General features: G+C 34.7%; 1 protein-coding gene across 1 annotated transcript; it reads right to left on the bottom strand.

The window, feature by feature from the left end:
* Nucleotides 1-1233: 1233 nt before the first annotated feature.
* Nucleotides 1234-42515, bottom strand: LOC143225924 (gamma-glutamyl hydrolase-like). The gene is made up of 9 exons (XM_076456170.1): nucleotides 42328-42515; nucleotides 30634-30745; nucleotides 25478-25528; nucleotides 18629-18713; nucleotides 13094-13235; nucleotides 11999-12105; nucleotides 11471-11561; nucleotides 6211-6357; nucleotides 1234-1621 (listed from the first exon to the last, which is right to left on the bottom strand). Exons 1-9 carry the CDS (start codon nucleotides 42410-42412, stop codon nucleotides 1419-1421), a joined length of 1023 nt encoding a protein of 340 aa, XP_076312285.1. The 5' UTR covers nucleotides 42413-42515; the 3' UTR covers nucleotides 1234-1418.
* Between the last annotated feature and the right edge of the window lie 8706 nt (nucleotides 42516-51221).

Raw genomic sequence — 51221 nt, 5'->3', positions numbered from 1 at the left:
GAGATGATTTGAAAGTTTGTGAATTTAATACATACATCATACAAACTCATGTTTCCACATAAACAAAGAATTATCTAATGAAAACAGTTTAATTTCAATTATGACATGACATACTTGCTAAAACAAGGCTGCTAGCCTTATAAAATAACTTCATACGTTAATTTCCTTCCACCTAAGTCTCTTTATTCTTCTTTCGACTATACACTTTACTATTCCCACAGATAAGTACCAAAATCCAGTATACAAGGAAGATTCTTTTATGTTTCCAATTTTTTATTCTGTCTTTGGATATGATAATGTATCTACATTTTAACTGTCAAAATGATTACAAAAGGTTCTGAGTAGGTAGAGCTTCCAGTCATTCCTATTGATCCTAAGCTTTCCAGTAAAGAAGATTCGTAATATAGTTCAGTTAAATATATTACGCATAAATAGTTATGTAGCATATTTGTTTGTAAAGGATATTACACATTGCTGATGCATTTTTGTTCAAAAAGTCAAACTACTATACACAAGTACAGAAGGTTGAGTCGATTATATGAAGTCTATTTTAACACCCGTCACATCAGCCAGCCTAACATCTTGATATAAATCCAAAAAGAGTCGTTATGGAAAGTTTGTATTGTTCAAAAAAAAAGCATTCAAGTTCTCAATTTTTCACTCTTATGCAGGGTGCCCAAAAGGTCTGGAACCATAAGCACTTCAGTAAAGAATGTTTACCATGTGCTGTCCTTGTGTGTTTTAACAGCAGGATGGAGATGATCTCATGCTGTGACAGCACCATAACCAGTCACATATCTGAAATTAAGAAATGCTGCAAATCACTCATGGTTCCAGATTTTTCAGACACCCTGTATATCACATTATACATCTTTGTTCCAAATGACTCATTTTACAATCTTGTTTCATCCTTGTGTTATTTTCTAAATTTCCAGTGATTTATATATTAGATATCCCTGAGCTAAAGTGAAAATTTGTAGTATTGGTTCTTGCTTTAACAAGTTATATGCTACAAACTGAAACCTGCATACCACACCCCTCCCAGAATATAACCTTGTGGTGTTTACTTTCAAAATTCCACAAAGATGCTCTTGCTTCATTAAAGGTTATAGTAGGTGTACTTTTATGGTTACCTAGTGGCAAGGTCAGTCAAGGTGGCAGACTGTATAAAGAAAGTTAAAGTAATGAATACAAATTTAATGAGTGAGTTAATTAAAAAAAAAAAGGGGAGGATTTTTATTAAGATAAATGTAGGTTTTATTTACAACAAAATGAAAATTACACTGATCATCATCATAAACTAAGCTCTAGAGCTTAAAATCAACAGAAGTTAGTGAAAACATTCTGATTGTAATAACACTATCTCTCAAGTAAATTTCATAACATCACTCTGGAATCTTCTTGTCTGTTTGACTTAGTTAAGACTTAAGTCTAATGATAACAAAAAACTGACTAGCTATAAAAAAGGCTGTCAGGGGACTCGTTGCTTTTATGCCACTGTTGAAAAAGAATACTTGCTGGTAGATGGAGCCTTCAATACCAACATATTCTGGGTTATAGTTGTAGATGAGTGAAGAAGCTTCCTCTTCTGTGCTTGGAAACTTATGACTGTTGTTCCGAGCTGAATAAGTTAGAAATTTTTTAAACCATTAGAGTATATCAAACTTGTACACATGTGCCTCAATCTTACTTAGAAATAATATTCTCGCCTATAATGGAAATAATTTAATCTCAAAGGATCATCTACAGATTACAGAAATACAAAATTAATCAATTACTGCTTCCTTACAAATGTCAATCATTTTATAACCATGGTCATACAATAAAAGGAATCTGTCATGTATATTTTGTTAATTCATGTTTTTCCACTCATCCACAAATAGCCTTTCAACCCAATGAATGCAGTAAAGTTTGGCACAGTTTCTGGTACATTAAGCAGGATAATTAACAAGATTCTGAAAATAAAGGTCCCACAACTTCCAACAATATTCAAAATCAATGAATGTTTTCATAACAAATGGGAAAACTAGAATCACAACAATCTCGTCTGACCACATTTTTCAAATTCCCTAATACATTTAAGTAATTTGTCTTTGAATAAGTATGCACTTGGATGTTCTACACTTAAGGCATTAGCAAGATTAGGGAAAGAGTCACAAGTGGGATAACCCTCAAATGGTTGTTAACTGAAAAAGGCTAATATCAGGGAGAGTCATTGTTATGAAGGAGGGGAAGATCCCACATTTCTAAAAACCTTTAGAAATCAAAATATTATCTCTGAAGTGACATTCCAACATACTTCTCCATGCAACACAAAACTCAGTATTCTTTATGGTCTGTTCACAGTGCACAAAACTGAATACTCTCTTTTTACTTCTTCTTTCAGCTGTAGGCTTCTGCAGCTACAGCTTCTAAAATTGTTCTGTTTCTTAAACTCATTATTTTGAATGGTTTTACTATTGATGATTCTTACACCTTTGCTTCTGAAATTTCCAAAATTCCCTCTGCTGATCAATATGTTGTGGCCAGTTTTGATATTGAATCTCCCTATACTCATATTCTTCTTAATAAAACTAAATTTATCATGGATCTTGTTTTTCATTCTAAAACTGAGCAGTATCTTGGATCCACCTAAAAACAATTCCTGGTACTTGTAATTTCCACAATGTTAAACCAATTTCTCTTTAATTTATGGCCAGATGAAATCATCATGGGATCTTCAGTGACTACCAGTAATTTTCTATACTACCATAAAAGCAATCAAATATGAAACTGCCCATGTGTATATAAACCTATTCTGTACATATGCTATATTCATTATACTTCCTTGCTAATTTGAAAATGAGCATGTTTCTAAATCTTCTTTCTTACAAGAACTCCCAACATCCTAATATGTCTATATCTAGGCTTGAGGAAAATGGATTTTTTCTTGACATCAGGATTACCTCTTACAAGCCTTTTTACTAATTTTAAGTTTTATCCCAACCTCTACAAAATGAAATTAGTTATGTCACTGTTAAACAGAATTTTTAGTCTGTGCTTAAATTACTTTTTTTTCACAATGTAATTGCACTTCTACTTAGATACCCATTAAACAGTGGGTTACTGATTGAATTTCGAACAAACATTACTCACAAACTTCTGAATGACAAATTTCAACCACTCACTACCATCCCCAAATTCCCCACATTATGTGCCTTCCTTTCATAGGCTCACAAACCTTAGAAATTAAAAACAATGTCTACCTTTAAATTCAGCTCAGACTAAAATATAAACCTAAGCTCTGCATTAAACTTCTCTTTTCAACTTAAATATCAAATACAAACACTTCTACATTTTTGGATCATTTATATGGATACAAGTAGTAGCTTTAAAGTCACTCTCGCATTGGCAAAACACAATGCCATGTGAAAACTAGAGTATGTGGACATTTAGGAATATCAATTAGGATTGACTGTATTACTTAAACCCTGCCATTCAGATACTCATTCACATGTTGAATCCATGTTATATTTCATAACAGTCTTTATCATCACTACAAAATCTTGACCTTGAACTCTGCATTAAAGACAGCTTACTCATAGCAAAAGACTCGCTCTTAATGACTCGCAAACATCCTTAGATCCAAAGTTATTCTAAACAACTTCACTTAACGTTCAGTCATTCATTAAAAACAACAATATTTATTAGGTTGTTCAGAAAATAATGGTGGATTTCACTTCTGTAATTTAACATGTCTACTGCAACAAAGAAAGATTGCATTGTGTCATGACTTGTAGATTGCGAGAAACTTAAATGCGTCATTTATACCTCAACTATTGATTTTAGTGTTCATTATCTATATTCTAGAGCCCTTTTGAAAAGATGGAAAAAAAGGCATTTAAGAGTCATTCTTCTACACAAATTCAAACTTTGTTATAGTAGTGTTCAGGCAACTATAAATATAAAGCAAGCATAGGGAGATGAAGCCACTTCTGAAAGAACAGTTCAGTGTTGGTTTTCAAAGTTCAGAAAAGACTACTTCAGTCTCCAAGATTAGGAGGGTAGGGGGCATCACTCTACAGTTGACAATGAGAACTTGAGGGTGTTAGTGGGAGAAAATTCACCACTTACTTTATGAGAAATGGCACAGGAACCGAGTGTTTCAATTTTAACAATATTGAGTCATTTTAAGGAAACTGTAAAAGTGAAAAAGCTGGATAAATGGGTTCCACATGAACTCAATGAAGAGCAGAAAAATTGCTGCTTTGCACTGAGTGAGATATCTTGCATGCAACAAAAACGATCCATTTCTTGAGTGCTTAAATCACTTGTGATGAAAAGTGAGTACTTAATGATAATAGAAAGTGATCTACACATTGGGTTGACTGATGAAACCCCTAAACACTTTCAACATTACAACTTTTTTGAATAGGGAAAGAGCATTACTGCAGAAGTTTCTGTCAACAATTGGAAGAAATGCATAGAAAATTGCACCAGCAATAGTCAACCGTGAGGGACAAGTCTTACTCCATGACAATGCTCGATCACATGTTAACAAATGACCTGCCAGAAACTTGATGAAATGGATAATGACATATTGCCTCATCCACCCTACTAATCATATCTTTCATCTACAAAATACAACTTTTTCAAACATTTAGACAACGTTTTAAAAGGAAAGCACTATCATAACAGAAAAGCAGCAGTGAATACCTTCAAGGAATTTTTAAATTCTAGGACTTTAGAATTCTATTATGATGGAATTAAAATTCTTGTTACTAGTTGGTAGAAGCATATAGATTTCTTGGGTGCCTATTCTGACTTATAAACGTAGTTATTTTTCTGTATTAATTCTTGAGATAAGTCTAAAAATCTGCCATTATCTTCTGAACAACCTAATATAGCTTGATGTCTAATACAACTTACAGTCTGTTGCAAAAATACCACAAACTATGAGATGTAGTTCTTCAGTTTACCACTTTAATATAAACTTTCTAAGTAAATTAGTTACTGAAATTACTATACCATTAGCAAATAAATGTGATATTTCCAGATTCTGCTGAGGATGGAATATATGTATTCAAAAATGTTTGAAGCTTCTGTAAATAAAATTGTGTTTAATTAACCATCTTCATCTTTATTATTAAACTTGACTTTTCTCCATAAATTCATTGCAAATAGAAGAAGAACCATGGAACCATTGCTGTAGAATCATTTTTACATATCAGGGAAAGATATCATCTCTAAAGAAACAAATTCTGTTTCCAAATAATTAGAACCAAATAGACTTGTTTACTCGTAAAGCTCAAACAAAGCCTTTTTTTAAGGATGCTACAAATTTAATGTTATTAAAATAGTGATCTCATACGGCTTATAAAAAGTATGGATGTGTGTATACTGGTAAAGATTATTGCTTAAGTTTATTCATCTTAACACTATCTTGTTTTTTGAATAACAACTTGACATTTTCTATTAAAATTTGGCTGTGTTTAGTATATTATTTATTAAAAATATCATATGGGGGATATTTAAATAACATTAAAAATTTCCATAGAAAACAACTGTTTATGTAAACCTGTTATTACAAAAGTTGACTAAATTATGTTGCATTTATCAATATATGACCATACTGTTTATTTATTTCAACTTAACTAAATGTTTACTTGCTGACAAAAAACAAGACACCAGCTTGCAGTGTACCTGATAGCTCCATATCACATAGTAGAGTGAGTGATCATTTATTCTCAACTTATTTTTCTGCGATTGTAATTTATCAAAATTGAAACATGCAGAGCATCACTGACGAAATGAAGTGGTCTCAAATACAACACAAATAACATTAAGTAAGCATATCTTATGTACAATTAGCAAGCTTCAATTAACAGTTTTAAAGTTCACTCATTATCACTTTTCCAAACCTAGATGTGTGCAATTTCTATGCAGAACAAAATACAGTTCATCTTGAGAAACGTTCTCTCTCTCTCTCTCTCTCTGTCTGTCTGTGTCTGTGTGTGGCAAATATAATGCAAATACATACCTTTAACAACCATATTAATGTTCAATGTCAAAATATTTTTACATCATTTTAAAATGTAAAGAAAGTTCATTAAACATACATATGCTTTACCTACAATACCTTTTGTTCTATATATAGGTAATGGTTTGTCTTTAAAGTGCATTATTGAGATACAACTTATTAACAGTAACTATTCTCAGATGTTTTCTTACCTTCTCCAACAAAGAAATTTGCAAAATATTGCCCAACTTGGATAGCTTCTGCAGTGTGAGGAATGTTGCGATGGGATTTTGTGTTCACCCACTCAAACTGGTTTTTTTCTGGGTGCCAGGCTACTCCATAAAATGGATATTTGTAAGCTAAAATACAATAAAAAACTTGTCATGCAATGATTAATGAATAATACAAATGATGGATTTTTATAATTTAAAGTAATGTTGAAATTGTAACTAAAAGGGATGGATACAGTGAAAGAAAAATGTGACATATGAAATAATTCCTCCCAGAAGTCAAATATAATTTGTATGTTATTAAAAACAGTTTTAATTTTCTTAGATACAAGTTTCTTTTCACACTGCCCACATTTGCAAATTGGTCAGAAAAACATTAGAAAGTTGTGGTTTTTTTCAGTTTCTTTTTATGGACAAAATCAGCAGCCAAAAAGATAATGGTTTACCCTATTTTGAGCTTCATAGTATCATTGGCTGCTTCAAATCAATAGATTTGAATTTCTGATGACTGTAAAAAAAATTGCAATTTAGTTCAAAGGAAACCACTTGCAAAATAAAACAAAACAACAAACATTCAAAATGTTTAGCATGCTGTTGTTGTGGTTGTAAATATGATGCATTAGCAAATACTACTAAAATGAATCAGGAGATGTGGGGAGATTAAAACAGCCTAAATGTATATTACTAAATATTAATGCAATGAAATGTAGAAGAAAATGTCTACAACAAAACTGAAATATGGACTTTGTCATCTTCACCTTCATCATCAGTATAAATAAAGGAATACATCATGGAATAATGCAAAAATATATTTTCAGAATAAATGCTTCTCTCACAGTAAACTTACAAAGTCAAAAATCATTGATAAAACAAACAAAATTTCTTTCTGTATTTCAGTACCAATAAAAATATACTCTTATTATCTTAACCAATGATGCAGACCACTTATTACTTAACCCAATGTCACTTTTGCCATTTTTAAGCCCTTTCTGTACAATGCTTACCACTTTACATTTATAATTTAATTTAACCACTTTAATATGAATTTATTTTGATGAAATTACTATTATCAAGTACATTACAACTTAAAGTTTTATATTACAAAAGTTTTATTCCTTTATTTAAAAAAAAAATATTAAAAGAGCAACTAAAACTGCAAGTTTTCTGTCACATGATTCATTTTACAGTTACAAGTCTAAACATTACAAGCTATTATACATCATACTGTGAGAACAGAATAAAACCGTCAGCATACAAGGTCAAATTGAAGTTCCACCTGTCTTTAATTAGCATTTGGAGAATTTCCAAGAATTTCTTGATGTGGTTTTATATTCTAACATTTCAAAGCTTAAGGTCAACCACTTGCAAATTCAAAGCTGTGTTGCTAACCAAAAGTTCGAAGTTATATGGCATGATTACAACTAACAAAGAGAAGATTTTGCACTATTCAGTTATAGCCTGAAGAAATCTCTACCAGTGTATGGATTTTTAGCATGAGATAGAAAAGAAGCTTAGTCCATTGTTTTCTTGAAGTGTACCTAGTGTTTGGCAAGGGTTTCCCACCTTGTATGCTAAACTGTTAAAGTGCATTTACTTTTTACACTTATATTTTAATGTTATGTATTATTTGGATTTATAAATACATATGAAAAATTTTATGATTGTATGTGTTTAACACTTCCTCATAAGAAAAGAACATTTTGACCTTCCAAGGTCATTTTCAGGTTCTTAAAAATACCCATACCATCCGTTCTGAGATACATTTTTATTACGAGTGGGTTTCTCGTTATCAAGGATTAGACATTCCCACAAGTCAAACTACATCGAGTTAAAATAAGGCGGTGTCATTTACGAGTGCAAGCGTTAATGAGAGCTTGTAGACAACCTATTTCCTGTAATAACTAATAACTACAAGGTCGTGTTGGCTGGGACAGGTTGGTATACTTGCATCAAGAATAAAAAGACAACTGAATTAGAAAACTGAAAATAAAATACAAGTGAAAGATAAAAATATGAAATTATGGATATGAAAAAAAAAGCTTACAAAACAGCCTATAACCGTTTAAAATGTATGTACACATTTTCATTTCTTAAATGTAAATCATTTCTTTACACTGTACATTAATTATAATATCTAGTGTTAATGATATAGAGAAAACATAAAATAAAATAAACATTTAGTTTGATATCCATTAGGAGGTTTAAGAGATTATGAAAATGAAATTTGAAAACTATAAAATAAATAGTAATTTTATACTCTAAATGAAAATCAAATTGCATCAAACTGATTAAGTGCATACAACTACATTGAATAAACATTTTAGTATAACAGCACAAAATAATCAAAATTAAATGTCTTATTTTGCTAAAAACTACATAACCTTGGGATCGTGCAAGACAGATTTAAAATTATTTCATTAACTAATTTCACTTTTATAAAGATTTTCACAATAGTTGCATACCTACTTGCAATGTAAATAGTTGTAGTCATTGGGTTATTGAAGGAAAACAAACTGTAAAAAGTAGTATAGAAACCAAAACATTATCCAATAAAATGTAAAATGTAATTTAAGTACAATAAAAACTTTTGCCGCATTCTATCTAGTGAAGGGTGTTAGTAGCTCCATTGTGTGTTTCACTACAGAGTGACAAAGTTTTAAAATCAATATCAAAACCCAATAGACTACCTGATGCTCCAATTTGATGTAGTATCTTGTAAGTGTATTCCAAATGAGACATATGATTATAGCACTAGTTAGTTAGTTAGATGTTATTTGGATCCCTTCCATTCTGCAGTGCACCTCACCCAAAGGGTTATGATCTTCACCCATGAATACACGGTTTCACCTGCTGGAGTAGCAATTCTGGCAAAAATCATTAATACTTCCAGCCACTGTTCCCTACTAACTGATGATCTGGACCACTTATAATTGCAGTTCTCTGACTTGCAACAGCCTATTAATTAAATATAGACCTCCCCACAACTCACTAGGCACCATTTTGCTTTGATGGCCTTCTATTGTCCACTCTTCCCTTCTACTGAGACCACTCCTCAAGAGTACCATCTGCTGGAATGATCTGGGTGATCTAAACATAAGCAAATCTCTCCATGTCAACATTTGCAGGCTGATCAATGTCACAGATCTTCACAACAAAGTATCTCGAAGAGTTTGTACAAAGCAGAGAACTTTGGGCTCACAAAAGCAGATCTGGTATGCACGTGTTTTTCCCAACTGGTGTGACGGGTGGACCATGAAGAATGAGACAGAACAGAGATTTCTAATATGAACAAATATTTAACAGAAATCTCCCTATTTAACAATGTAAACAAAAAACACTTTGGTACAGTATAAGGCAATACTACAACAAAACAGTTTATGGTAGCAAACTGATCACATTTACATGAATGACAAAAATGTGTGTGGAACTAACAAGATAGATAAAGACTATTGAACAAGTTCTTGCTAGATCATGTTCTATTATTAGATAAACATAAAAATGAATCACTATAAGAGAGTAACATCAGGTTAAAATGTAACAATGAAGATAACTCTCACTTTAGCCTCTGCATAATCCAAGTTTCCACTTGAATTTTTCTGCCACAAAACTTATGCATAATTTACTCATTAATGTAAATAACTACTTAAATTACAATCAGAAGCCAAATGGCATGCCTTCACAAAAGAAAGTTAATTTCTAAGACGTGAGAGAACTTTAGGAGCTCCCAACAGGTAAAATTAAATAAAAATACACAAAAAGGTACATTTACAGAAGCACTACAAAAACACCATTTAAGATAAAATGCATGTATGAGACTGTGTAAAGATATGTAAATTCTGTTACAAATTACATATGAAAATAAATTATCTGTAAAGTCTTAAAGAATCTGATGTAAATCTTCATAAATATTTGCCCTTCCAGGCTCCAACAATATTTTAATTATAGCAATAAATTCACAAGTTCCTGACACAAGAAAAGAGCAATTGATGCTTGTTAGATCAGTTGAGCAATGAAGATTATGGATGAATCTGCACACAGCTACTATCCAAATTGTTGATATGAATAAACTGGCATGCTATTTAAAAAGCATGCTGTTATTTCCATAAAAGAGTCAGATAAAAAGACCCTTAATCTTCACTTAAGTGAATTAGACCTTGTTTCAGCAATGCTGTTTCAATCATGGGGTAAATAGAGAAGAAACAAAAATTGGGAACTTAGTTCTTAAACTAAAGGAAGTGGAAAACATAGTACTGCCCAGTACTACAACAATACAAGCAAAAGTCCAATGTCCAAGAAAGGACTTCTCAGACTTAACATTTCTCCTATATAACAGTTTCTCTAAGTTAAGCCTCCATACTCTTGGTTATAAATACTTATGTCTAAAAAAATTCAATTTTTCATTCAAAGCATACTTTGACACTTTTCAAAACAAAAAACTAGCACATCCATTATTGATTAAGAAATGACAAAATAAATCCTGATGTCATGCCATGAAAAGATTTCTTTTTTTACTAACTTGTATTTGTAGTGAGAAACTGAATTTCCAAAAGTATTAGAGTAAAATCTGCTAGTAACATCAGATTTGTTAAGAAACTAAGGAAATTAATTTGTTTGATAATAGAGTGTGCAAGTGAAATAATGAAACTGAACAAGTTCAACATGATCCTCATCATGTAGGCAGAATATACACTTGTGTATATATATAAAAAAAAAGGCAATTGTTTCTAATGGGTTGTGGTTAGCTTCAGTTTTCCTTCTTTTAGAATAGACTTCTTTCAAATTGAACAATCTTAAAAAGAAAAAAATCCTTACTCAAAGTATTACAGGGAGAACTGAAGCAAAAAAATGCTTCATTTTAACAGATTAGCACTGCTTCTTTTAGCCAACAGTGTCATCAAATGGCCTCTATTCTTTCACAATAGTGGTCACCTGCAACATTCAGATAATGTCAATTTAGATGACAAAAACTTTTATAGTCGGTAATCGTTCCAATAATTCTTTGAAAAAATAGACAATAAAAATTAAAAAAAAGCAAATAGAACAAAGCCATATCAATGACTTTCTGGAGCAAATATTTAGTCCAAAATTGCATAAGAACTGATTTTTTTTCTTATCACTAAACCAGGTAAAATTACACACACACACACACACCATACTGTCATCCACGTACTAAGATTTACTAAGAATGCAGCAAGTTGATACAAGGTCTTTTGTTATCTAACTTGTGATTCTGCTAACTTACCCTCAACAGTGGAAATATATGCGATTCCAGTGGTATCTTTGTTTGTAGAGAGAACCTGGAATGTTTGATTCAGGCCAGACTTGGTGAAATTCTAAACATGCACCAGATGATAAATGTCAAATCTCTTGTTTTTACTATTCAGCTTCTTCTTGTAGATGTTATTTAAAACTAACTTATAGCAACTTAACAGGTTCAAGTTGATAGGACATAAATAACATTAAAATAATTTTTGTTTACTTTGAACCTTTTGCAAATGACTTTTTATATTTTATAATTTTTGTTATATATCTTGTTGTAACTAAAATTTTATAAGCATACTTTTTGTATTAGATTGAGTATCAAGTTTCATAAAAGCCAAACTTCATGAGTAAAAGTAATAATCCATAGTCTTCCAGTATTTGTTAATTAAACAGATAAAGCTGGGAAGGTATAGTTACACATGTAGTTTTTTTCTTTCTGTACCTACATGAAAAAATTTTTGAAGCCTAATACACTGTCCTTGATATGACTATTTAGAATTATACTGACCTCTGGTGTTAAACACCACATGTGATAATTGACTGTAACAGGTAGAGAAGTAACATATTTCATGACATCAGATGGAATAGCTTTGAAGATACGACTTCTGTTATAGCCTGTTAAGAAATAATATTTTAGGTACTGGACCAATGTTTTGTTTTTTAAAGTTACATGGGATTAATGAATAACTAGCATAAATAAAAATCACCAAACAGTACACAGATGCATACAAAATACAGCCAGTTTTTGACATAAAAAACATATATGCAATTTCTTCATTCTTTGGCTTAAAGTCCCAAGTTGATGTAAGCATTAATAAGTCAGAGTTATAACAAAAAACATCAAAAGGTACTGAAAATTTCTCTACATTCTACACAACTTATCTACAAACGTCTGAAGACCTTTATGGTTTCTTTAGCAACTTTCAATACTAATTAGTAATTCATCATTCACGAGTTACAAATGTTATTTCTATATAGTTTTATTTATACACACATGTAAAAATTACATCCTGAGTAGATTCATGCTAAAGGCATCAACTTTTACATTAAAAATACAAAATCTGTTATTTTTTGTTTGTTTTCCACAATTATTAATTTATGTAAACAAGCATAAATAAGTTTGACAATGTTTATCAAACACTTTCACTTAAACAGAAAAAGGTTCTAGTGAATTAACTGAAATGTTTTCTTTTTAAAAAGTCTAAATGTTTCATTATTTATACTAGACAGTTAAAGTTTGTAAAACATTATCAGCAGCGCTCCTCTTATTTAGTTTCAATTTGTTGCTGTTAATGTTCAATAACAAAATTAGAAAGCAATAAATCTTATAAATTCATTGAAATGTCATTGTTCTTCAAAAGTATATTATTTACAGGACATATCAGAATTAACATTCATTCCAAGTAGCCACTCACATGGCTGAAATTTACTTTGTCCCTTTCATTATCCTTAGTTGGTTTAAATCATAAAAATACTTTTTCATGTTATTTGAGATAAAAAAAAATCATTTAAGTAATTCAAACTTTCACATAATTCATAATGTTGGTATAAAGAAAGTTACTACACAGATATATATTTATACAGCCATAATAAAGATATTTACCCTCACTCAGTTTCAAGGAAAGAGCCACATCTTGAGACCAACATGACTTCATCCATGAGGTGCCATTTGCTGCCAAGTAAGTCAACAGTTCAAACCCTAGACATGTTCCCCAAACTGGAAAGTAGTCCCCTTTTTGGTTGGCCTAATATGTTATGTAACTAAATTATAGGTAAATCATTTTATGAAGTTACATCTAAATGCTCAGTTCTGTCTATCATTGTGATGACTTCTCCAAATTAAAAATACTAAAATGTTAAATTTCTACAAGATTGAAAGAAAGATTTGCTTTTTATTATTTTTATATTCTGAAAATCAACATATTACAGATTGCATTTACAAAAATGCTAACAATTTTAAGCAAGTTTAAAAGCAAACTTCAACTTGTATTTTATTCTATCTTGCATGTTAATCTTTTTCACCCAAAACACATTTTAAGTCATTCTTATCTTTCCTCCAGATGCATAATAAACTTTCTTATTATCTTACTGTAATGGATGTAGCATGTATGTGTGTATTTAACTACATCTGTGACCAAAATAAAAGAAATTGGTGCCATCTATTGAATGGTACCGTAAACAGCAATCACTAACAAAAGTTCACACTTCTGCTATTCAAAATTCAGACAAGTAGAAAAAATATGTACAGTACATGCAACAACCATTTCTTTATGACAAAACTACAAGAATATGACTTTTAGAAAGAATGTATGTGAGAGTTTAGTTACATCTTCATTGATGTAGAATGTAAATACACTATACAATACTAAAAAAAAATATAGTTCTTAAAAAAAGTTTTTTAAATAAAGGGTATTACTTTTAATATTTAAAACATTACAGTTTATATCAATGCAATGTGAATGTTTTTCATGTGCATAAACTTCTGAGAAAAAAAATTTTTGGGGGGGAATGTTTATTTTTTCTAAATTTTTTGAAAATGAGGAATGAATACAACAATTAGTAATTACTAGAACAAACTGCCACCTGAAGGGTGACATTACAGCCAGTTGTAATAGTTGCACTAATACTGCCTTCCATCTGTCATTTTTTTCATCTCAAAATTATATTGTTGCTCATATTAATATCTATTCTGAAACCTCTCTCTCTATCCAACATTATGCATACCTAGTATTACCACATTATTAGACCAAACCAGAAAGAGATCAGAACTCAACAAAATATTTTATTAAAAATCAACTAAAACTCTGCTAAAGCTAATCTGAAATTCCCTAAGAGAACCCTAGCTATATATTTGGACAGAATATTCACATTACAATGGAAAACAATATGAAAAAACAGGAAATACCCTACTTGTATGAGGAAAGGATAATCAAAGTTCAGTATGAATCTATAAACCCAAAAAATGTGACTTGTTAATATTATAAATATACTTGATATTAAAAATCCTGATATAATATGACATGCAAGATAATCAACAAGCATGTAAAGAAGTTATCCCAAAATGCTCACAAACTCAAACTAGCCCCTAGAAGTAACTTGTGTAATACAACTAAAGGAAGCAGTGCTATAATTGGTCCTTTTCAAAAAGAAAATAAAATGCTATTATAATTAGTGGGTATATGACATACGAATGTAGTATTATATTTACTTTGAGTTTGTTCTTTGTTATGAATACATGAAAGCTTTGCATAACACATGGCTGAAAAAAAACCTGTTATATTGATCTTGTTTTGGATTAAATTTGATCCTTTGTTGTTCTCTGAAGCAGATGATACCTATTACTGCCTAGGTATAACATAACATAATACAACATGTTGTATAAGGATGCCAACAACTACATCTTTCAATGGTTGTTAAGGTGATACATAGAGACTATACAGCCTCACTGACATTGTAGTGAGAATTACCTAATACAAGGGTAGTGGGTATCCACCATGAGTAAATGTAAGGATTCAGTCAATTTGATCCGAAATATCAGTTACTACAGTTTCAAACCAGGTTTTTATTTTAAAAGTCTAGTACACGATCTCAACTACGTAACATGAAAGTTGAAACAGAAAAAGTAAAGGTCCAACATTCTTAAAACTTCTACACACATACATACATTGTATTTGTGTTTCATTATACAGGGTGTTCAGAAAGTCACCGTGCAGTTTTGTCTGTTAATAAATATACAAGTGCACAGTGACCTTCTGAACACCCTGTATAATAAAGATTGTTCATTTCATGTCCATTCTTTATTTCTGTCAGTAAAAGTTTTAGCATCAATCCTTAGTTAATAACTTAACTGAATCTCCATTTACATTTAATGCAACTCTAGATTCAGTTCAGTGTTACATGGATATACTATAGGTACATGTGTTGCATTTTTCTTTGGTATTTTATACACTTTAAGTGCAAAGATTACTTAAGATTCCACTAGAGTATAAATGTAACATTTCCTATTGATACATCACATAGCAACACATAATAACTTAAACTATTAGGTGTCATCCCAATCATATCAGTGCCAGTACTGTGGATTAACTCCTTGCACTGAATTTTACTAAGAAAGGGGCATATATTCCATGGACATTTCATGATCCTTGAAAATAGAATAAAGACTGCATTTTTACCAAAATATCCTTAAAATTGGTAAATACAGTACAAACTTTATATGCCTGAACAGTCTGAATGTTTTAGTTTTGTTCCATTTAAGCTCAAAAAGTATTTGTTTCCTTCCAGTCATTGTCTAACAATGTCATCATGCTCGCATATTTAGTGTAATCCCCACAATTAGGCATAGGCAATATTGAAAAAAACACAAGAAAAAACAGGAAATATAATTCTTTAAGAAGGTGATAAAAGCTGCATCCAATTGTAATGAAATTCACAGAATAAGTTTTACCAAAAGAAATGCTCAATTGAATGTGTATATTGTGGGCATCTTGTCATAAAGTAGTTATGAAAGCATCAGGTGAGTATTTTACTCAAAAATGAGCCAGCCAATGTTTGACCTTCAATGTTTGTAGTAAAATGCAAAAGTATCCAGGTTTTGTTTGAGAGCAGTACTTTAACCTTACTTTTCAGTAACATCATAAAAGGAATGCAGTGAGATCCCAAAACTGCTTCTGTTTTATGGGGAAAAAAGATTAAAATTGTTTTTAAAAAATCATTGTAATAGGGGATTTTCAAATTTTAGAGCAAAGCTATGCAACTTTTTTTTATAGCCACAGACATGGTCAGGAGTGTCACTCATCTACAACATTTAGAATCTCCTTCAAAAGGTCAAGGAACTCCACACACTTACAGGCAGCAAAATTCCATAGTTTACGAGATGTAACACAGAAATGATATCCAGAAAAAGGAGAAAAAACATTTCCAGAAGCATACAAAACTAGGTTGAAGGCACTGTTGGAGACGTTTCTGTTGCTGGTCACAATCACATGGGTTATTTAGCAAAAATAATACAAATCCCAGTGTATTTGATGATAACTAAAGCAATTTATTTCTTTAACTACAAGTTAGCTTAACTAATATACGATGATCAACCCAAGTTCACAGCAGGTGCTGATAAAACCATTTCAATTACTTACTAACGTTTCTCACCCACAGACAATTTTCTTGCGTCTTTCTTCATGAAAACAAACTGAATAGTTACAGAACTGAACTAAATGACTAATAAGCTAACAGTAACAATGAAACAGTCCAACAAACTTGCTAATGCAAAAGTAATTCATTATTTACGTTAGGTTAACTATAGTTTACTTTATAAAAATGCTTCTTTCAATAATGTTCTACTCAAAGCCATGCTTATCATATAATGTAAAAACACCCTTTTGTTAAACAATAGTGAAACTATAGCAATAAATAAAAAAAAAAAGGCCTACTAGTTACAATATTTTACCCAGAATGTGGAAGACAGATGGTTACCAGATAAACAATTTCCCAGCACAAGAGATATCTAGAAGGTGAAAAGTCAGGGACGACAAAGAGTTAGTCAACACAACTAAAGCCCTGAAGGTAAATGAATTAGAAGAAATCCTATTTCAATAAATAATAAAAGAATAGAATCTGAAATACCAAAAGAAACACAAAATGGATACATTGTAACCATAGATGTGCAATTCTGAAAGTGTGATGTATATCATAGGCAGAAATATGAACAAGTCACAAAAAACTTCATGCACAGATAAAATATAATGATTAGTCACATTTCTTAGTAAACACACAAGAAACCTAATAAAAAAGAAACTTCAAGGCATTGCTGTTACTACTGAACAGCAGTTTAGAAATCAAGCTGTAAACTAATCTCATTGTGAATGTGTGCAAAGCAACTTCATGGTGGACCATCAGTGGAAATATTTTTGACAATGAGATTTTGGACTTAATGTAATCAGATTTGCTGACATAAGCATGTGGAAAAATATTGTAGAAAGTCTGACAAACATTTAAGAATAGGACTTAGCCTATCTGGGTTGATCTGTCTTATTGTTTCATTTTTCTTTCCCTTTTAACTATATATCTCAGCCCATATCTCCCTTGATACAACAGTTTTGTATGTATAAACTTTTTTTTTTAACTTTTGCACAAAGCTATTTGAGGGTTATCAGTAATAGGCCTGCACAAAATTTATAAGTGACAGTTTAGAAAGAAGGTTGCTAGTCAATACAACCCAGTTCTTTGGCTACATTATTTTTTTATTTTTTTTTTAAATCAATGAAAAAGTGGGACTGACCATAAAATTATAAAGTATCCACAACTGAAAGGGTAAACATGTTCAGTGACAGGATTCAAGAACCCAACCAGCAGATCTAAGTTACATACTTAAGATTTTAATGTTTACATTCTGTTCATGTCACTCGCAAATAAAAAATAAATTTACTACGCATTTTTGTTTCATAATTCTAATTTTATTAAAACAATTTAAATTAGCAGAACATGCACCTTCAATTACCAACTTGTTATTTTATCACATGGGCATGGACTGACCCCATGGAAGAGTTCAGTATTTTGAAGTAATCAATCAGGTTTAAAACATATAGTTACCACAAAACATTCACTGCATTTTAAGCAGTTAGTATTACAAGAACAATGGTCAATTCCTTAAAAGAAGAGTGGACACTTACTTACTGCCCCTCCTTTAGTCAGTAACTCAACATTAGGGATTGAAGCAGACATTCTAAGTAGCTTAACAATAAATAAAAAGCAGACATTTCATTATATTAATTGCATGCTACTTCCAGAGAGTGCCCTGGATTATCATATATTCAATTCAAAGAACCAGAAATACACACATTATTGTTATTCTCATGAAATCTTTATAATGTTTTCTGAATATTGAAGTCTTCTTATGCTATTAGACTTGAAACAACCTTGACCAGTAAACAGTCAGGAGAATTTAACCTCTTAATCAGGTAAATGTATTTATATAAAGCAGATCTGGTGCCAGGCTATCTGTTGTGTCCACCGAAGGGAACAGAACTCGTGATTTTAGTGTTGTAAATCCAAAGACTTATCACTGTCCCAGCAGGGGACAACATTTTAGGTATTTAAAGCAATTAAAATAATCATACAGCAAGTAAAAAAGAATCCATACCACTACTGCTAGGTTATACAGAATTTTCCCTGCTTTTCCATAACCAGATGTACTTAAACTTGTCCCACCACCTGGGAAGATAACCCTAACAGGAACAAAAAAATATTTGAAAGAGGAGCCAGCTAACAAAGCACTTGCATTACACTAAAAGATATTTGAGAGAAAGTTATTTAATAATGCAGAAAATTATATATAAAAAAATGTAATAAGTTAAAAATATCTTACTCGTCACTTTATTAAACTTCTAAAGATAGACAGGCAAATCCATGCATTTCCCACTCCCCTAGTTGAAATCTAAAGAATTTTTCAAAATTTCTTTGCTTGTTGGTTGATTTAGTGTTTTATGGCACAAAGCAGCTAGGCTATCTGCACCAAACGTCTGGTTAAAAGATAAAACTAAAGTAAATGTAGTAAAATTCATAAAAGGAAATGAAGGTAAAACAAAACAGCACTGAAAAACATAAATAGCATAAAACCAATTTTGATATTCAGTCTACAATGTTAAGAGAGAAACTACAGTAAGAAAAGTTATAAAGGACTTTCTGTAGCATAATATCAATTATCATAACTCACCAGGAAGACTAACAGGTAAGTACAAGAACCACTGTCAGTCACCTGAAGTTAGCCTTTCCAGTCCTGGTTCTGGGTTGTGTCATTATGGACATTAACAAAAGGTAAAGTAATAAAAGTTTTAAAAGACATGCAGCAAAATTGTAATAACTTGCCAGGATGACTAACGGGTAGTTCAAATAGACATTCCAAACAAAAGCATTAGTCCAAATAGCAGTCTTTCCAGTCCTGGTGTCGAGTTATTTAATGTTACGGCCATTTTTTAATTTCAAATCGAACTAGAGAGATCATCATTCTTAAAAGGGAACCACAATAAAAGGTTTAATGAATAAATATAAAACACTTAAATGACATTAAAAAGATTAATGGCCTTTAAAAACTAAAAAAAAAAAACTTTGTCAAGGTGGACAATGTCACCGTCATTAATAACACTGTAATGTTATGGACAAACCTTGGGACAGAACATGTTTAAAATGGTGCCATGGTTGAGAGTCATAACGATGGCAAGAAAGCAAAATGTGGCATATAGTGATTTGAGTGTTACATAGACTACACATTGGTGCATCAGTTCCAGATAAAAGAAAACGATGAGTTAAAGAATTGTAACCAATGTGTAGTATAGTTAGAACAACTTCCTCCTTTCGATCCTTACCAACGTGGCCTGGTATCCAGAAAAACTGGATAGAAGTAGATGTTAATGAAAATGGGCCAGTTGGTTTTGAATATCAGCAAGAACAGGGTGTGAACGAATGTGAAGCAATTCCGGAGTCAGTAGAGAACTAAGCAAGTCAGAATAAATAGTGCAGTTGGAGTACTGCTTAACTTATATGTGATCCAGGGCAAGAGAAATGGCATATAACTCAGCAGTGAACACAGAAGCTGTAGAGGGGATTCTGTGCACAACCACTGAACTGCAACAAACCATGGCAGAGCCCACAGAGTCACCTAATTCTGAACCATCAGTATAAATAGGAATGGAAAGATTGTTTGAAACAAGTTCAGTAAATAAAAGATGGTACTTCCAATAGGGAGTATCTGCTTTTCTCAGATGACTTAAAGAAAGGTCACATTTAGGGACTGTAATAAGCCATGGTGGGATGGGCTGACCAGTGGATACTGCTATGTTATAAAAGGACAGACCCAATTCAAACAACTGCGTCTGGATGCGAAGGCCAAAAGGAGCAATGGCAGATCGTCTGTTCTGAAAAACTATGGCCCATCAACGAAGGAAAACACAACCCCAGGTGGGTTGCTTTGGTAAAGAACGAAGTTTCGAAGCATATAGTAAAGACAGTTGCAAACAGTAGAGGTGCAAAGAAGGTTCATGAGATTCTACGTATAAGCTCTGAACTGGAGAGCTGTGGAAAGCCCCAGTGCAGAGCCAAAGTCCTTGATGATAAATGGGGTCCAGCATCTTTAAGGCCAAGGGTCTGGAAGAACCATAGACCAGTGATCCATAGTTGAGTTTCAATCAAATAAGAGCATCATATATCTTTAACAAAGAACATCGATCTGCTCCCCAACTGGTGATAGAGAGGACATGGAGGATGTTTAATGCTCTTATACATTTGACCTGTAGCTGCTTAATGTGTGGTATAAAGGTCATCTTACAATCAAAGATAAGCCCCATGAACTTGGTCTCAGGGACCACAGGTAGTGAAACTTCACCGATACGTAGTTCAGAATCAGGGTGAATACTCCGTTGGCAACAAAAGTGCATGCAAACAGTTTTATAGAGAAAGAGAAATTAAAGCCTTTGCCGTGGTCCACTTCAGTACATCATCGAGGGCAGCTTGTAATTGCCTCTCAATACATCTCATGTTTGACGATTGACATGAGATGTGAAAGTCGTCAACATAGAGCCTGTTTGCAACAGTGAGAGGGAGTTTTTCAGTGATGGCATTAATCTTTTATACTGAAAAGTGTGACATTCAGAACACAGCTCTGAGGGACTCCAAGTTCCTGTAGAAAAGAACGGGAAAGTGTTCAACCCACACGAACGTAGAATCTCCTGTCCATTAAAACATTTTAAAATGGGCAAATGGCCACATAACCCATATATATGGAGGTCTTGCAAAATGCCATACCTCCATGTTGTATCATAAGCCTTCTCAATGACAAAGAATATTAACACAAGACATCATTTGAGAAAGGCTTCTCTGAATGATGTTTCAAGTTGATTCAGGTGATCCACAGTAGAGCATTGTCGTCAGAATCTACAATGGATGGGAGAGAGGAGGTTGTTTGATTTGAGAAGCCAAACAAGAAGAGCATTAACAATCCTCTAAGGTCTTACAGAGACAGCTTGTCAGAGCAATTGGACAGTACTTTGAAGGAATATTGGGCTCCTTCCCAGGCTTAGAGAAAGGTAGAACAATAGCCTGGCACCAGGCATCAGGAGAAACATTCTCCTACCAGATTCGGTTTAAAACAATCAGAAGAATAGTAAGAGAAGCAGAAAACAGATGGTGCAGCATTTCATAGTATACATCATCAGGTCCAACTGATGTACTGCCAGACCAATGAAAGGCCAGTTTGAGTTCCACCAGTGTAAAGGGACAATTACAGTCATAGAGACAATCAGCTTGAAAGGAAAGAGGTGATCTCTCTGCCCGACTCTTGATGGCCAAAAAGGTGGAGGAAGAGGCAGAAGTGCTAAATACTCAGCAAAAGCTTTCACCTATAGTATCGGTGATGCTCCAGGTATCAGCTACTTCATAGCCATCAGAGAGCAAGACAGAATTATACTGCCCACTGACCTTTTCAATCTTGTACCATATGACTTTGAAACTGGTGGTAGAAGATATGCTGTTTGTGAACTTAATCCAAGATTCCTTTTGGCTTTGACGTCTTACCCACCGAGCATGTGCATGGGCCTGCTGGAAAGCAATGCAGTCCGAGAGTGCGGGATACATAAGAAAAGTATCCCAGGCCAGTTTTTAAGCCTTCCATGCCATGTGGCAGGCAGGATTCCACCACAGATGAGGATATCATGGAAATTGGGTCAAGGTTTCAGGAATACACTGAGCAGCTGCTTTTATAATACAGTCAGTTACTGTTGCCACACAGTCATCTATTGATGGCTTACAGAGGATAGCAGGATCAAGTTCTGCAAGAGCAGTGAAAGAGGGCCAGTTTGCTTGATCCAGCTTCCACCAGAACACATAGATTGAGTGGCATCGACCATGGCCATTATCTCTCAAAATCATAGGAAAATGATCACTGCCTAGTGGATTATTGTCAATCCTCCATGAAAAATAGGAGAATAGTGAAGGGGAACAAATTGAGAGATCAATAGCGGTAAAGGACTGACTAGGTACATGAAAATAAGTAGAAAGAACCAGTATTGAAAAGAGAAAGGTTGTGATCTAAAAGCATATGTTCTACAGAGCAACCCATCCCATCAATATCAGCACTCCCACAGAGGGGATGATGTCCATTAAAATCCCCCAGGATTAAAAAGGGAGATGGCAACTGTTCAACGAGAGCATCAAGGTCTGATTGATCATATGTCTCTCAAGGGGACAGGTAGAGAGAACAAACAGAAATGGTAAGACCCAAGGAAACACAGATGAATACAACCTCCAAGAGTGTGTCAAATGGCAAAGATAGGGTGGGCACATGCTGATTAACCAATAGTGCTACCCCTCCATGCACTCATCCATAATACAGCCTGTTATTTCTGTACAAAGAAAGCCACTGAAAGGTGACTGTATCGGCAGGTTTCAGAAATGTTTCCTTAAGGAAAGACATACAGGATGGTAGGAGACAATTGGTGGTTTGATGTCATCCAGATTAGAACATAAACCTCACCAGTTCTATTGTATCAAAGTGGCTATTTTTATTTATGTGTAGATGAATTAAGTAAAGAGCCCTTCTGTTTTTGACCATGTGTTTTTTCTTTACTTTTTTTTTTTTTTAAATCAAGAGGTCTATAGACCTCCATGGATCCTACCCTTGGTCAATTGGGCAGTTCTTTGCTGTTGGAGAAGGATTCCAGCAACTGAGGATATGAACAAATGATCATTTTGCATTGTGGGGCTGGAGAATAAGACGCATTCAAGGAAATACCTGTACCCGGAACCAAAGGAAGTGGATCTTGGAATTTGCTAGAATGTATGCAAGGGATAGAGATGGGTGTTGAAGTTGATTCATCAACTTTAACCATGGAGGTCAAAAGACTTTTCATTTGGTCTGAGAAGGTTTTTTTGGATGCACAGATAGAATCATCTGCACTCTCACTGTAGTAGTGGTAGGAAGTGCAGCAACATATGTCCAAGATGAAGTGCTGGACAGTAATTTGAGCCTCAGGATAAGTAATGTTATGAGTCGTTTTCAACTGCTGCACTTCTTTTCCTTCCAACCATTTATGGCAAGAATGAAAGTAGAAGGAGTGAGAGCCATTGCAACAGGAGTCCATTTCACACTCATAGGCATCATGGTCCTTGCCACCACAATGAGCAAACTTATAGGATCCACGACATGACCTCTTTGAGTGAACGAAACCTTGACACTGGAAACATCTGAGAAGGTTTGGAATGCATGGCCATACCTTGCAATTAAGATAATCTGCCTTGATGGTGGCAGGGACGTGGTGATGTAAATGTCAGAATGACATTGCAAGTGGAGATACGCCTCACTGCAGAAACTCCTTGGGTGGAGAAACCAGCAAGAATCTCCAACTTTGGGATGTTCTTCAAATCCCTCTCAACAATAACTCCTCACTATGAATTCAAAGTAGCATGAGATATAACCTCTATAGGTATATCCCCAATCACCTTTCAATGGAAGTGGAGTTGACTGTGTTGAGATGTGAATGCTTTCACCAATATGTCACTAGATCAAAGCTTCTTTCCTGACTTTGGATAGCCAGCAAGTATCTGTAGTCCCTTCTGAATAGAAAAGGGAGACATTTGCCCTAAAGGTTTGTCTGAAAGAGAATGTAGTACAAGAAGATGAGGTACAACAGGTGTTACAGATATTGAAGATTGCTGCTCAGAATTTAAGACATGGTTGTTTACCTATGGACCGTTTTTTCATTATTTTATCTAAAGTTTTTATTTGAAGTATCCATGATAAAAAAGGAATATTTAGGTGTCCACCATAGTCCTGTGAGGGGATGCACTACAATGCCAAACAAGGACACTGCAGCAATGCCAGGGTTTCATGAGCACTATACCCAAACACCAGCTTCAGATACAATATCCACAACACCTGCTGAGAACATCCAACACTGGTACTTGGTTGATCCTAGCTCATATGTACCAACTAACTGAACCTAGAGGACCCACCCATCTACAGGAATTCCAACGCTAAAGTGGTGTGTTAGGGTTGGCCCCTCAACCACTAGGATCCTTTTCTCCACTTCACGGGTCACCACGCATAGCAAACACATGGGTGGATGTTTAAATCCTAGACGAGGTGAACTGAAAGAACAGAACTTTCCCTGGGAGGTCCCCTCACCATGTTCAGGAATCTACATCAAAGGGTCATTGTGGTAAACAAAATAAGTTGATCCAAGTTAGTTTTTTTCTTCCCGATTTGTAAAAAACCTTATGAAATAGAAAAAACTGATATTTTTAAAATCTGTGTTGCTGAATAATAGAATACCCATTATTAAAACCCAAACTAATTAACTAAGGAATTACATTCATACACTTTTCAACAACTTGTAATAGATTTTATTGAAATATTACTAACCTTCTACATTGCAGCATTAGCAGCTCTCAGAACAACTAATATTTTATTTTGTGCCACATTCACCAAAACATGTCCACAATTACAGGTCTTTAGATCCACTATACTTGCTATAGGTGTGCAACACACAATGTCCTTAACATAATCAGTGTGTGTGATGCAGTATAATTACAGATGCAGTACAGGGAAGAAATATTGAGCCTTTTCTTGAACAGCTGCCATTTTACAGGGTAACACTATATACTTACTAAAGTAAAAAAATCAAGTTGTGCTACAAGATGTTCAAAACTGGATGGTTGTATATCCCTATTTATATATTTATCAAGTTTTAAAAAAGAAAAGATAATTTTAAACCACCCTGTATATAATACCATGTTTTATTAAGTATGGGAAAAAAACAAACCTTCCTCAGTAATTTTGGCTTTTGATAACCTTATATTAGACAATATTTTCTGACAACTCTTATTCTTACTTTTGGAATAGTCATGTTAATGACTTATAAGTGCCCAATAACATTTGGCTTGCATTATAAACAATTATTAAATTAGAAAGAAAAACTGAACAGAAATATTATTTACTTACCCATTCACAGCACTAAATATGTTTGTGTAGTAATCATGTGGTTGGTTAATTCTAGAGAAAAGAAAGCATCAAAGACTTCAGTAACATGAAATTAAAAACATTAATTAAAAACCTTCTCTTTGAACATAACTTGGTCAACTAATAAATTAAATTAAAAGATCGAAATATGATGGCATTTGTCTTTAAAAATTAATTATAACAAAATTGTACCTTACAGACATGAATAACATCCCAGTTCAGGCATAGCAAGCTTTAATTTTGAAACATTGACAGTAGTGAGAAAAATCAGTCAGTAGCATCTGCAACTTATAGGCCCCTCATAACCAAATATCAGGCCCACTAGTGGCACAGTCTGCAGACTTACAAATGCTAAGATGCCTGTGGTGGGCAAAGTACAAATAGCTCATTGTGCAGTTTTGTGCTTAACTACAAAAAATACATTACTGGCTAGATGGTTAGGGCACTTGACTTGCAATCTGAAAGTTGCAGGTTCGATTACCCATCTCATCAACATGCTTGCTTTGTCAGCCATGAGGGGCATTATAACATAATGGTTAATCCTACTATTTGTTGGTAAAAGAGTAGCCCAAGAGTTGGCAGTGAGTGGTGATGACTAGTTGCCTTCCATGTAGTCTTTCACTGCTAAGTTAGTGTAGCTTTGCATGAAACTCAAAATAAAATCAAACCTGAACATTGGAATTCACTGTCACTTTTACAATGCACTCACAGCTGCCATGTGTCATTTAACATACCACTATCTAAACTTAATCCACATATAGACATGCTAAACATTACTAGAAACTAAACCATGCCCTGCTTGTCTTTAACTTAAAAAATAAAATAAAAAGTGTATTATATGTAATTTAATATATATTAGTATTGCATTTGCTTTCATATAAATCTTCATTTATCTGTTGGAATTGGAAAAACAGCTCAATATTAGGAGTAATTTTATTTTTTGTTGTATTTTTAAGAATTTACTCTTGCAGAACACTATCTACACATTTAAAACAGACTAACCATGTAATGTGTCAAGGGACAATTTAGACTATGTAGGTAGCCTACAGATCAATGTGTAAGAACAAAAATATTGCCCAAGTAGCTAAGTTGCAAGTGTAAAGGCTTATAAAACTAAAGTTTGATACATTTGATAACATACAGTAGGCACAGCTCATCACAGATAGCATTTTGTTAATTGAAATAAAGCACTATGGACTAAAGATAGGCTTTACCTGCTTTCAACTTGGAGAAATTATTCTGTACTGGCAACAGAAACTGCAATATCAGTTGTTCACTCCAAAACAAATGCATTCAGAACAAAGAAATTGTGTGTGTCAAGAAAGCATATTTCAATACATTTCTAGGGAGCATTCCTCCTTTCAGTTCTCTTGAAAGAAGTTTTAATTTGTTGCTTAGTTCCATTGTATTGATTTGTTAAGTAAAGGCTTGTTTTATAATTTATTCCATTATCTTACAGTGCTTTTGTTTATGGCCATACTTTATAGATCAAGAATGGAATAGAAAAGAATGTCAAACAAGATGAGATAATTATTGTTAGTAACATTGTCTTATCTTGTTACCCATTATATTTTGCCATCTTTGGCAGTTGCTATCTCACTTACTTCATAAAGATCTTAATTTCAAATGAATATCATGTTAAGTGCTCAACAAGCTGGATTGTCATTACTATAGACCATTTCATTGACTAACTATTCAAATACACAAAGTTTATTAACAGTAGCAATCAGAATAGCCTGCAATTGGGGAAAACTAGTTGCCAACTGTTGGTGTTAAACCAAAGAAAGGGATGACTGGACAGACTTGTAAGTTAAAGGCTGTCCATTGTTTTTGTAATTTTCTTTGGCCAGTGCATCCACTGGATCTGACAAATTAAGTATCTTCGGTATGAACAGGACTCCATGTTATCTTTGAACAATCTGTATACTCCACAACAAAAAGGCTAACAGAAAAAACACCAAACGAAATATCAGAATCTACATCATGCTGTATAATTATCTTCATGGCAAAAATGGTTCAGTCCAATATGATGTGGATATCCCAATAAAGTAGGCAAACAGCAAAGTTAGTGCTTACAACTAAGACTTAAGATTTATTAACTACAATGATTTTATTAAAGTCATTTAAATGCATACAAAAGCAATTGACTGCAATAGTTTTATCCACATACAATGAGATTGGAATGAATAAATGGTATGTTTTATAATATCATAGTAAATTCTTAGAATACTATGTTCATTCTATATTAAATATCACTTAATTTTCCAACTGACAAAGAGTACATACTCAATTCAGAATACATACAAATACTTAACCCTATTTAATGCATTTTATACATGGGTCATTCCATGCCAGCTCATACACAAAAAATAACTTTTTCCAATTCATGTCAGATTTTATAGAAAAAAATAAGCAAAAACTTCATTTTGATTTATTCAGCCATGTAGTACAGCTTTAGGATTTTATATGAAATGGGAAAGCCCCAGGTGAGTTGGCATGGAATGATCCATATGTACATGAAATGCATACTATCCATATACAAGGTTCTAACTCAGTATCTAATATGAATGTAGTTATTTTTAACACCAGTTTAGGAAGTAATATTGTTTATTGTCAACTTATACAGGGTGTTTGTATAATTCAGTTATATCATTGTATTCTGGTAAGTCAGAGATAAGTTCATGGACTTACAGCACTAAAATCTGGGATTTAATTGTCCATGCTGGACAGAGTACAGATAGTCCATTGCAGTGTGGTCAAGCTTTTCAAGTACTGCAAGCAAAAAAAAAACTCAACCTAGTTTCGCAAACACTATTTTTTATTAAGATCAGATAATTACAAAAGTTTGATACAATGTTGTCATTAAACATTTATTTTGTCTATTCTTCATTTTACACTTAAATAAGTTTTGTTCTAATTTCAAATAATGCTTATACAGCACAATATAGATTCTGGTATTTTAATTTGGCATTTTTTTCTATTATAGCCTTTTTGTTGCAGAGTATACAGTTGATTCAAAGATAACAATGAAGAATAATGGTGACAAACATGGAATCATGTTCACACCAAAGATGCTTAATTTGTTTGAGATTCTGTGAATATACTGGCCAAAAGAAAATTACAAGAACAATGGAGGTAACCCTTATTTTAAACAGAGAGTATGATGTAACAATTTTTATTTTCATAATTATTACTTTTGTTTTAATCTTATCTATTATTGAGAACAATGGGGGTGTAGTTTCTCTTCAGTTAGTAATTCAAAAATAAATTTCAGCCCCAGAAGTCAAGTTAAAGGCATTTATCGAGTGCATCATTTCTCATCATGCTCCAAATTTTTTTATTCACTTGCTTCACAGGAAAAATGCTTTCACAGACATGCGTGTTTCCAAACATTGAACGTACTTTGAGTGCAAAGTTCCATAGTTTCGAAAAATGCTCCCTAGAAACAAACATCCAGGAACTATCATGACTTTCACTTTTTTTGTTAATAAAAAAAGGGTAAGATTACAGTTCACAATTTCAGCTGAAAATGTGATGGCTGTGTCTCATCAATTATTTCCATGGGGTTGCTAAATAGCTCAGACTCAGCTTTAATGTGTCAAGTCCTGAAATATTTCTTCAAACTCAAAAATATTCTCAATTTTTTTCTGAAAAAGTCAAAGTCAGCTGCAATATTATCTGCCAACAATTCAAAGACAAGTAGGTAAAATAAGTTTTCTTGAGACACATACTAAACAGTTGTAGTTTCTTTCAAAACATGTTGATGTGTCCCACTAGCTGTGAGACATTCTGCTGTCTATCTGAAATCTGAGGTTCAGCATACTTAAGTGATTATTTAGATTTTTGAAGAATGCCAAGGAACAAAGGAAGTCTATCTTACAATTGACCAATATACTGATGTGTGTGTTACCAACCTGCTCATTGTTGAAAAAGCAAATGATTTCTTTCTTTTTTTTTTTTAAGACAAAGGAAATGCTGAAAAATTTCCTCTGATATTCAAGTGCAATGGCAGATCATTAAATTCATGTTCATTTATTTTACTTACTTTTCTTGCCAAAGTATGAGATGATACTTTCAAAATGTTCAGCCATTTTATCACCCCCAAATGCACATGCCATTCTCACTGCACAATGTTTTAGAACTTTCCCATTGCTAAATCATTTTTTATCTTTCACAAGCATGAGAAAACTAGGATGATACAGTAAGACTTAAAATTGAGGATCTGTTTAATTAGTTAATTTTCCTTTGCTTCTAGTCTTTCAAGTTTGTTTTTAATTTCCTGTAATTTGTTAAAGAAAAAAAACAACCTCTTTGAGATAACTTTTCCAACAACAAAAATAGTTTCCTTGAGGGGCTTGTAGTTTGACCACTGACCCATTGTTTAGCTTTGCATTAAACATACAAATTCTAATACTATTGTATTAATTGTGTCACTGAGTGTTTGGTCAGGTGTTTTTTTTTTATTTTTTTTTTTTTTTTATATATAAAGATCTATAATCTGATATTTAGATTTTATAAATTTCCAATTTTTAATGTATGGTTACTATTACTAAAACTTGCTGTAACAGTGAATGATGGGTCAGCTTTAGATGTTTAAGCATTCAGACTTAATCTTCATTATCACTGATCTTCAGTAGTGTGAAATTAACTGGAGATTAGAAATACCCAAAGTAAGCTACTACACCAATTAACATTAACACCTGCTACTCTGCAAACAATCAAACTTTGACTTTTGTCTTACATATTGTAAATTCATTATTTATTCGGTAGTTCTCATCACTAGTTTGTGGTGCTAGTATTTGATTTGCTTGCAGGGAGCACAGATAAAAATAAAGACAATTTAACAATTTCCATAAATCACATAAAAATGAGTTTCAAAATATTAACAATATTTGCATGGGAATGTCACATTAATTTCTTCTGAAAGTCAACTTTCAAATTACTATGATTTATTACAACACACTAATAACACTTAAATATTTCCAGTGACTCACAATTCCCATTAAAAGAGGCAAAAAAGATTTGAAAGGCCAAATAAGGTATAGAAATAAACCTAAAATTTGAATAACAGTGTGTGTGTGTGTGTGTGTGTGTGTGTGTGTGTGTGTGATATATAATTCACTACAATGTAGACTTACAGTATAGGGGCAACTCTTGCTCCAGCTGATTCTACATATTTTACATACGATGCAGCGATATAGCTGTTACCTTTCTTGCTAAATTTGCCATGTGTGTCCTGAGCAAGGATTCCTGACAGAACAGAAATAACAAGTTTGAATTATACTTGAAAATAGTTTTAAAAAACTCTATAAATTTGTAAATTTAAATTAATTCTTCAACTGTGGTTTAAATAGTGATTTTTCATTAAGGCTTAATATCCTTTAGATAGTCTTATAGCATAAATATGAATAAAAACATTCCTTTAACAATCAACAATAATGTGAGCATTAACAATATAAGTATCAATGTCATTTTAAGGTACAGAGTGATGTAAAGTAATGCACACCATGGTTTTCCTAAGTACTACCCTTACAGCTATTTTAGTTATGGTTGTTGATACCACAACGTAACAAGGTTATGTAGTTGCAACTGACATTCTTGTAATCAGATGTACAAAGTTGATAAAAGGCATTGCAATTATCTTTAAAAAATATCACTAACTAAAACATGTTCCATGAAACATACTTCAGTGGCCTTATTTATGTACCATATCTTCATGGAGTTGTTGCAGGATAATGTAATTCTAGATTTTGTTTAGATTTTAGAGAAAAACCATACTAAGCTACTAACTGTGATCAAAGTGAATTGAATCCTGTATTATAGTGTTGTAAGTATATAAACTTACCACTGTCTCACTGGAGAACATGATTCTAGGTAAATAATCATAGGCACAAAAGTTCCAAGTGAAATTATAATCTACTACCAAATATGGAGTTAGAGAACTTACTTAGTGTTCATCCATTATGACTACTACTGTGTCGTGTTACAGAAGGGCCTTCCTGAAATATTCCGGCCATAACACTATCAAATCTAGTCCCAGAATTTAGCTGGCCGATTCAACAACAGCCAATAAAGAAACCAATGTACTATGATGCATCAGAGACATACCAGGCTCAAATGGGGATAATTTCCAGAGAAAACAAGTGGAATAGCAAACAACTACACCAAAAGTATCCAGGACAAAGTTCTTGAACAAGACACTAAGGAAGGAAGAGACATTACCTGACCTTGTAGAAGATTTCAAAAGCCTTATCCAATTATCTTACCTCAAACAAATGCTGCTCAACAAATGATGGATTATTGACACATGATCAATTTATAGATACAATAGCAAATGAGAATATAAGAATTAGGCTGAAGCCAAGTAGCAGTACATTCTCAAAGGAAGATCTTCAATCAGTGATGGAACTTGAATTCATTAAAGTTGGGAATAAATAGCTTAAACTACCATTCCAAAGTTATGGGATCAATAGATCAAGTAGTATTAAAATATCAACTCCCCCTAACAATAGTTTGAAAGAAAGAAATCAAATAGATAATTGCAAAGAATGGAGGATTGGTTGATTGATTGATTTAGTGTTTTATGGCACAAAGCAGCTAGGCTATCTGCGCCAGACATTCTGTAAAAATGTAAAAATAAATAAATGTAGTAATAGACATAAATGGAAATGAAGGAAAAACAAAAGTATAAAACCAATGTTGACACCTAGTCTACAATGTTAAGATAGAAGGCAGAGTATAAGAAGTTGTAAGGTATTTACTCTAGCAAAAAGGTAATGATCATAACTCGCCAGGAAGATTAACAGGTAAGTTCAAGAACCACCGTCAATCACCTGAAGTTGGCCTTTCCAGTCCTGGTTCCGGGTTATGTGTCATAGCAGCTATTATCAAAATGTAAAAGAATAGAAGTTTTAAAAGACACATAGCAAAATCGTAATTACGAGTAGCCAAATGTCCAGTAAAAAGATAAAGTCAAGTAAATGGAGTAAAATTTGTAAAAGTAAATGAAGGTAAAAACAAAACAGCAAATGGTGTAAAAACCAATGGTGACATCCAGTCTTCAAAGTTGTAAAATATTTACTCTAGCAAAATGGTAATGATCATAACCCATGGGAAGACTAACAGGTAAGTTCAAGAACCACCGTCAATCACCTGAAGTTGGCCTTTCCAGTCCTGGTTCGGGTTATGTGTCATAGCAGCTATTATCAAAATGTAAAAGAATAAAAGTTTTAAAAGACACTCCACAAAATCGTAATAATGAGTAGCCAAATGTCCAGTGAAAAGATAAAAGTCAAGTAAATGGAGTAAAATTTGTAAAAGTAATTGAAAATGAAAGCAAAACGGCAATTAAAACAGAAAATGGTGTAAAAACCAATGTTGACATCCAGTCAACAAAGTTGTAAAGAACTACCTGTAGCAGAATGGTAATGATCATAACTCGCCAGGAAGACTAACAGGTAAGTATAAAAACCACCGTCAGTCACCAGAAGTTGGTCTTTCCAGTCCTGGTTCCAGGTTATGAGTCAATATGGCCAGTACTAAAAAGTTTAGTAAAAGTGTGAAATGATATGCAGCAAAAGTATAATAACAACTCGCCAGGATGACTAACGAGTAGTTCAAACGGATAGTTCAAACAGGAGCGTTAGTCACCTGAAGATGGCCTTTCCAGTCCTGGTGTCGAGTTATTTAATGTTCTGGCCATTGTCCAATGTCAAATTGAATGAGAGAGATTAAAACTGTAAAAAAAGAACCACAATTAAAAAGGTGTAATGAATAAATATGCAACACTTAAATGAGATTAAAAGGTTAATGGCCATTAAAAATTAAAACATTATCAAGGTGGACAGAGTCACCATCACCAATAACTCTGTCCAATGTTACAGATTGACCCTGGGAAAAAATATGTTTAAAATATTGCCGTCGTTGAGAATTGTAACGATGGCAAGAAAGTAAAACGTGGCTGATAGTGATTTGAGTGTTACACAAACTACCCATTGGTGCATCAGTTCCAGATAAAAGAAAATGATGAGTTAAAAAACTGTGACCAATGCGTAGCCTAGTGAGAACAACTTCTTCCTTCTGAACTTTACGGAAGCTAGATGGCCAAAGTCCAATTTTGGGTTTGATTTGAAAAAGTTTGTTGTCGCGTTGCTCATTCCAAGTGGACTGCCAGCTGGCACGGAGCCGAGCCTTGAAGACAACACCATAGTCCATGCACGGAATAGGCATAGGAGTGATGGTGCTGAAGCAGACATATTTAGCTGCCATGTCTGCAAGCTCGTTCCGCCAATACCAACATGGCCTGGTATCCAGAAAAACTGGATTGAAGTAGCTGCTAATGAGAAATGGGCCAGTCGGTTTCAAATATCAGCGAGAATAGGATGTGAGCTAACGTGTAGCGATTCCAAGGCAAGTATAGAACTAAGCGAATCAGTATAAATAGTGCAGTTGGAGTACTGCTCAGCTGCAATATGATCCAGGGCAAGAGATATGGCATAGAGTTCAGCAGTGAACATAGAAGCTGTAGAAGGGATTCTGCGCACAACTACTGACCCATAGGAAACCATAGCAGAGCCCACTGAATTACCTGATTTGGAACCATCTGTATAAATGGGAACTGAATGATTGTTTGAAAGATATTCATTGAATAAAAGACGGTACTTCGAATCTGGAGTATCTGCCTTTTTTAGGCGACTGAAAGAAAGGTCACATTTGGGGGCTGTAATAAGCCATGGTGGGATGGACCGACCTGTAGAATCTGCAATGTTATCCAAGGACAGACCCAATTCATCCAATTGCTCCCGGATGCGAAGGCCAAACAAAGCAAATGTCTGTTCTGAAAAAGTTCTGCCCACCGAGGAAGGAAAACACATTTCCAGGTGGGATGCTTTGGTAAGGAATGAAGTTTCGAAGTATATTGTAAAGATAGTTGCAAACGGCGAAGGTGTAGAGAAGGTTCATGAGATTCAATGTATATACTTTGAACTGGAGAGGTACGGAAAGCCCCAGTGCAGAGTCGAAGTCCTTGGTGATGAACAGTGTCCAGCATCTTTAAGGCCGAGGGTCTGGCAGAGCCATAGACCATTGATCCATAATCGAGTTTCGATCTAATAAGAGCACGATATACCTTTAACATTGAACAGCGATTGGACGGTAGTTTGAAGGAATCTTGGGATCTTTCCCTGGCTTAGAGAAAGGTAAAATAATAGCCTGGTGCCAGGCATCAGGAAAAACATTCTCCTGCCAGATCCGGTTGAAAACAATCAGAAGGACATCACGAGAAGCAGGAGATAGATGGTGCAGCATGTCATAATGAATATCATCAGGTCCAACAGACGTACTGGCAGACCGATGAAGGGCCATTTTTAGTTCCACCAGGGTAAAGGGACAATTATAGTCAAAGAAACAGTCAGTTCAAAAGGAAAGAGGTGATCACTCTGCCCGAGTCTTGATGGCCAGGAAGGTGGAGGAACAAGCAGAAGTGCTAGATACCCGGCAAAAGCTTTCACCTAGAGTGTTAGCAATGTTCCGAACATCAGTCACCTCCTGACCATCAGAGAGTAAGATCGAGAGGGGATAGAATTGTAGTGTCCATTAACCTTTCGAATCCTGTCCCATATGATCTTGGAACTGGTGGTAGAAGATATACTGGTTGTGAAATTAATCCAAGATTCCTTCTGGCTGTGACGTCTTACCCACCTAGCATGTGCACGGGCCCGTTGGAAAGCAACCCGGTTTGAAAGTGTGGGATATCTACGAAAAGTATCCCAGGCCCGCTTTTGAGCCTTCCGTGCTAAGTGGCAAGCAGGATTCCACCACGAACGAGGATATTGTGGAAAACGTGTCGAGGTTTTAGGAATACACTGAGCATCTGCATGTGTAATACAGTCAGTTACCGCTGCTACACAGTCATCTATTGATGGCTGATTTACGATGGCAGGATCAAGTTCTGCGAGAGCAGTGAAAGTGGACCAGTCTGCCTGATCCAGCTTCCACTGGGCACGCGGGTGGGGTGGCATCAACCACGGCCAGTCTCTCTCAAAAGGAACGGAAAATGATCACTGCCTAGTGGATTACTGTCAACCCTCCATGAAAAATGGGAGAATAATGAAGGTGAGCAAACAGAGATCAATAGCGGTAAAGGACTGACTAGGTGCATGAAAGTAAGTGGAAGAACCAGTATTGAAAAGAGAAAGATTGTGATCAGAGAGTATCCGCTCTACAGATCGGCCCCTCCCATCAATAATAGCTCTTCCCCAGAGGGGATGATGTCCATTAAAATCCCCTAGGATTAGAAATGGAGATGGCAACTGTTCAACGAGAGCATCAAGATCTGATTGATCGTATGTCTCTCCAGGGGACAGGTACAGAGAACAAACAGTGGTGGTATGACCCAAGGAAACACGGATGGCTACAGCCTCCAAGGGTGTGTTGAGTGACAAAGACAGGGTGGGCACGTGTTGATCAACCAACAGTGCCACCCCTCCATGTACTCGACCATCACACAACCTGTCATTTCTGTACAGAGAAAACTGCTGAATGGAGACAGTATCAGCAGTTTTGAGAAATGTTTCTTGTAAGGGAAGACAAACAGGATGGTAGGAACCAATCAGCGTTTTGATATCATCCAGATTAGAACGTAAACCTCGACAGTTCCATTGTATCAAGATGGCCATTTTTAAGAACGGGTAGGTGAAGTGGCTGGAGAACCCTTCGGTTTACGACCACGTCTTTTTTTCTTTACTGTCTTTAGTCGGAGGAGGTCTATCAACCTCCATGGATCCTGCTCTGTGTCGGGTGGGCAGGTTTTTGTTATTGGAAGGGAATCCAGTGACTGAGGACATGAACGAATAATTGTTTTGTCTCTTGTGGTGGGAGAAAAAGATGTATCAGAAAAAATGCCTGTATTTGAAACTGAAGGACGTGGATCTTGAGGTTTGTTGGAAGGTATGGGAAGAACAGAGATAGGTGTGGAAGTCGATTCATCAACCTTTTTAACCACGGAGGTCAAAAGGCTTTTCATTTGTTTTGAAAACGATTCTCTTGGAGGTACAGAGATCTGTCTGCACTCCCACTGTAGTTGTGGAATGAAGTGCAGCAGCATATGTCCAAGATGGAGTTGTGGACAGCAATTTCCGAGCCTCAGGATAACTAATGTTATGTGTCGTTTTCAAATGCTGCACCTCTTTTTCCTCCAACCATTTTGGTCAAGAATGAAAATAAGAGGGGTGAGAACCATTGCAGTTTACACAATGTGGGTTCATGTCACAGTCATAGGCATCGTGGTCCTTGCCTCCACAACGAGCACATGTCAGGGAACCACGACAGGATGTCTTTGAGTGGCCGAATCTCTGACATTGGAAACATCGAAGAGGGTTTGGTATGTATGGCGAACCCTGCAATGAGATAACCTGCCTTGATGGTGGCAGGTGCACGTGGTGAAGTAAATGTTAAAACGAGGGTATTTGTTGGCAGTGTAACTCCATCTTTGTGAGTGGAGATGTGCCTCACTGCAGAAACTCCTTGAGTGGAGAGACCAGCGAGAATCTCTGACTCGGGAATGTTCTTCAAATCCCTTTCAACAATAACTCCTCGTGAAGAATTCAAGGTAGCATGGGGTGTAACCTCAATAGGTATATCCCCAATTGCCTTTGAATTCAAGAGGAGTTCACTGTGTTGGGATGTAGATGTTTCAACCAATATGTCACCAGATCAAGTTTCTTTACTGATTTTGGAGAGCCAGCAAGTCCCTCTAGTCCCTTTTGAATAAAAAAAGGGGACATTTGCCATAAAGGTTTTTCGAAGAGAATGTAATATAAGAAAATGAGGTACATGTGTTACTGATGTTGAAGATTGCTGTTCTGAGTATTCAAGACGTGGTCGCTACCCATTGACTGTTTTTACAATTTTATTTAAATTTTTAGAGGATCCATAGAACTTCCAACACTGGTACTTGGTTGACTCTAGCCTATACCCAAACACCAGTCAGGACCAGCCACAACATTGACTTCCAAGGTGGGACTCTACCCAAGGGACCAGCCGATTGACTACAGGAATTGAGGCCAAAGTGGTATGTTAGGGTTGGACCCCTCAACCACCAGGATCCTCTCCTCCCCTTCACGGGTCGCCACGCATGGCAAGCACGTGGGTGGATGTTTAGATCCCAGAGAAGGTAACCAGATAGAACAGAACCTTTCCTGGGAGGTCCCCTCACCACGTACAGGAATCCACACCGAGGGGAAAAACATACCACAATAATTTTTTTTTCTCAAGCATAATTGGAAATTATATACTGCAAGGAGATGTTGATCAAAGCTAGTATAGAATAAAAAGTTGAAATAAATAATTATTTATTGTAATGAGAAACCTAGTCACTACCGCCTAGTCTAAGAAATTACTAGTTATTAAGTCAGGAGACAGAGCCCTTCCAGATCACAAGAGCACTAACGAGTTACAAACATAAAAGAACAAACAAGAATTAATTGGATTTGAGGGAAAAGTTCAGTTGATAGTATTACATATATCACAGATAAGGAAAGAATTCCATTAGTTGAAAAAACATTATTGCTTTTATCACACATTGGTGAAATTTATTCATATCACAATAACAACTGATAGGAGTCTGGGACTGAGTAGGTCTACTCCTTACTTTTTTCAAATTAGGAATTCACATTTAAGGTACATTTTATCAAAGTCACCACTAAATGTAGATGAACTTTTAAGGTATCCAAAGTTATACAAGATTCAGCAGCTGTAGATTCTAAACAGTAGCATTCAGACACAGTTACCATTGAATACTAATATGATCTCAGATATGAAATACATTTTGGCAGTATCAATTTCAAAATAGGCCTGATATGGCCAAGTGGTTAAGACACTCAACTCATAATCTGAGGGTTGCTGGTTCAAATCCCCGTCACACCAAACATGCTCGACTTTTCAGCCTTGGGAACATAATAATGTTAAATTCAATCTAACATTTTGTTGATAAAAGAGTAGTCCAAGAGTTGGTGGTGGGTGGTGATAACTAGCTACCTTCCCTCTACTCTTACGCTGCAAATTAGGGAAGACTAGTCCAGATAGCTCTCACGTAGCTTTGCACAAAATTCAAAACAAAACTGGATGACTTTGAAGAGGTCATATCCAAAGAAACATTATTTGATGAACTTTATCTCCTAAACAGTGGCATTTAGAGGTTATAAATGAGGTACATTTTGGTATTGTGACATCTAACCTCAAAACCAAAAGTCATGAAAGTTTCATAAGTTTTATCTTTTAAATAGTAAATGGTATTTACATTACCATAAAAAGTCAAACCTGAGGTTATGCACATTATTCAGTAGTTGCATCTGTAGTTGAATCTGTTGGTGAAACCAAACTATAGATCATTTGACCAACTATGCAGGCTTTGTTTCAAACCAGTTAGATGCCACTGTCATTCACCTCTGTGGCTGACTAAATAAGACTGGTGGCTCTTGAAGCAATGATGCTCAAATGTGACAAGACCACAAGTTTGCTCCCTGCTTAAAGCATGTATAATTTTTTGTAGTAATTCCAAAATTTAAAAAAAAATCTCTCGCAGAATGTGGTGAGAAGGCAGGTGTAAAATGAATACATAAATAGAATTAGGGTGCACACAATCTCAAACCTGAAGCTAAGTTAGAGTTTCATAAAACATGTTGATGAAGTTAATGAAGAGAGATGGCATATAATGGGGATGCACAAGTTAAAAAGTGGTGAGAGGAGAGAATTTATCTTGCTCCAGACTGAATAAGGGATGGCATTGATATGGTCCAAAATTTTTTTAATATTATTTGGTCTGATTATATTCTAGTTCATGTTTCAAAATGAAACTAGTCTTATTGATTCAATATAAATCTTTGGTTGGAGAAAACCCAGATCACAATAATAAAATATGATGTGATATAGTTTAATAAATATATGTTGATAAAACTGGACAGGAAACAAGCAACATTAGCAGCCTAAACTGTGACGGTCCGTTGCTCATGTTTCCAAGCTAAAACCATTTACCCGTGTTCTTTGAAATACATGGTTGTATGTTTAATAGAAACAGAATAATAAAGAGAGGGGGAAGAGTGGCTCTATATGTAAAATGCAGGTTGCATCTTACTGAAGTTGAGATTATTAAGGATAACAATAAAGATACTGAATCCATTTGGGTTTCTGTTGGTGGATTATCAAGGGAAAAAAAACTTAGGAATTTGCTACAGACCACCAGATGAAACTAATGAAATTAGTAAAAAATGTTACATTAAGATTAAGACTTCAGTTATAAATGAAGTCATAATTATGGTTGAATTTAATTTCAGATTGAGATATGCTAGTCAAACTATGAGATTGAAAAGTTTCCAGAAACTGTTTAATGTGGATTTCTTTACCAATTGGTCAAGGAACCTGCTAGAAATAAAGCTATTTTAGATTTATTGTTAATTTTTAAAATAAAAATTGTTAAGAAGATGGGAAGAAGATACCTAGGTACAAGCGATCATTGCTATATTAGGTTTGATGTTTTGTTGTATATGGAAATTATGAATAGTTATATTTTGATTTTTAAAAAAAGCATATTTAAAACAAATGCAACAAGAATTATCTGTTGCATACTGGGCAGCTGAGTTATTTGAGACACTGAGCAAATGTAGAAAAATTTTATAATATTAAAAACAAACCTTTCTTACAGAAAGAAAAGGGTAGCTGCAAGTTAAAAACTAGATCAGCTCACAAAGGATACAAGATAAAATTAAAGAAAGACATCACAAATTTAAGGAATTTAAGTTGACTGGTATTATAGAAGACTGACAAGATAAAAGAAAATCAAGAAAGTTGGTTAAACAGTAAATTAGGATAACCAAAGGGAAATATGAAAAAAATTTACCTGAAAACAAAAATTACCTGCAAGGGTTTTTTAAAAGTACAACAGGGGTAAATAAAATGTTAGAATGAAAATAGGACCCTTGAGAGATGACAAAGGAAGGTTTGTATCTGATGATTTTGAAATGGGCAGGTTAGTAAATTCTGCTTTTTCTTCAGTGTTTACTAATGAAGACTTAAGCAGTATTCCTCATCTTGAACAACTGGTAGATGAAAACAAAGTTGAACAAGACATTACATAAATTGAGCTTCTTAAAATAAAATTGGGAAGTTTAAAGAATGATACAACTCCTATGCCAGATAATATTTCTCCAATGACTTTAAAGGAGGTCAAGGACTGAATATTTGAGCCACTTAATTTTTTTGCAAGTCCTTGAATAATGGACAAGTACCAAAAGATTAAAAATCAGCTAATGTCACTAATATCTTCAAGGGAGATAACAAAAGTTGTCCCAGTAATTATAGGCCTATTTGTCTTGTACAAATTGTGGGAAAAGTTTTGAAGTCTGGTAAAAGATACTTTACAAAGTCATTTAACAAAATGTAGAATTGTATTTGATACTCAACATGGTTTCACGGAGGAAAAATCTTGCCTCACAAATCTTTTGGCATACTTTGAAAATGTTGCTGTATATGTAGAGGAGAATAAGGTTGTATGTTTGATGTATCTAAATTTTCCAAAAGCATTTAACAAAGTGACACAAAAAAGGCTTGTAAAGAAACTTATCTCTTTAGGTGTGGAAGATAAATTAACTAACTGCATAGAAGAGTAGCTTCATAGAAAAATGCAGGTTGTTACAAAAGGGTTCAGTCAAACTGGATTAATATTAAAAGTGGTGCATCTCAAAGTTCAGTCCTAGGACCATTGCTCTTTTTAATTTATGTTAGTGACATAGATGAAGGAATGGTAAATAAATTTCTTAAATTTACAGAAGATACTAAGGTTTTGGGTGTTGCTGGCTGTGAAGAGGTTGCCGCTGCTTTGCAAAAGGATTTAGATCACTTAGTAATTTGGGCAAATGTTAGATGCAAGATACTGTATGTGAGTTATTATAATTTCAATCATAAATATAATTTGGATGAGAATAAATTTAAAAGACATGAATGAAAGTGATCTTGGTGTAATGAATGATAAGCCATATAAACAGTGTTGTTTCTAATGGTACACCAAATAAGATTTTAGGTCGTGTCTAAAGAAATATTGAATACAAGGCTAAAGATGTTATAATTTAATTATACGGGTCACTGGCAAAACCACATTTCGAATATTGCATTCAGTTCTTTGGTCCCTTACCTTAAAAAAGGCAACTATTGGAAAGGTTCAGAGGAGGTTATTAAAATGGTTCCTGTGAGAAGGGTTGTCATGCAAAATTAAAATCTTTTAAAGCTATTTTTTCTTAAAAAATAAGGGTTAGAGGGGTGCATGAGTAAAGTGTTTAAGATCGTGAGTGTGCAGTATAGATAACTCACTTTACAGCTTTGCGCTTTAAAAAATACGTATTATACATAGAAATTAAAATATAAAATCATATGTAATATATTAACTGTGATTATTAATATACTGTAGATAAAATATAACGCTTAATATATTCGTAACATCCCACTTAAAACTTTTCTCCAACAACCCGTCATTACAAATTAAAATATTTTTTAAAATAATGACTGTGAAAAATTATATTAAACTTCTGACCCGTTTCAAATAATCAGTACGAAAATTAACGCAATAATAAGGTTATAGTGATGCAATCGCTTAGAGAGCATACCTGTGGTAAGAGATTTAATTCAGAATTTCATTTAATATATATTATTAAATTTAGAATATTGTACTTTGAACAAATTTTCCAGTCAAAACACTAGGAAAAATGAATTTGTAATACTTTTGAACAATGCTGTAAAATCCAAAAATAAACAACATAATTAGAGCAAAAAAGCGAAATAGATACCAATTATTGGACGATCGGTAACGGCATTCACCACCGTTGAAAAAACGAATGTAACCCATAAAAGTATGAATTTACTATTCTTCATCACTTACAATTTAAGTTAGTTCGTACTAATCCGAATGGTTGCGTTTACACATCTCAAGATTCCCACTCATGTGATTATGATCTGTAATTTTGTGACTTGCCATAGCATGAGAGTGTCACCACTTATATGGTATATATTAAAAAATAAAATAAACACATAAATTACCATGTCGATTTAGTTTAAGAGGAATAATTTTTTTAAAAAGCGTTTACATAAGAGATAGTTACAATTTAAACTATGGGCAAATATATATGTGTTAAAAAGGTGAAATACATCTGTATGTTTTTGTTTAACAACAAAAAATACGAAATTTCACTTGGCTCATTTTGAAAAATGTTATTCAAATTAGTAAAATTGTTGTTATAATATTACTTTATTTTTGGAACGTTAATAAGAATAGAAGCTAGTATGAAAATAACTTCAAATCCAATAAAGAACACGTTTGTTTAATTTCGTGCAAAACTATTCTAGAGCTAAATGTCCCTAATTCACCAGTAATAGACTAAATGGAAAGAAGTACGTCGACACCACCCAATGCCAACGCTTGAGCTACTTTATCAACGAAATTAAAACTGACTGTAACATTATAATGTCCCCATAGCTAAAAGTGTGAGCATGTTTGATGGCAAGATTCGAACCCACGGCTCACAGATTAATAGTCAAACACCCTAACCACTAGGGCATGATAAAACTCTGAAAAGTGGAAGTTGTCGAAATGTAAACAAAAATAGAAGTTTCTTCACTTTTGCCTCACTATAAGTGAAGCTTAAAAAGATAATTAGTAAATGCCCATCAACAACAAAGTTAAACTCACTTAGTTCTTTAATTTATAGTAATTAATATTTCATTTAAGCAGTGCGGATAGAACTGGAAATTGAAGGATCTGGAGTTTGAGCCAAAAACAAAGGGAAAATGAAGTACAACTGAACATAATTTATCTTTAAAAAGTGAAAGAAACACTCGTTTTCCTATTAAGCCAAACACTAACATTAGGAAGGGGGGGCTATGAAGATCGTCTTAATGTATCTGATTCTTCTGTTGTAAATTTAAGAATTTACTTGAACATTTGCACCTGCAGAGTAAGGATCTTCAGTGGTTTAAGTAAAATTTCATACAGTTTGTTGAGTAAAATCAATAATGGTTGAGTTGGGATATTCAAAATGAAGTTTTGAATCTGGTTTCGATGAACGTAAAAAAAATAATATCCGATAAAGTCCGATGTTTTTAATTCCGTCATCGCAGATGAAACTATGGATGTTAATCGCGACGAGCAACTTTCTCTCTGCCTTCGTTATGTTTCAGAAGGTACCATTAAAGAAAAGATTTTAAGTCTTCTTCTTAGCGAAATAATTGAAAGCCCAAGCCCTTTTGAGTTGATTACAGAAATTTAGTGAAACAGGGTCTCGATCTTTCTTTGATAGTTGGCCAAGGATATGACGGCACCAGTAACATGAAAAGTGTGTGTGTTTTTTCTTATAGCAAAGCGACATATAGTTATCTGCTGCACATGAAAAGTGAATATGTTTGGCTTCAAAGTCTAATCAAAACTGTGGCCCCAAAATTAATTTATGTCCATTATTTTGGTCACTTACTTGATCTTGCCGTTCAAAAAGCCTAGGCCCGGCATGGCCAAGTGTGTTAAGGCGTGCGATTCGTAATCGGAGGGACGCTGGTTCGCCCTTTCAGCCGTGAAGGCGTTATAATTTGACAGTCAATCCCACTATTCGTTGGTAAAAGAGTAGCCCAAGAGTTAGCAGTGAGTGGTGATGACTAGCTGCCTTCCCTCTAGTCTTACACTGCTAGATTAGGCACGGCTAGCACAGATAGCCCTCGAGTAGCTTTGTGCGAAATTTAAAAACAAACAAAAACAAAAAACCTAAAGAAAACTCAATCACTGAGAAACGCTCTAGGATCAATACAATCAATTTATTCTTTTGTCGAGGGAAGTTCCAAGCATCACCCAATGTTTCAAGAATTTCATAAAAGTCGCGGAGAGAAAGTCATTGTACTTCAATTTCAGAGTGAAACCCGCTGGGCCTTAAGATATGCCCCAACGGTAGCCTTGAAGAAATGCATTGAAACTACAATTCTCGCTTTTCATAAAATTGTTTCAAACGATCCCAGTACTTCGGCTACGTATTAAGGCCTTTTAGTTTTAATCTGTGACTTAGAATTCATCTTCAATCTTCTAGTCTTGGAAAAAACTTTAAGTGATGCTTCATCTTTGTTAACTTACCTTCAATCAGAAAAAATTGATGTATTTTTGGTGAGAAAATCTGCTGATGCGATAATCAACAACCTTAAATCACTAGAGACAAATGTAAATATTTCAAAGCTATGAGACGAAGCCACACATTTGATGAAAGACATGAAAAAGTAATTAAGAAGAAAAGATATCAGTTTTAAAGAACTGACCATTCCTAGCCGTCGAATACCGACAGAACGTGCATTAGAAGGTGGATTTGCATCTGCTACTGCAGATTTTGATAATTCAACCTTTTGTGGAAGAGACGTCATGTTCTTTCCCACTGTTCAAGATTTTAAAAAGCAAATTCAATCTCATTTCGATGAAAATTATCAATATATTTTTTCGCTCATGATGCAATAAAAAATAAGATGCTACAGATGATGTCTCCTTGCTTGTGACTTTTATGGACTGAATGAGAATCAATTATCTACAAAAAAAAAGATTGTGGTTGGTCTTTTTGATCAAGAAAAATAAAATTCTCATTTGTTTTCGGGATATAATTTGTCAAAAAGGATTTATGAGAATGGTATCTCTCAACTCCTTACAACTTATTCTCAGTTGGTGCAAGTATTCAGCACTGTTCCAGCCACATCCTGGTGTGCTGAGAGATCATCTTTTTTTTACGTCGAGTCAAAACTAACTTACGTTCCACCATTGGAAGAAAAAGACTGTCTCATGTCGTCGTTTTGAATATTGAACGGCAAATAACAAATTTTGTGACGGAGAACAAAATGGGAGAAATGATCAGTGCTTTTGCTCATCAGAAAAAACGTGAAAACTTACCGCTTATTTGAATTTTATTTGGTCTTACGTTATATGCATTAGAAAGGTAAAAACATTAGCTGCAATGAAAAATTTATGTTTACCGTTTTTTATTCTAAAAAGCAAATATATTTTATTACTTTTTCAGAGCAATCAGGGTAGTGAAAATTTATATTTACTTTTTTATTCTTAATAATAAAAATATTATGCTACCTTTCTGTAGGGGTCAGGGTACCGACCCCCAGTTGGGAGATCTGCCCTGCCAGACCACACAATGGTGCATCAGTCTGAGATAAAAGAAAACGATGAGTTAAAAACTGTGACCAATGCATAGCCTAGCCAGGACAACATTCTCCTTCTAATCATTACGGAAACAAAACGAGCACAAAGCAACAGAAAGTTTGATTTGGAAAAGTTTGTCATTGTGTGCTCACTCCAAGTCGACTGCCAACTGGCGCGGAGCCGAGCCTTATACTTCAAGCAAGGAGCAGGCACGGCTACGACAGCATCAGAGCAGACAGATTTAGCTGCTGTGTGAGCAAGCTTGTTTTTGCGAATACTTACATGACCTGGTATCTAGAAAAACTGGACAGAAGTATATGATAGAGAGAAATGGGCCAGTCGGTTTTGAATATCGACAAGAACAGGGTGAGAACTAACGTGAAGCGTTTCCAGATCCAGTAGAGATCTAAGTGAGTCCATATAAACAGCACAGCTCGTGTACTGTGTAGCTTCTATGTGATCCAGGACAAGAAATTGGTTTACATTTCGACAGTGAACCCAAAAACTGTAGAGGGGATTCTGTGTGCAACCACCAAACCACACAAATCCATGACAGAACCTATAGAGTCACCTGAATTTTAACCATCTGTATAAATGGGAATGGAAGAATGATTTGAAAGGTGTTTGGCAAATAGAAAGCAATACTATCAATCGGAAGTATCCACCTTCTTCATATGACTCAAAAAAGGTCACATTTGGGGATGGTAATAAGCCCTAGTGGGATGGGCTGACCAGTGGATACAGCAATGTTATCCAAGGACAGACCCAATCCATTCAACTGCACCTGGATACGAAGACCAAAAGGATAAATGACAGACCATCTATTCTGAAAAAGCATTACCTACTGAGGAAGGAAAACACAATCCCAGGTGGGTTGCTGTGGTGAGAATCAAAGTTATGAAATATTTGGTAAAGACAGTTGTAAACAGCAGAGGTGTAGAATAGGTTCATTAATCTTAGTGTACAAACTCAGGACTGGAGAAGTATGTAAGGCCTCTGTGCAGAACCAAAGCCTCAGATGGTGACTAGGGTCCAACATATTCAAGGTTGAAGTCCTAGCAGAGCTGTATACTAGACGCCCATAGTCCTGTTTTGATCAACTGAGGGCACGATAGATTTTAACATAGAACATCGATCCACTCCTCAAGAGGTTGAAGAGAGGACACAGAGAATGTTCAGTGCCTTTGCATACTTGACACGTAGCTGCTTGATGTGGGGAATAAAGATCAGCTTACTGTCAAAGATAAACCCAAGAACTTTACGTCAGGGACCACAGAAAGCACGGCTTCTAGGTGGAGCTTTGTATTGGAGTGAATACCTCGTTGGTGACAGAAGTGCATGCAAACAGTTTTAAGAGTGAGAAAAGGTAAAATCCATTTGCTGTTGTCCACTTCAGTAAATAATTGAGGGCAGTTTGTAGTTCCCTTTCAATAAACCTCATGCTTCATGACTCACCTGAGATCTAGAAATAGGAGGGAGTTGTCCACTGATGGCATTTATCTTTATAATGAAAACTGTAATACTCAACACACAGCCCTGAGGGACTCCAAGTTCCTATGAGAAAATATGTTACAGAGACAGCTTATTAGCAACTGGACTGTAGTTTGATTTAATCTTGGGTTCCTTCTTAGACTTAAAAAAGATAGGACAATAGCATGGCACCAAGCATCAGGAAAATATCACCATGCCAAATCTGGTTAAAAACAACCAGAAGAATAGCAAGAGAGGCAAGAGAAAAATGGCGCAGCATCTCATAGTGAGTACCATTAGGTCTGGCTGGTGCACTGCCAGACTTATGAAGTGCAAGTTTGAGTTCCACTACTGTAAAGGGGAAATTATAGTTACAGAGATGATCAGCCCAAAAAGAAAGAGATAACTGCACTGCTTGTGTCTTAAATGCTAAGAAAGTGGTGGATAAAGCAGAAGTTATAGATACACGAGAAATACTTTCGCCGAGAGTATCGGCGATAATCGGGGCATCACACCTTCCTGGCCATTAGAGAGCAATATCAAAAAGGAAGCAGAAGTATACTGTCTACTGACCTTTCAAAGCTTGTCCCACATGACTTTAGAACAGGTAACAGAAAAGATGTTAGATGTGTATTTAATCCAGTATTTCTTCTGAATTTGACGTGTGGCCTTCCGAGCATATGCACGGGACTGCTAAAAAGCAATGCGATTTTAAAATGTAGGACATCTGTGAAAGATGACATTTTGAGTCTTTTTTGCTATGTGGCAGACAGGATTCTACCAGAGATGAAGATACTGTGGAAAACGTGTCAAAATTTTAGTAATACATTGAGCACCTGCCTGGACACTACAGTCAGTCACTACTGTCATGCAGTCGTCTATCGATGACTTACAGACGACGACAGGATCAAGTTCCAAGAGAGCAGTGATAGAGAACAAGTTGGCCTAATCCAACTTCCATCGAGGCATGCGGATCGGGTGGCATCGATCACGGCCAGTCTTTTTCAAAATAATAGGAAAAATTATCACTGCTTCGTGAGTTACTGTCAACCATCCAAGAAAAGTAAAAGGAAGAAATTTGAGAAATCAATAGCAATAAAGAACAGATAAAATGCATGAAACTAAGTATAAGAACCACTATTGAAAAGAGAAAGGTTGTGATCAGAGAGCATAGCTCTATGGAGCTAACCCTCCTATCAATATCAGCAATTCCCCAGGATTAAAAAGTCAGACGGAAACTGTTCAATGAGAACATCAAGGTCTGATTGATCATAGCTCTCCAGGCAACAGGTAGAGAACACAAACAGTTATGGTACAACCCAAGAACACATGGATGGCTACGATCTCCAAGGGTGTGATGAGTGGCAAAGATAGGGTGGGCACATGCCGAGCAACCAACAGTGCCATTTTACTATGGACTCGTCTATCACATAAACTGCCATTTCTGTACAAATAAAATTGCTGGATGGTGACTGCATTGGCAGGTTTCAGAAACTTTCTTCTGTAAGAAGACACACACAGGATAAGAATCAATCAAATCCTTAATGTAATCTATATTCGAATGAAACCTCAATAGTTTCATTGTATCAAAATGGCCATTTCTATTTATGTAGAGAATGGGGTAGAGAGCCCTTCTGATTTCGATCACTTTTGTTTTATTGGATGGAGGTCAATAGACCTCCACAGATTCTACCCTGGCTCGAGTAGACAGATCTCTATCTATGGACAAAGATTCCGGCGACTGATGGCTTGGTTGAATTTTTACAATTTGGGGCTGCAGAAAAGGATGGACCCAAGAAAACACTCAAACCCGAAACCAAAGAAAGTGGATCTGGGCAGTCACTGAAAGGAATGGTGGAGACAGAGAATGAAGAATACATAGATTCGTCAACTCTTTTAACCATGGAGGGCAAATATTCTTCAGATGTTTAGCAAACGACTCTGTTGGAGTCATGGAGAGATCTGTCAGCTCTTCCACTGTGGCAGTAGAATAAAGTGCAGCAGCCCATGTCTGAGGTGAAGTGGGGAACAATAACTTCGAGACTCTGGGTGCGACATAGTTTAGAGTCTTCAATCGTTGCACCTCTTTCTCCTCCATCCACTTAGGGCAAGAAAAAAGTAAGAGGAGTGTGAACCACTATAGTTAGCACAGCGTTTCCATTTTGCACTCATATGTGTTGTGGGCTTTGTTACCACAATGCACATATGTTAAAGAAGCACAAAATAATAACGGCAATACATTTCCGTGCCCACTACCCCTATCCACCATGGAGCCCTACGAGGGAACGCACTACAATGCCTAAAGAGATTATTGCAGGAATGCCAGGATTTCGTGAGCACTATACCCAAAAACCAGCATCAGACACAATGTTTACAACAGCCATTGAAAGCGTCCACGACTGGTACTTGATTGACCCTGGGGCCAACCCAAAGCCACCCGCCTGCAGGAAGTCAAGGCCAAAGTGGTGTGTTAGGATTGGACTCCTCAACCACCAGGATCTTCTCCTCCCCTTCAAGGGTTACAACACATGGGCGGATGCTTAGATGATAGAGGAGGTAAACTGTAAGAACAGAACCTTCCCTGGGAGATCACCTTATCACGTACATGAATCTACCTCAGCCTTGGGCAACCATTATAAATCCTATCTCCTTCCACGAATGTCACCGTTGGTATTAGCCCAAAATCATAATGAAATGGCACGCCCCCCCCTCAAAAAAAAAAAAGTTCAGTCTACCTCTTTTCGCAAATGTCCATATCTCCAGTGATAGAATCATGATTGTGTTTTCCTGGTATACTTTGGTACAATTAAAAAACTGAATGAATATCACTGTTTATTTCAGCATAACTTTATTCAGTAATACTTTATATGTTTGCTAATAAGGATGGTTAACTTCCAAAACATTGGTTTAACCCGCCATTTTGTAAATGTGCAAACATCGTACGAGAAACTTAAGAGATTTTATGCATCACTCGTGGCCATCATAGTTACCAGGTGTTAATCGAATTAAGCATTTGTAGGATGAACTTGGAATACTAATTCATCATCCCAATTCTCTGCAAATTTCTTAAGTTATACACAATATTATTGATGGATAGGAAAACATCCCTCAAGAAACCTTGAATATTTTATGTTACATCATGTTATAAATCTTATTAGAGCAAAAGAAGTTCCAACCCATTAGGTATTGGTCCTAATAAAGGAGCCAGTAGTGCATATGGATCATGAATACTGATTTTATTTGATAAAGCTTACAAAATGTAGCCACCAATCACGTTAAGTGAACATGTGACGTTTACTCATGGGGTCATGATGTCCTTGGAATAATTTATCGAGTAAAGGTATTTAAAACGAACACAATAACTATTACCAGAAACTGCGAGTGTTACGTGCTCACGACATTTACGTTTCCAACCCACATTTTACTTTTTCTAGAGTATCTTGCACAAACTTCTCAAGTTTCTTCATAAGAATTTATAGGGTTTAGGTTTATTCCCTCCCAAAAACAATCTTTTAAAAAAAAAAAAAAAAGTACAACGCAGATTGAAAGTGTAGATATATTGCCTTATGGTTAATTCCCGTCTTTGGGCTTTATTTATAACATAAAATGACGTCTGCATGATATTTATGCCCAATAATGAGACTGCAAATTACATTTAGTTTAATTGTAGTATACTGGTGGATTACAATTGCTATAGATTCTCACGCAATCCTTTTTAAATTAATTTGTTAGCTTCGGCCATTCTATCCCACCTGACTGCCAGGTGAAACGCTGTGAATAAGTTTTAATACGTACGACCGATAAAAACTTGTGTTAATTTCGTTTCTTTAAAACAACCATAAAATCACACAAAGAAATTTTCAAAATCTTTCATACCTAATACAGATATTTCCTTGGGTATCGCTTATTTAGAACATTTATAAGTGAATAAAATGTTATGTGTAGGTTATATAAAATGCTATTTGCAAGATAACATTTTATCAATTTATTTTTACCACTTAATTTCAATTTTAATTTCTGAATAGTTTTAGAATTCTGACCACGTAC

The sequence above is a fragment of the Tachypleus tridentatus genome, chromosome 9 (genome assembly GCF_004210375.1).
Source record: "Tachypleus tridentatus isolate NWPU-2018 chromosome 9, ASM421037v1, whole genome shotgun sequence".
Taxonomy (NCBI): Eukaryota; Metazoa; Arthropoda; class Merostomata; order Xiphosura; family Limulidae; genus Tachypleus; species Tachypleus tridentatus.
This window is presented reverse-complemented; position numbering and strand designations above follow the sequence as displayed.

Excerpts from the sequence above, each read along its gene's own strand:
- LOC143225924 (XM_076456170.1), bottom strand. The coding sequence starts at position 42,412 with ATGAAGAATAGTAAATTCATACTTTTATGGGTTACATTCGTTTTTTCA. Across the intron at positions 30,746-42,327 it reads TACCGATCGTCCAATAATTG|GAATCCTTGCTCAGGACACA; the intron begins GTATCTATTTCG and ends CTGTTCTGTCAG. Across the intron at positions 25,529-30,633 it reads GCAAGAGTTGCCCCTATACT|AATTAACCAACCACATGATT; the intron begins GTAAGTCTACAT and ends TCTTTTCTCTAG.